We start from the raw sequence: 62,714 nt of genomic DNA, 5'->3' as shown, positions 1-62,714 counted from the left end.
GTGATATTAAGAGCAACAATAAATGAAAAAATATCGTCAATACTTATTTCATTTCGATCCCAAGATTTTTCTATACCAACAAAACCAATCGTAATTTCATTTTTTTGTATTTCTTTAGGAGAAACTAATACTTCTTTCATTTTTGGCAAACTTTCTTCTTCTGGGTCAACGAGACTACTACTACTTAATTGATCAAAATATATTATTTTATTAATAGGCAACGACTCTTCTAGAGTACTAATTTCATTTTGTAACTTTTCTTGTGTTTTCCTCTTCTAAGAATTTTATCTTTAAAGCCAATTGATCTTCTACGTTTCAGACATGCTTTACTTTCATTAGTTTTATCATGTTGTCTTTTAGGGATTCCAACACGTGCTAGGGCATTTTTAGCTGGAATTTGTGATTTTATTATTTTTTTAAAATATTAAATACATCAGGAATTTGATTTGTAATATTTTACAAATGAATGATTTAGTGAACTTCAACTTTACATAGATTTGTGTGAAGATCAAGATTAGATAATGATAATGCATGCCACATAATTTCATGTAGTTCATTTATTTTTGTTCTTTCTCTTTCAAACAACAAGAAATTTGCTCATCAAAATGGCAATTTGCTAATCATGTGGTAAAACAGTCTCTAATTAAAGGTTCAAGAAACTTAATCATTGTTGGAGACTTGAAATCAACATAAATTTCAAATCTTCGTTGCAAACCCATTTTATTTTTTGTGGGGGAGCAAATGGGAAATAAAAACCACATCTAGAAATTGTCAAATGAGAAATATTTGGTTGTTGGCAAAAACAAGTTATGAATGTGAATATATATGATAAGAACTTAGTCAAATGCGAATTAATGATGCAGCATTTAATATTGCATGGCTCCAACATGAAAAAGGCAAATTTGATCTAAAAACTAATGGTCTTACAATTAAAGATTCAGCTAAATCATTTTGTGTAATAGTGTGTGCGACACAATGTGCAACATAAACTCTAATAAACATGAAATAATCATTAAAAGATTTAGATATAAATTCACAAGTATTATCAATTATAATTCTTTTAATAGCAAATGCAACACCGCGGTTAGAAAGTAAAAAGATATGTAAACATCTAGTTGATGCATCTATTAAGACCATGAATAATGAAACGGTCCACAACTTGGATGTATAGGGCCATATATATCCATTTGGATTCTTTTTGGAAATTTAGGAGATTCAAGATTTCCTTTCATTGGGGATGGCTAAATTATTAATTTCCCTTGAGAACAAGTAGCAAACAAACTTTTAGTTGGCAAAAGAATCTTCTGATTCTTTAATTGATGTCCATGTAAATTTCATATAATACGATGCATCATGATTGATCCAGCATGCACAAGTCAATCATGCCAAAGTTTAAAAATCATTAGATCATAGAACTTCTAGTTCATTGTAAGATTTATTTCTATTGTTGTTATAGTTGTATGACACAATCTCGAAGAAAGAGACGGTAGTTTTTCTAATACGTGCTTGTGACATAAAATAATTGAAGTAATGCAAAGAAATTTAGAATTATCTTCACAAGATATTTCAATGTAGTATCCATTTTGATGAATATCCTTGAAACTACGTAGATTTCTATTAGATCTATTGAAGTATAAAGCATCATTTATTTGTAATTTTGTGTCATTCGGTAAATAATATTAGCTTTATCGGAGTCTTTAATTAGATTAGTAAAACCAGATATTGTATTAACATTACCCTTAGCTAATATAAATTTAAAGAAATATTTTTTATTTCATGGAATTTTGTGCATTGTCACATTATCCATCAAACATCCATCTTCATCCTTCATCAAGTGATTGTTCTAATTCATTTTTTATCTTCACACATAAATATAAAATAAGTCAACGGAATATAGAGAATATTCAAGTAGTATAAAGAAAACATTACAGAAACTATTTTATTAGGGAAATTGAAAAATTACACATCAAACTCTCAGAAAATACTCAAAATTATATACATTCTTGCAACATAACTTTACAAGCACCATAACTGTAAAGAAACACACCAAACTTTAAATACACTAGTATTGTTTTAAATTTTAAACACAAAAAACTTAAATAAAAAAAAAACACTTCAAAGTATAGCATTTTTATTCAGTCTTCTCATGTTCATCATCAATCAAATGGTCAATTTTACCATTTGGATCTTCAAAAAAGAATCTAAAACATCCAAATGAGTTATATCAATTAGATTTTTATGATCAATAAAATTTGACTCAATTTTTTTCCTTTTTTGCCATTTTGGATGCTTGATAAAGATGAACTAAATGTTTTAATGTATGAAAAACACGAACCAGTGTTCTTTCATAACACATCTAAAGCAAACATTTTCATGATCCTTTAAAGATTTCTTTTGTGGATTTTCTCTTACTTCTCATTATTGTTATTTCACTTCAATTGGTTTGATCGATATTTCTTGTTATAACCACCTCAGCCTTGATTATTTTTGTAACTGCAACCTCGATAAATATCTAATTAGCACTATGATTATTTACTGAAATACCATTCGCTTCTGGGAGAGGTATAGATCTAATTAAATGAGAATTAATAAAACTTCATTATTTTTTTCAGCCATTGAAAGACATGAGATTAATTCAAAATACTTTTTAAATCTCCACTCTTGATATTGCTGTTGTAAGAACAAATTCAAAGCATGAAAAGTAGAGAATTTGTTTTCCAACAACTCTGCATAAGTAATTTCTACTCTACACAATTTTAATTAAGAAACAATTTTGAATTATGTCGATTATGTTGACTGACAAATTTGAAATCTTGTTTTCATAAGTGTATCGAGTCTTAACGAGCTTTTCGAAGTATAATATAGTTTTTTAGTGATTAAATCTTTCACTAAGACAATCCCAAAGGGTAGATAGTTCTTTGACCGTAAAACACTCAATTTTTAATTGTTCATGACAATGGTGGCAGAGAACAATTATCACCTTGGCATGGTCTTGGGTTGATGCATCATTATTTTCCTTAATAGTATCTCAAAGATTTATTGCATTAAGATAGATTTCAGCATCCAAGACCTATAATGGATAATTATCGGTAGACATATCAAGTGCCACAAATACAAATTTTGCGAGACTTGACATTTTCATATAGTTATAAGACAATATAAACAAATATAAATAATTGATTCATAATCAACAAATAAATACTAGATATTCCATTTAATCACTCACAGTAATATAATAATAGTGAAGTTCTATAATCATCACATATCATAATATTCACATCACAAAATTCATTCTCAAATTTTATACCAACAATTGTGCATATTTCAAGAGAGAAAAATAAAGATGAACAATATATATGCAACCTTAGGAAGACAATCTTATTACAAATACATACATTACAATAATACATAATACAACATGTTATCATTGACAAAAAATTATAGTTACATAATTACTGATAATGTCTTAGAAAAGCTATTAGCCAATAACACAAAATAAAGAGTAAAATAAAAGAACAATATATTATAAAATAATTTTATTCATTTTAAGTGTACAAAACAAAGAGATGAGCTCTCCTTTTATAGTTACACAATCACTACACGAAATTAATAGAAACATTATAGATCATGATTTCTCGTGAGATAGTGAGAGTTAAATGGAAGTAAAGATTTGCTAGTGGAGAAACTAAGAGATATATGTTATGAACATCCATATTTATTTTAATAAATTCATAACATTATTCATATTGAGGATTACATGCATTGTACTCCTTTTCCTTCATTAAGCTTCTGTTCCATTTAGTTTTTCTTAATGAGGTTTAATTGAAGCAGTTTGCACTTCTTTAAAATATAAATGAATAGTATGCTCTTTTTCTTTCATTAATACTTTTCCATAGGGTTTTTGCTAGCCAAGGTCTTATGAGGCATATTATTTGTACGATAAACATTAAAGGTGAGTGCTATGAAATAATTATAATTAATCATGTGGATGTTTATTAAAGCAACATTTTATCTCTCCCACAAAACAACTTTTCATCTTCTATAACTTCGACTATTTTATAAGAACGTATGACTAATAATGTATCTATTCAATAACTATTTACTTCATTTATATGGTTATGTGACTATAAAAAGAGGGTTATCTCCTTATTTTTACACACTTGAGAATGAATAAAAATTGCCTCTAAGCTATTGTTACGATTCTTATTTGCTTTCTCTCTCTCTCTCTCTCTCTCTCTCAATATACTGTGTTTCTAATTGATGAACAATTTCATAATTTTCAATTATACTCAATTTATTACCAAAAATAATATATATATATATATATATATATCTCAATTAATATTATTTTTATTTGAATCTTTAACTTTTAGCATTTTTCTCCTTATAAAAAATTCTTCTACAGTGAACAAAAAAGAAAAAAGAAAAATTCTTTTGTGAATCGTCTTACCTCACTCTTCACATAAATAATTATGTGTAATAAAATTCTTAAAGTTTTGTTATATCTATTCTTCTCCTCAAACTTTCTCTCTATACTAAATTCAAAAATACAAGCTTCCCAAGAATAAATACAATTAATCTAAAAAGTGACGAAAAATAAAATTGGACTATTTAAATTTTTGTCAATCAATTGAATAAATGAGAGGCATAAATTGAAAAAATGAAGAAAATAGGTTGATGATAAATTTGAAGAGTTTCCCAAAAAAAAATCAAGCAAAAGAGATGGAAGAGAGTGAAAATATAAATGGGTTCATTATATTTATGTTTGTCCTTAAATATACTTTTAATGGAAGAAAGAGGTTTATGCAAGGGTGTTAAAAACATCACTCTATTGTGAATAACAGTGGATTCACTATTTTGCCATTTTATGAAACTACTATTATACCATCACCCTTATTTTATACAGTAATGAAATCAAGAGCCAGCATCCTTATTTTTTCCCGACCACACTTTTCTTCTTTCTTTATCATTTTCTTTACCTCTAGTTAATCTATTTTTATATCAATATACAAATACATAACATGTAAGTTTATAATATGTCATCAACATAAATATGTTCCGACATAGCAATAGAATATATCAAAATAAAGCCTTTGATGAGATGAGCATCCTGCCATAAAAATCATTTCGATCGAAGCTCAGACAAGTAGGCAAATACCACCGAAAAACTCTAGTTTTAGAGTGAGTGATTTGAGTTAAAGGGGTCAAGTTAAATCTGAACTCGAACCCAGCCATCGTTCAAATCCGACCACATCATCGGCAATGGATCCTCAAACAACGCTGGACATTCGCACCCCATCACTGCCATCGTTCAAATCCGACCACATCACCAATAATGGATCTTCAGACAACATTGGACATTCGCACCGCATCGTCGATGCCAGAAAATGACTGGAAGCTATCGTTCGAAACCATGAACAGTCGCGGTTAAATTTGGCTTAATTAAGCGCGATTTCACTGGATTTCATACATGCTGTCACTTGGGGTTTATTTCTCCCATCATCCTCTTCAAAGTCTAACAGTCAATCATCGTTAGAAGTGAATGATTAGTTGTTGGTCAAGTCGCCGAAGTTTCACCATTGTTGGAGTTTGATCTGTCGTCGTGCTGCGCGTCAAAGCTCGCTGCTACCACCTTTGGATTCAACACGGCCAAAAGTTTCTATTCCTATCTTTGTAGTCATTGTTGAACGATGAGGGCAGTTTGGTAACTTCTTAATTTCAAGTTTTGCGATATTTAGATCATTGTCCATATTTAGTTTTGTTCATATTCATTGTGTTATAACTTGAAGTTTGCAATAAAGGTGTATATAATAATCTGAAGTTATTATAAATAAATTTTGGAACTTAAAGCTTTGAAATTTATATTGGGACCTGAAGTTCTAAATTATTAGATTAGAATGTGAAGTTCCAATTCTACAACTATATGCACATGATCTAAAAGTTCTAACTTTAAGATTTGTGGATCTGAAAAATTCGTATAAATACATGAACGCTGCTATTCACCTTAATTTTTAACCCCGAAATGCGCCCCGAATTTAAAACGCACCGTTTTGATTAAATTGAAAACGGTGCATTTAACCCATGTTTCTTCCTTTCTTTTCTTTTGCCAAACCACAGAAACGGACCTTTGCTTTCTTTTCGTTTAATCCTATCATCTTGTGGTCACTGCCGCTGCTGCTTCCTTCAAGACCGAGCTCTCTGCTGCTGCTGCTTCCTTCAAAACCTAACGGCCCGTCCGCAGAGCCCAATTCAAAGCCGTCTGATCAATCGACGATCCGACACCGAGGCCCATCAACTGACGCATCTACCTCAGCTTCTTCTTCGTCCTCTCTGGTGTACACGGAAGAGCCAATCGCGATCGTGAAACAAATTAAGAAAACGAAAGATTATTACGTGCGTTGATTCAGTTACCTACGTTGATGGCTCTGATGGGTTTAATTTACGTGCGTTAATTCAGTTATTGCCTGTGATTTTGATAATTCTTTTGCAGTTTTTGCCGTCTTCTGATCTAATTTATGCCTTGTCGAGGTTTTACCCTTATGAGTACAAGTTTACAACGGAAAGAGGGGTGGATTTTTATGTGAAGTCTGGCAAATTTGAGCAGGACTATCCGATGGGTAGTGCTCAGAGAGTGAGCCTGGAAAAGCAAGTTGAAAAGGATTACTTTACTATTCTTGCACAGAATTGCCGGTTAGAGATTCAGCGGCAGCAGTGGGGTTTTATAAAGGAGACTCCCCATTGTGACATGTGGCAGAAGTTTCAGTATTCACCAGCTTGGTAAATCTGACAATAATTCTGTAGTAATCTGCTATGATATTCATTATTCAGATAGGAGTAGCAACCGTGTTATTGAAATCAAGTTCAATGAAACAAGCTGAAGCAAAACTGAAGTAATTTTCTCCCACATTCAATTAATGCATCTTCAAATCTTTCATAAAGTTGATCCTCTCCTCGGGAAATGGAACATTGTTCTTGTGTAATGAAGTTTTAAGCATTATTGTAAATGGTTTGTATATGAGAAATTATTTGTTTTAATGCCATAATTTATGTGCTGATTGATCTTTGAAGAAATTTTGAGCGCAATTAACTGTCTCTAGGGTCTGTTGTTGCCCATGATGCTCCAACAGCTGGATGTCTAATTATGCATTATGAACCTTAACTATCAGTTTCTAGAGCTGATGTTCAACTACCTGTTTGATGATGTTTTAGGCAGATTTTGGCTGTTTGAGTTTCTAAAGTTGATGTTATGTTAGAAATTATATTTATTTTAATTGTTGTTGCAACAACATAAATATAAACTGCTTATATAAATGTTGATTAACTTGAATATCCCATTTGGAACCAAACAATGACAAAAATAAAATAATACATCAAAACACAAGCTAGCAGATGTTGATTAACTTGATACAAATGCTCACGGTTGAGCAATTTTAGATACAAATACTCATGGTTCAGCTTACAAATTAAAATGAAACAACTCAAGATTTATAAATTTAAAATCAAACCGCTCATGATTCAACTTACAATCATTAAATGTAGGAACAATAATATACAAACAAATACTTACGGGTTTTGCAATGTAGAAATTTAGCACTTTAACTTTCACGAATCAGTTGGCGTTTTGCAGTTTGGAAGCTCTGTACTTGGAGTTTTGCAGTTTGCAGTTTATAGTTTGCAGTTTGGAAGCTCTATACTTGGAGTTTTGCAGTTTGCAGTTTATAGTTTGCAGTTTCAGTCTGCAAAGCGGAGTGTTGTGGTTCACGCTTGCGCAAATAGAAGAAGAAAGAAAATGTTCACCTGTTGCACAGGTGGAACTAAATGGGAAAGCAATCAAAGCAAAAAAGCAAAAAAGCAAAGAAGCAATCAACACAAAAGGAAAACAGTCAAAGCAAAAAAGAAATCAAAGCAAAACGCATCATTTTGACAATATTCGGGGTGCGGTTTCGGGGTTTAAAATCGGGGTAAGTAGCTTTTCCCTAAATACATATATGAACCTAGAGTCTGAATATTATGGACCTAAAAGATCCAAGGTATGTTTTGAGTATGTTTGAACTAGAAGTTCAAAATTGTAATATGGAAGCTAAGTTCAAGATTTATGGACTTGAAGTTCTATGCATAAAAAGTAAAGTTTATTGTTATTGTTATTACGTTATTATTCTATTATTATGGTTGGTTTAACCACCTATTAAGTTATTCTAATTTTAATAAATTATGATTAGTGTAACTGCCTATCAAATTATGTTTATTAATAAATAAGATTTATTTTTGCATATATTTCTTAAATATTATTGTTGCAGCCTGAGTTTTATAATACAAATTGAAGGGAAGAACCTAAAGTTCCAGCATCATTAAAAATTAGAACTTGAAGTCCTAACCTTGTCAAAACTCAAAACCTGAAGTTCTAAGTTATGATTTTAAAAGATAGAATCTAAAGTTCTAAACACATGAAAGAATCTAATATGGCAATACTCGATCACAATTGAATGGTAATCATAAATAATTATAATCATATTAAAAGCTTATCATTCCCTAAAGTGAATGTGAGCATCGGAACTTATGATAAAAGAACATTATCTTTATAATAGTCATAATTTCTTACGACAATAATAATATTGAGGAAACCACCTAAAGTGATTTTTTTAAGTGAGCAGTTTAATTTTTGTTGCTTATATTTATTTATGTTTATTTCTTTATGCTTATTATGTTGATTTATATGGCTGGTTCAATATAACACCTACATTGATTTTATTCTATTAATATTTTCTGAAGCAAAAGGTATACATTATATTTGGCCCTACGACTTGATTGACTACTCCTAAAGAGTTATAATCAATCAAATACTTTTAAAAAAAATAATCTTGTTAGCAAGAGAACGAAAATTAAGTATTTCGATTCCCTTATTTTTAGTTAGATCTAGAAGAAATCTGTTACATTTTAAAGGTACTCACCAGAATGGCTATTATATTGTAAAGGCATTAAATACATACTAGAGAAGCTGTAAAGCCTTCTTAACTGGATTTTGTTAAAATTAAAAGTTATGCAGTAATGAACCAAAAGTTCATTCCTCTAAACATATTTATATTGTGGCATGATTACCTTGAACACTCAATATCTATAATAATGTATAGAATTTGTGAAAATCTTTATGGACATCAATTAAAGAATCAAAAGATTCTATTGCCCAATTAAATTGTTTATGTTGCTTGCTCATAAGGAAAATTTGTGGTTAAACCATTCCTTTTTGAGGTTAGTCATAAATATTCATGATTTTACAAAGAATCAGGGAGATATATGTGAACCAATCTCCATTTTGATACTTTATGATTTTAAATGATGCATATACATGGTGGTCACATGTTTGTTTACTATGCACACGCAATATTGCATTTGCAAGATTGATTGCATCATTTTATAATGCTGATATCTTAAACCTTCGTCAGGTGATTTTATCATCGCTTACGGATTGTCACTTTGAAGTGACAATTTTTTCATCATTGAAGAATAAAAAGCCTCCTTAAGTAAGTCATGAATTGTCTTGGAAAGTTTTTTTTTTCACATTCGTACTAGTTAATGTGAAAATGAAGTACGGAGAATAATTTTTTTACAGCAAATTGTAAACCAAATACCAGATGCAGATTTAGTAAAAGTAACCAAGTCACATATTCTAGTTGCTACTACATTGACCAGGGTGATTGTTCATGCTTAACAATCAAGGGTACGAGAAGCTAGTGAATTATATATTATACATCATAAACATGACAGATCACTTGGTTCCAAAAGCAATGCTCCTCAGAAGACGAGAATGAAAAATCAGAATATTATTGAAAATGAAGCTCGAGCTATAAATGTATCTATATTATCTGCATCACAATTTTAGGTGAATTGATATCCCTGAAGTGACAAAAGTCCCTAAAGTCACAATAATTCTTGAAGAGGCAAATGAATCCAGAAATAGTGAGATTTTTGTTGACTATAATCAGGGTAATATTTTTAAAGGTGTCAGGTCCTTGATGAGACCAAACACCCTGAAAGACTCTTGAAGAGGTATATGCCCAGGATGAGGCATAAACCTTTGCAGTGGCCAGACATAAATAAATGTCTATAAATTTTACAAGCACAAATGTGTGGAATCACAAAGAAATTGTCATCAAAGATGTGTTTGCATTTATAGTAGCTATTAACATTGTAAATTATCATGATCTACAAACTTTAATGAATATAGACAAAGGCATGATTGACCTTAATGGACAAAAGCAATTCCAGCAGAATTGACTTCTTTAGTTAAACATGAAGTTATAGACCTATTGTCCACCCATCTGAAGATGTCAAACCCAATGGATACAAATAGATATTTATGAGAAAAGATAGAGAAATGAAAAGTGTGAGTAGCTATTACAATATTTCTCTATAATTTAGATATATTCCTGAAGGATACAAAGAGATATTATAAATATATCCATGAAGGATATAAAGAGAATATATATAAAGATGTTGTAATATATAGAGAAAAATAATGAATAAAATCAAAGAATAAATTAATGAGCTGCTCTAGTTAGTACCTTTGTACTTAGTTCAACCTCTTTCTATACTTTTTATTTTTTTTATCACTAGATATAAAGCACACGTGACTAGTTGCACAAGGTCTCCTATAGAGACCTGGTAGTAATGATGAGAATATGTATTCCCCAATGATGGATATTATTACATTTCAATTTTAATCAGTTTAGCGGTCTCAGAAAGACTTGACACACATCTCATGGATGCAGTTACTATATATTTGTATAGGTCATTTAATACTAATATTTACATGAAGATCTCTGAAGTATTCAATATATTTGAAGCATATGAATCAAAAGATTGTAATATGTATTCAATCAAGCTACAACATCCTTTATATGGAACTATTGACGATGGAAATGCTAGTGATCCTATCTATCTATGTGTTTATATAAAGTAATCATAATCTGAATTTGCAATCTTAGCAATTTATATTGATGACATGAACTAATTGGAACTCTTAAAGAGCTTCTAAAAGTGCTACATATTTAAAGAAAGAATTTGAAATGAAAATCATGAATTACGCTCAACTGATTCTCAATCATTCCCATAAGTGAATGCAAATGCACAAATGGCTGTAATCGAATAAGTAAGAGAAAGTATGGTTATTACCCCCATAGTGGTAGCAGGCACTCAGGACAATGGAATAACATAAATGGACGCCACCAGAAGTGGAACATGTATAAGAGACACGATAAGAGTAATGATGCAGAAAGAAAAAATGTTATATATGATAAGAAAGGAATTTGTTGTTGGTGTGGAGGAAAAAATGACATTGGTATATACTTGCAGTACGAGTAAACATTTAATAAACCTCTACCAAGCATCCAAGAAAAGGAAAAGAAAAATTAAGACTAATTTCCTGTTGATCTGACTCATCTTGATGTTTTTGATTTCTTCGAGGATAGATAATTGTCTCAACCTACAGATCAAGCATAAAACAAAGAAAATACTTATCCGTAAATCGAATTACATTGAAAGAACCTTAAAATGTTTTAATTGATAATGCTCACCCGCTAAACATTCCTATGATTGTTCAATTTCTTGATCCTAAAAGAAATGAGATGTTTGGTCTAGATGTACCATATCTAAATGCTTTTAGTGTTTTTTTGTTCTTGGCTTAATGCACTAGACTATCCAGAAGTACTTTATCTAAATGCTATCAGTGCTTTATTATAGCTGGCACATACACTAGACCAGACATTGCATCGTGTAAACTGTTAGCGAATTTCACTCAGCACAAATATGAGGACATGGAATGACATCATCACTCAACAAAATATCAAATGATGCATGACTTTAAAAGATATTTCATCAGGGGACCATATTTTGCAGATAGGAGTATCTATAATTATATTAGATAAATGTGCATTGTACTCTTTTTCCTTTAATTAGGTGTTGTCCCATTGAATTTTATTGGCAAAGTTTTAACGAGACAGTATTGAGCACATCTAATAAATCTTTATATTATATGTAAAATAAATGGTGAATTGAAATGGGAGTGTTGTAAATAATAGTGGATTCACCATTTTCTCATTTTGTGAAATTGCAATTACACCCTTGCCCTTATTCTATATGTCGTAATGAAATGAAGAGCCAGCATCTCCTTTTTTCCCGACCATAATTTTCTTGTTTCTTTATAACTTTTTCTTACCTCTAGTTAATCTATTTTTATATCGACCTACAAATACATAACATGGAAGTTTATAACGCACTCACAAAAATTATGTAGGCCTTAGAAATGAAAGGCGATGACTAAAAAGGGATTTTTTTCTTTAAAAATAAAAATGGAATACATACATACATATATATATACATACGTGTGTGTGTGTAAGAGGTATTTAATAACATAAATAAATATGATAGATGATGGAGATAAGGGAGGCTAAGTATGACAACAAATAAATTAATTAATTAAAGTATAGACGAGCTTGGAGAGATAAGCCAAGTACTGTTCCTTTTTTTTTTTTTCTCTCTTTCTCTAGTTGAATTCGTATCAAAGCTTATCTAACAAATGGATGCTAACTGCCTAACCTATGTATTTACTTGGCTTAGATCACATATCCACGTGACTTTTTACTTGGCTAACTTATTTATACATGGCTTACAAGCCCTTCTTTTATGCTTCTAACCCAAACCACCTTGCCTTTTGTCCTATTTGCTCCACAGTTCCATATGCTTGCACTTATTGAGCCTTGGATGCTGCTTTATTTCTTTAAGATTGTCGGAAGTTTTTAAAAATTTTGTGTCATGTATTTTTTAATAATAATAATGTACGAGTAAAATTTAATTTTTTTATTTTTTTATTTATTAACTACTAATCACTCACATATATTTTTAATTAAGAAGAGATTAAATCATAAGAGAATCTTAATTTATTTCTTTATTCCTCCAAAGCTAGCTCACCAATGGCCAGGCATAATAGATATTTAGCTATGGCACCATGTGTCATTGTTTACTTCATATTTGCAAACTAAACTAACCAATGGTGGAGCGCCGGCAATGGCACAACAATTATTATATTGCAGGCATGACCATAAAGGGTTTATTCATGAGCTATTCATAAAATTAGAGTACCATTTGATATGCATGATTAGATAGAATAAGATGGGACAAAATATGATTTCATTTTGGTATTCATAAAATTAATATTATTTTGTATTTTATTTAGTGTACCATCGGATTGGATTATATTATAAATTTAATTATCTAGTTATAATAATTAAAATATTACTATTTTTTACTGTAAAAAATGTAATATTTAAATAACAGTTATTTTTATAAAATATTTTTACAATGAATTACAATAATGTAAACTTTTACTTAGTTATAATGTAATAAATAATTATCTATATTTATTTACTTATAAAAATATTTCTTATTTTTTTATACCACTGTAAAATATAATATTAAATAATTATTCTTATTATAAAATTAAAATAATATAAAATGAGTTATTTGAGTTATCTTAGACTACTTATCCCATGGCCCCATGGTTTAATTTTTCCACCAAGGTTGGGATTAAATCGTGGGTCCCATAATATTTTAATAACATGCTGTTTAATGATTAATATGTTAATAATATTTAATTAATATTGCTATTTTATATTATATTGTAATATAATTATATATATATAAGTAATTAATATAAAAATAATTATTTAATTATTAATTTAATATATATTCAGTAATAAAATAATAATAATTATTATTATTATAATACCAAATGTTATATAATATTATTAGATTTCAGAGCTAATATAATACAATATGTCAAATATATCTTTATACTGTATAAATATAATTGAGGGTTTGGGTCTGTTGATTTCAATTAAAAAATCTGCTCGCAATATATAATGATACTAGATCGGATGTACTCTTAACTCAGTTTGAGAAAGTGTTTTTATCACCACCAGTGAGTATGGTTTTGTCAATCCTTATAAATTTCTATTAAAATGGATTCATTAAATATATGAATGGTGCACCCCACCTTTCTCGTCTTTTAATTTATTACGATTTGCTGTGGGGACACCCACTTAGCAGCCATGACAACTTGTTTCACGCTATAGAAGATTTAAACGTGCATGGAAAAGAATATATAGCTTGCGTGCTTGGAAACGTCTTCAGAGAGGTATTCTTTATCTAGTACTTTAAGATCAAAAGACAAAATAAAGCTAAGAGTATAAGCATTTAATTATTTATCACTCATTGTTGTGATCCAATGAATGAAAACTGTTAAAAATGAGAAAATAATTCTGTTTCAGCTCATTTTGATAATCTGAAAAGGCAAAAAATAATGATGTACATTGGTGTACGTTGGATATGGAAGAGATCAGAAGAGAATAATTACAGAATTCCAATGATAACGTTTGGTTGGTGAGGTCTAAATGTAAAGTAGAGGTCAGTGTACTGGACTCATGACCTCGTGACTTATTGGGGTTTTGTAATTGGTCTAGCAGTCATTTCTAAGTTATAGTTATTGTCTTCTCAAAAAAAAAAAATTATAATTATAAAATAAAATTTAATAACATGCAGTAAATATAATTTTGAAAATAATAAATATGTTACAAATTTTTTTATTTTACAAGCTATCAATCAAATCAAGTTAACGTCAAAATTATAATAGTTAATATTTATTAAATATTTTAATACAATAACTTAAAATTCATAACCACCCTACTTCCATACCAAATAGACCTTAAATATGTTTGAACACTTCATACAAACAGCTTAGGTCCCAATAAACCAAAGACTTCCTCTATTCTAGCATATGTAGAAAAGTACAAGTGCGACCCCCCCCCCCCTCCAAAAAAAAGCCTTAAAAGTGTGAGCAGCATAGAGCAATTGAAACTGACCTTTAGCCAAGTGGTTGAGCTGCCCTCACAAACAATTCAAGCCTCCACAAATCTTTTGTGGGGGCTCAAGTTCTTCCTCAATTATAACTTATAATTGAGTGAAGGGAGAGTCTTTCGAATATTAAAGAAATATTAATAATAATCTCATATAATATGAGTTATAGTCTGATTGTCATAGTTAATTTAAAAAAAAACATAAAACACTTACATGGTTCATACTTTATTTAATTTTAACGGTAGCATTTCGTCTATCAATTAGCAATAAAAATGAGAAACTGCTTAAGATTTTATTAACAATGAGAAACTGCATAAGATTTTATTAACAATATTAATGAAACTACAGTTTCTCTGCAACTCCCCCTCTTTTCTAAGTCAATTTAATATATTAATTAATTCAATACATTTCTTATTGGTCCAGTGCAAAGCCCTCCAAATATTATAACTTGAGACCATTCCTTTCCTCCCGACCTAAAGTTGTGCTCGTCCTTTTGTTCATGAATTGTTCCATCAAAATCTTATATAGCACAGTCTAGATTTTAATCTTCTTTAATATTTAAGGAACGTCCACTCCACTCACATTTCGAAAGGAAGAAAATCGTCTTCACTTAAATTGAAAAAAGAATGTGTTGTGAGAACTCGAATCCATAATCTCACAATTATGAAACTTGAGTTCTAACCACTATGCTTTTAGCTTAGTGGCTTAAAATCTATTATCTTTTAAACTCGAGTAATTCTAGAGTGCAGAGTAGGATTTACATCAAAAATCGGATGTGGAATTACTTGCTAATATCTTTAAATCTCGTTAATTTAAATCTTAAAACTTAATTAATTTTTTCAATTTTCCAACGAATCCCTCTTTCCCCAAATTTTGAAAGCCAATTTCTCTTCCTTCTTTCCTCCTCCCTTTCTCTCTCAGTCTATCGTGGTCGCAGCCTGATTATCTTTATTTTATATTTTATATCAATTTATGCTTATGATTAGAATCTTAAAAATTTCTCCTACTATTTACAACGTGCACTACCTGGTTGTTTAATATTCTTGTGACTACATCCAATGATGCTTGACAAATTAGGTATCTTTTGAAAAGAGATCTAATTTTCTGTTAAATTTTATGTTATACTAGCCCACTTCTACCATTTTTTATTTGTTTTATTGGGTTTAATTTGTTTTATTGGTTATCAATAGCTCCCAGATGAGACTAATAATCACTTGACATACAAAATAAATTAAGATGGGTGAATAACAAGATTGTGGCGGAGATGGTTGATGAAGGAGATTTTATCAGTTCGGCTAGATCAATGATGAGAGATGTGTTGGCGAGAGAGAGAGAAGAATTGAGTTAGAATGTTAGATAGAGAACACAGCCGCACAAATCCGAAGCGTTGAAAAAGTAAAATAATTAATTTTGAAATTTTAAGGTTTAACTTAACGAGACCACGTGGCATAATCTTATTAAATTGATAGTTTCACATTAAATTCCAAACGTGAAACTTCCAGTCAACTTCACAATTTCTCCTTAAAACTCTCCTTATACTTGACCAGATTGTGACATGTTGAAATGTCGTTCAATCTGTTCAATCTTCATTTAATACATATTTCATATTACATAGGGCATGAAGTCATGAACATATACATAATAAAGCCATAAAATGCAAGAGTATAAAGGAGAGTGGCATGTTATTATGTGGAAGCGAGATAAAAGCAAAGCAAATACAGGAGGACTCCAACAGAGAGAGAGAGAGAGAGAGAGTGAGAGATTGGGAAGAGAGAATGGTAGGAGTGTCCCACCAACGAACTTTATCAGAGCTTTAGCTTTTGTTCTCTTTCTCTCTACCCCCCCCCCCCCCCCCAAATTGAACCCAACTTTCATTGTTTAAATTATTGCCACCACCAAATGCCAATTCAATCGATTATGAATAATCTGATTAGACCCCTTGACTCTGACCCTCTTACATTAAAATGTTGTTAAAAGTTAATTAAAAAGAGAACAGACTCATCAATGACCAAACGCCGTCGTTATGTAAAAGTAAAAACAAAGAAAAGGTTAATAAACGGTTGTGCATGTACTTATGCCCATGCCAATGCCAGTGCCAGTGCCTGCCTATCCTTGTCTTCCAACCCAAAATCCCAAGAGAATATCAACCGATGGACGGTTCAGATTAATTTGATTAGCATCGCTCATCATAAAAGAAAGAGAGAGAAGGGTACTACAGTAGTAAGCTTTGGTTCACATCAATCGTTTCAAAAGCTTTAATTTTGCTAGCTTGTCATCCAACTTGATATATGATTCATGATTCTCTAGCGAGCTCCACAAGCCATTGTTAGTTTCTCTCTCTCTGTCTCCTGTTTCTTTCTTTGAGAGATGAGGCAAGTAATAGTAGTACTGCATCAGAGTCTCTGCAATAAACGAGGTGATTGGAAGTGTGCTAGCTGCTAGCTTGTTCAATTTTCATTCATTGGGAAGGCAAAAAACTCAGAAGTATTTGCAGAGGCGCACGTTATCTATCTATCTTCGTGCTCTCTCTATCTCTCTCTTTCTCACAATCTTCGGATAAATTACACGGAATGAATATTATAAAGATTAAAGAGTACTGACTAGGATTTTCTTTCTCTGCACTTCATCATCTGCGAAAAAGATTACTACTGAGAGTGTTAGCTACAAAACCGGGAGTGTTCTTTCAGAGTACAGCTAGCTAGCAGCAGGATCTTCCTCTGAGAGAGAGAAAGAGAGATTTATGGAAAGTGGAGGAACTAGTAGCACTAGAAACCCTAACTGTTGGATGGTTTTGGGAGAGAGTAGTAGCAATAATAATGGTAATGTTAATAATAATATGAATGGATCACTTTGTTCTATAATGATGATGAATTCTAGTGCAGGAACAACAAGTGATCATAATAATAAGGCGTTTCTTCCTCCTAATTTGATGATGCCCCCACCACAGCAACAAGAAGTTCAGTACGACTGCACCGACAATAGTTCTAACTCCATCAAGGCTGGGATCTTTGCTCACCCTCACTTCCCTCGCCTCTTGGCCTCTTATGTCAATTGTCAAAAGGTGAAGAAGAATTTGTGAAAGAAAATAAAAAAAAAAACATGTGTGCATGAGATTTTCTTAATTTTCTTGTAGATTTGATGATGTCACGATCTACATAATACATGTTCATCTAATTATCTGATCAGGTTGGGGCTCCTGCACAAGTTGTGGCTAGGTTAGATGAAGCATGTGCATCCGGGGAAGCCATCATGAGTAGGTCATCAGCTGGAACAGCAGCTTCTCGTGTAGGTGATGACCCAGCACTGGACCAGTTCATGGAAGCTTACTGTGAAATGTTAACCAAATATGAGCAGGAGCTTACTAAACCGTTTAAAGATGCCTCGCTTTTCCTCTCAGAGATCGACGCTCAGCTCAAAACCCTAGCTGTTTCTTCTAACATTTCTGGTAATGGAATATATTCTCGCTTTTTGCTACTCCCTGCACTTTCTTTTTAATGGTTTCTAAGATTAGGATGACTAGTCGTTTCAAATCTTGCATGTTTCTAGCTTTTCATGAAAAATGAGTTTCATATACACACACACACACATAAATACGTGTTTGTAAGAATGAAGAGAATTTACAATTTTTTCTTTTTGTTTGGACTTTTAGAGGCTCGACTGCTGATGCGCGCGCGCACACACACACACAGATAGCTAGCTAATTAGGTGTCTGTAGCTTTGATTCTCTTTTATTTGTCTGTATGTGTCTAGAACTCTGATTAATTAATTTCTCCATCTGTCTTTTATAATGTTGTACTGAATCCTTAAGTAGTTCTAGGGTTTGTTTTCTTGTTTAAGTGTTAATAGAGAAACTATTACGTAACTGTCACTATAAAAATTAACCTGGGATGTAGATTTACTTCTTTTGAATTTTGACGGATGTATATAGAGATGCATATTTGCTTTTTGATAAAGGTTTGTAAATTTTTTAGCCATATATATGTACTCTATTTTCTAATTTGTAGATTGTTGTCTTGGCTTGATGTCACCTTATATGAATTGATCTTGGTCCAGTCAAAATTGTTTTTGAAGTTAATGAAGAAAAAATAACTACTGCTAGCTAGGCTCAGTCTTCCCAAGCAAGAGGTCTCCATATGGAATTAAAAAAAGAATAAGTAGGATAAATGAGTAATCTATTCAAGCAATTAAGGTAGAGTTATCATGATGGACATGTTTCAATAATTTAAATATTTAGAAATGAAAATTATTTAATTAGTCTTATTACTGTAACATTTTGTTCTTTGAGTTACATTTAAGTTGACTTGTTTAAGAAGTTCATAATATTCAAGTCAAAACATTTGATATTTAAAAAGAATAAGTAGGATTGATGAGTAATCTATTCAAGCTATTAAGATAGAGTTATCATGATGAACATCTTTCAATAATTTGAATATTTAGAAATGAAAATTATTTAATTAGTCTTATTACTGTAATATTTTGTTCTCTGAGGTACATTTAAGTTGATGTGTTTAAAAAGTTCATAATATTTAAGTCAAAACATTTTCGCTGAGCTTATTGATGAATGTTCTATTTGGTTGTTGGCAGTCTGAGGACAACTAGATTGAATGCTGTTACCTTAATCAATCAGTGAGATCTTGGCTTCCATTATACAGGCATTAGAAATGATGCATTCATTAGTTGAGATTAATGATTGTTTGTATGACTTTTTCTTTGTCTATGAAAGACGTGACCAAAAAAGAATACCTCTACTTTCATAGAGGTAAGTTAATTGATTCTAATAATCTAACATGATTTCATTAACATAATTCCGAATCTTAGTAATAAGCTGAAGAAGTGCATTTCTTCCAAATTACCCTTAAAGCTCCACACTTCTCACTCTTACTACACTATTAGTTATTCTAACATATGTCAATTCCCTTTAATAATGCATTATGTTTCCCTTTTGGTAAGACATGGGACACATGCAGAAGGTTAATTTGAATTTGTGTCGGTGTGGAATCAATATATACCTCCAGGACAACCTTCTTGTTTCATCTAGAATGGGTGCCTATCCATAAGTTTAAAGTATGCTTGTCCCAATTGTGTGGATTAAAAGCTGTAATTAGTTAATTAGCTCAATCTTAATTCTAGTTATCATTCTCCATCTTTAGATAAAGCTGAAACACGAACATCATGCCTTAGCTATTCAGTGAGGAAGAGACGGGTTTGTCCCTATAACTGATCAAACAATTATTATTCTCTAGAAGGAGTTCACACTAAGTGAGTTGTGACTGTTTCCTCACCCCGGTGAGAATTGGGAGCAAAGGAATGGATTGACAAAATTTTGATAATATATTGAGATCATTGTCTCAGAAGCTGCTTATCTTGGGAACACTTAACACAAGAAACTAATTAATGTTCACAATTTTTGAAAACTATGATCTCAATTCCTGACTAGCTGGTCAGTTCTTTGATTGTTAGTTATTTCTATTTGAAATAATTGGATACCTATCTGAAAGTCTCTAATAAATCAGCATGCTCAAATAAATTGACTTTTGAATATACTCATTTTCAAGAACCATATGCATTCTGATGTATATTGCTAGTTGGCTGGAAACACAAATGCACTCAGGCTTTGTGATTTTCTAAACCATGTTTGAAGTCTTTAGCAAATTTGTTTACCTTGAATATACACACATCTACTGTCCTGTATTTCAGAAAACATTATTAAAAATGAAATCGACACAGCAAATTTGGTTCTATGCTTTTATTTTTTTAATATTGTCTGCCATTTCTATTTTTTGTCTTTCATAAATGAAATTGATAACAAGAAGGTTCTAATAACTGATAATATCCTTCTCTTGGTGGACTTGTATCATGTGTAACATTAAATGAGGAAGAAAATTTTTTTAGGTTCTGTCTTGTTTTTGTTATCATAGATCACAGCCCCACACAACTCCTAAAAGGATGTCAATAGCAAGCGTGAAAATTTTCTGTGATAATATCTGCCAATAGAATTTCTTTTGGTTCCTTTTGTTTCCTTTTGTTTCCTTTTGCTTCGTCAATGATCTCGATTTTTACTAGATGTGTCTCAAACTTGCTGCTTCTGGGTTGGTATGAAGTGGTCACTGATGCAGCTAAATGACCTAGAGGCTTCATTTAGGCATTTGATATGGAGCATCTAAATTACTAATTGTCTTTTTGGGATCTTTGTTATGCTAATCTGCTTACTTTTTTTAACTCCAATGTGTGATATATGTGCAGATAGATGCATGCTTGTCTGCTAACACCTTTATAATTTGCTTATTTACTTTAGTAGTTGTTGCTTTCGGTGATTCTGCAGGGCAAAGTGGATCATCAGAAGAAGAGATTGATGTGAAAGACCACTGCATAGATCCTCTAGCTGAGGACAGGGACCTGAAAGATCAGCTTTTACGCAGATACAGTGGATCTCTGGGAAGTCTCAAGCAGGAATTCTTGAAGAAGAAAAAGAAGGGGAAGTTGCCAAAGGAAGCCCGACAGCTGTTGTTGGATTGGTGGAGCAGACATCACAGGTGGCCTTACCCATCGGTATGAATTCATTTGCCTCCTAACCTTTTATGCTTCAGTGCCCATGCTTCTTAATTGCCAGACTTTAATAGGTCGTTTAGTTTATCAAACTTTTGTTGCCCACAATGATGAAGTTTTGGTCAGCACTAGTAATTTGAAGCATTCTTTCAGTATTTATAATAGTTTTGCATATGTATAAAACTTCTTAATTTGTTCATGTGGTATAGTAATTGAGATGGTATTCACAGGAGCCGCAAAAGCTAGCACTTGCAGAATCCACAGGCCTAGATCAGAAACAAATCAACAACTGGTTTATCAATCAAAGAAAACGCCATTGGAAGCCTTCTGAGGATATGCAGTTTGTCATGATGGATGCTGCATATCCTCAATACTACATGGAAAATGGTGTGGGTAATCCCTTTCCCATGGATTGCACCACCCTAGCTCGCTTTTGATGACATTCTCATGCGATTTTATCAGCTTGAGCTGTGTTTTGAAGAACTACTAAGCTACTATGTTAACACTTCAATCTGATCTGATTGGTGCCACCTTCTATATTAATAGTGTTGTGAAATTAAACCATATGTTTATATATCAATTAGAATGATATATCAATTATGAATGGACCAGAAGGGGATGCTGCAGTTTGATTGTCCGATTTGCAGTACTTTTGGTGTTCGGTTATCATATATCAATTACAATTCCTCTAATTTGATGCCAAGATTGATTTATAATTGTGTTTATTTCTTCCCCAGCAAGTTACTACTGCTTATGGGTCCAAGCAGCTGAATTATTGGTAGGAGTAGATGTTTTAATTAATATAGCTTGAAATATCCTATTCAATTTACACTACTTTGTTGTAGAAATAGTTTGTTGTTTAGAGTAACTTGTGAAAATGTTTAATGGGAGCTTCCTTCACAAGAATTTTGCTCGCAGGCTGCCATTATTCTTTCGTGAAGAATATATATATATATATATATATATATTAGTAGTTTTTTGGCAGAAAAGTATAGAAAAGTTTTAAAATCGCATGATTTTAAAATATTATGAAAGTAACACTTTAAAATTAAAGGGTTTTAAAGATTTTTTTAGGTTTTTTCATATTTTAAAATTTTAAATTGAAAAATCTATAATATATATGAGTAAAATTTTTATATAGTTATATTATTGGGCTTGATGAAATTTATTTTTATAAAGAGGTTATAACCCAATAGAGGTATAATATAAAAATTATTATTTTTTGTTTAATTATTCTTAATGCAAGTGATATATAAAAGTAAATTATGTTATGTATTAATAAATTAATAAGTGAGTCAAATTTAAAATTTAGATGTTAATAAATTAATTATTTTGTTAACCAATTATTAAGTGTTTATGCTGATTAATTAATATATATTCACAAGTGGTTGTAATTTTAAAAAATAAATTATTGTCAAGTAATTTTAAAAAGATATTTTGTTTCATCTTAATTATTTAATGTAATATGGCATATATTTTTGAAATATTATTATTATTATTATGGAGGTAAATTTATTAAGATAGGATCTACAAAAAAAATATAACTTATTACAATATAAAATTTATTCTTAATTATAATTAGTTTTAAATTGGGACCGTAATTTTTTTATTATTATGAAGATATTATTTCTATATAAAGTATCCTTATTTAAAGTTCTACGGTATATATTTTAATATATTAATTTTTTTTAATTTTAATGTTATCTTCACTTTGACTTTGAGTGTGTGTGTATATATATATAGAGAGAGGTATATTTTCTCTCTTATTGCCCTGCTACTGATGATTACAAAACTAATGCTATTTTTATAGAAGTAATGATACAGTCACAAACTCTTGTACAAATTTATTTTGTACAAACTAATGTGGCATGATAAGATTAGTTGAATTAAATATCACTTGGCCCACATGATTTGTTTTTATTAATTTATATTTTCATTCAACCAATGAATTAATGACACGTCAGTTTGTACAAAATAAATTTATACAAGAATTTGTGGCTGTATCATTACTCTTTTTATAGTGCAATAAACATATTGTAAATTCCTCCCGATAGATTCTACCCGTCATCTAATTACCTTGGTTTTCTGATCACCTACCCCTAGAGTCTGAGGTCGGCCCAAATGAGAATAATAATCAACAAACAATTATTTATGATATTTCAAGAATCTTGAATAATTCTTGAATAATTTGAACTGTTAATCCGATGTTGGCAAATAATATGCAATTTTAAAACAACGACCATTGAACTTCTACAACTTAGTGGACAGTGGTTGCAGTTTCATTTTCATCTACTCCCTATGATAGGTGGCAGAAGGGTTCCAAAATGAGAGAATTTCGACATCAACTGATCAGTATTCGGCTTCATGTTCTTTATCTAGTTTTCTTATTAAAGAAATCAAAATCTGATTACACGTCTCTGTTAAAAGAACGTTGAGATCCGAACATTGAATTACGAATGATCAAATGAAAAAATACAATGACACTGCCTACACTACAATTACAGAGAGATAAAATGGAGACGGAAAAGAGTCCACACATTAAAAATGGTCAGGCAATGCATAACTTTTGACTGGACCATAGTTGATGCTGACGTGTCATACTTACTGTTCTTCTGGCTTCTCAACAAAAACCCCACTTTCTCCCTCTCCATCTTCCTCTATTTCTCTCTCTGCAGTCTGCACTGTCTAGGGTTTCTCTGTGCACTGAACATTGACGCTCAACCTTTGCACAAAACCCACGAAGGCCTTGCAATCAAACAAATAAATTGAATACATTTCCCTCAAACTCTCTTGCCGAGTAAAAACAGAAAAAAAAAAAGAAAAAGAAAAAAATCAATCTTTCTCATGGCAAAAACCAAACCTGGGAAAAAAGACCTTGACTCATACAACATCAAAGGCACCAACAAAGTTGTCAGACGTATGTATTTTCATTCTCTCTCAAATACCCTGATTTTATTTTTCATTTTTATCTCTGATTAAACAAACCCAAAATCTCTTCTTCTTTTTTTTCTGCGTATTCCAGGCTTGAAGTTACAAAATTGATATTTTAATTTATATTTTGCAACTTGGGTTTGCCTAAAAATTGGATTTTTTTTCTGTTTTAATGATTAGTTTGTTGTGTGTTGCAGCTGGTGATTGTGTGCTAATGAGACCAGCGGACTCTGATAAGCCCCCGTACGTGGCGCGTGTGGAGAAGATTGAGGCTGATCATCGGAACAACGTGAAAGTTCGTGTACGGTGGTACTATCGACCTGAGGAGTCAATCGGAGGGCGGAGACAGTTCCATGGAGCTAAGGAGTTGTTTTTATCAGACCACTATGATGTGCAAAGTGCTCACACTATTGAAGGGAAATGTACAGTACACACTTTTAAGAACTACACCAAGCTTGAGAATGTTGGTGCCGAGGATTATTTTTGTAGGTTTGAATATAAAGCTGCCACTGGAGGCTTCACTCCGGACCGCGTGGCTGTGTGAGCTTCCTTCCCTCACATTTTTATTTTATTTTACTTTATTATTATTATTATCATTTTGGTTTGTTTGTTGAGGTTTTATGCTTTTGGGTAATCGGTTTTCGTAGTACTTATGTGTTTTGTGTTTTGATTTTGAAGTTATTGCAAATGTGAGATGCCATATAACCCAGACGACCTGATGGTGCAGTGTGAGGGATGCAAGGATTGGTAAATATTGTTGCATACATTTTTTCTTTTGTAATTTTGATGGTGTGCTGTAATTGATTTTTTTTTTTAATTCAGTTTTTCAGGCGGGTTTAGATTCATTTGAGTCTGTAATCTTGTAATTATTGAAGTTACTGAGATTTTAATGATTTTGGCTTGTTATGATTTACATTCTACTGCTTTCTCTCTGTATTTCTTGAATTTGCATACATTTCTAATCTCGACCTGCTATTGATTTGCTGATTTTTATGAATGTTTCGCAAAAAGAAACGCTTTTACAATTTAAAAGTTTCCAATTTGGGTAGGAATGTGGAAATTGGCTAAAACCATTTCTCTAGGCTCTGTTTCTGTTTGGTTGAACACACTTCTGAACCTGACATAAGCTAATTGTAATTACTGGAGCAGATGGAATGTTGCATGAAAAGTGGCATTGTTGAGGTTTATCTAGTTGTCTTAGTTGCAAGTGCCAAGTGGCATTTACATATTTCTAATTGTCTAATAATCCTAATACCATTTCATTAATAAATTTTATTATTAGTCCAGATTTGGTAATTTATACAAGCAAATCATTGGCTTGCATGTGGTTACTTTGTAGGAATAAAAATTGATTAATAGAATGCACATTTGCAGGATTTATTAACTGTGTTAAGGCTGCAGATCTTATGCATTAGATCAACTTCTGCCGTCCCTGGCATCCAGATAAAACTTTCCTGATATTTTCTGTTCATCCCAGGCTTAGTTTAGCAATTTTGAATTATATGTAATCTTCCTCTGCTCCTCTGCTCCAATTGAGATGGTAATCTGTTAATGATCTTATGGTTGGTTTGTCTCTTTCTCACAAGCTGAACTCTTACTTATGGAGTTTCTTTACATACATTATATATTTCTAGCATGTTCTCTCTACCTTGACACAAGTGAGGAACTGGGTGTGTGGAAGTGAAACTAGGTTTAACACGTGTATGTTATAATTATTGTTTTATGAATAACATATTTTGGGTGTATCCCTCGGCTACTTATAGGAAGAAGTTGTGTAATTACTTGAAAGAGATTAATTTATTGGACTGGCAAGATCAAATATCATATTACAACATGGATGCAACTAGAAGCTATTTAGAGACCAGTGCAATAGCAATTGTAATTTGTATTGCAAGTTACATTATTGTTTTATTTAGGCTGGCCAAATTTGTAGACTACTCAATTTGGAAAATAGGATAAGAAATAAGTTGCATTTATTCTTGTGTTTTTTGGTTGGTCCTCAACTTTAGGAGTATGTTTTATGTTTTATGTTTTCAGTCTGTTTGGAGGTGCTCATTATATTTTAATAATTATCATTTGCTTCTTATGATATAGTTATGTCTCTGCTTTTGGTGGTCGTTGCTCTCTTTACTGTAGAGGTTGTATGATTTGTATCGTAGTATCAATGATGATGACAATATTGATGATAATCTTGCTGTCCTGATGAAATATCTGTGTTGCAGGTTCCATCCGTCTTGTATGGGTATGACCATAGAGGAGGCAAAAAAATTGGATCACTTTTTGTGTTCTGATTGTTCATCGGATGTTGATGCCAAAAGATCTTTGAATACATTCTCGGTTTCCCCGTCTGTCGAAGCTAAGGTGCGAGCACACATGTTTCATTTTGTGTATGTTTATATTCTTCAGGATAAAAACCAGTAGGTTAGCTTCCACCTGTGGTTATCTTATTGTCTAGCATATGAGGACCACTCTCACATTGTTGGATTTTGCCACCCATCATATATATATTTTAAGGACCAGTTACGATTTCCTTCTCGTGATTCGGATAGCTTGGGTATGAGTTTTTGTACCGTCATCCTTTTACTGTCTATTGAACCTAGGTTTCTCCCGATGCTTTTGGTTTATTGTTGGGCAGTGTCTCTCCGTCTTTCTTGTGCTATTGCTCTTAGTTTATTACTTGCTTGTAGAGCATATGCTCATGCTTTCCAAGTAGAAGGTTAAATCTTTTTCACGCTGGAGCTAAAACAGTAATCTATTTAATCAAGATTTGCTCATATTATGACTACTGTTTTCATGACGGTTTACTATTTTTGCATCGTCATTTTCCAAATTCTTAATATGATTTTGGCTTTCTCTTGCTCCTGGCTGGAAGTGCACTCTCTCTCCTTTATGTTTTTTCGTTTCTTTTTGTTATATAATTATTTAGGTTGTAGATTAGATAGTTACATAATCAGCGGAAAACTTTGAGCAGTTACCTTTTTTTTATCATGGTGCAGTTTTGCCTGTTTCCTTGAATAGTCAGTTAAACATTTTTATGGATGATTTTCTCAAGATTTGCTCATATATCTGGTTACTCAGTCACATGTAACACTTTGATCATGAATCAGTTTTCTTCCACTCTCTCATGAATTGCCATCTTTGATTTTGTTGCTAGGTGGAACCGAAACGTAGAAAGAGATGACTAAGTGACCACAATGCACAATGAGGAGGTACTGGTATCCTGGCACATTAGCTCCTGCATTGTTGTTGTTGTTGTTGTCATCTTTGGTGATGTTGAGTTGTACAGTGCAGACAAGATATTGTGCTTTGCGTAAACCAGCGGCATTTCTGCCTTTACCATGTCTCAATGTTTCTGTCTGTGTGCTACAGTTTAGAAAGAACTTTGTGATAAGCGACGTTGCGGTGATTAGAATCTGTGCATAAATCTGTCATCTTATTTGAGAAATGAGAGCCCATAACAACATTTTAAAACAAAATCTTAAGGGAAACTATGGATTTTTTTGTGATGTGCTTGATACTGGTATAATTTCTTGAAATAATGTTATAATGACTCTACTTTGAATTTTGCGGCGGGTTCCAAGATTAAGCATTGCGTGGAGCAACCAACAGGTTTGCACATATTCTCTAACAGAGTCACCGGTTTAGCACTTCAAACTTAAAACTGCCAGAAACCAAGCTTGTGATATCATATTGCAACACATGAATCAAAACCATCAGTCCTATCTATGGCCGTGTGCTAACCTACACACACAGCACCAGTCGCACTATTATCTAAATCTTCTCCATATGTAAACATAGTTTGTTTCCTGAGAAAATTAAGAGTGTTAGTGGAAGCTTATGGAATTGTTCATTCTCATTGGGTACTATCATCTTTTGACACCACTGAAAATAATTTAAGGGCTAAACGTATATCCCCAATTAAAAAAAAAAAAAAAAGTGGGCAAAACCAATAACATTGGTTAATTCCTAGCACATTAAAATCGTTTCTGTTTCCTTTTTTCCATTTTGGTTTCTGGGTGTGTGGGGTTTGTTTTGTCCTCATTTTTTTTTTTTTTTGAGTGGGACTTTTAACATCCTATAACTTTTTTTTCAAACTCCTTTTATATCAAAATTTACTTTAATTTCCAAAATATCTTTTTTCATTTTTTCAGTTTTTTTAACTCAAAAAGAAAAACAATTCAATTACAAACATTGTTTTTATAAATTTTTGAATTATTAAATCATACATATTTTACTCAAAAAAATCAAATACTTGTATGAATTAAGTAGAATTAAAGTGGACTCAAATAGTTTATTATTTTTTTTTAAATTAAAAATAAGTTTAGAAAGTTTTGCAAATTAAAAATAAGTTTACAAAACTTATTATTATAAAATTTAGAAAGATTTGTAAACTAAAGTGGACTCAAATAGCTATTATTTATTTTTCAAATTATTTATTTTTTAAATTAAAAAAAAGTTTAAATTAAGAGTAAGTTTTTAAAAATTTTTCAAGAAAAAGTTGTTTGTGAAGAAACAATAATTGTAAAAGACTTTGGTGTAGTTGTATGGGTGTAAAGAGTTGAAAAGATAAATATAATGGTATAATCAGATTTATTTTGTCTTTTAATGTACTTGCAATAGGAGAGAGGTTTTATAAGAATTATAGAGGGGTGACAATAGTTCAACTCTTTTTGTTTTTGTTCTACCTGCTAAATGAGCTGAAACTTATAATCCACTGCAATGATGTTATATTACCATGTTTCCTTAGGTTACATTTGGCACGCAAGATTAAATTGGACTAATATATTAAGATTGAATTATATAATATTGTCTTATATTTGGTATGGTATTATATTGGACTATATTAAATTATTTTTGAATGAAATTAAATAATATTTAATTTGACATTTAAATATAAATATGAATTATTTTTTAATATTTAATAATAAAATAATTATTAATATTAATTTAAAAGACAATTAATTAAGATTAAATATGCAGAAAATTAGTTATTGGGTAATCATAATTATAATAAGCAAATACAAATTAGATTACGTTAAATTAAAGTAAAAATTATTTAAACATTTGATTTAAATTTTATTAAATATTTTAAATATATTTTATTTTATCAAAAAGTTAGCAAATTATATAAAAAAGCAACCAATTACTAGTATTATTAATTTTCATGATTAATTTTAACATAGCGATTATTAAATTAAATATACATTAGATATTCAAGTAATAATTAATTAAATAGACAATTGTTTTTAAGTAAATCCTAACCAAACCCATGTTTTAATTGAGATTGCTAATCCCATGATCTTAGGACTAAATTTAAATTTAGTCCTATGATCTAATCCAAAATAAAACTTATCAAACATAAAATAATTAATTAATCTAATCTTATATTTAATCTTACCTTCCAAACATAACCTTGGAGACAGAATTAAAGGGTTGAAGTAAGTTATCGGAATCTTGAAGCGTGATTAAAGAGCCAAAGGGATATTGTTTGTCTGGTGAAATTTCGAAGCGGCAATAGCAGATAAATGCATTAATAAATTCATCACCAGCTTTCTGGTCTACCAGCAGTGATTTTTTGAACTTGATGCATCACTCACATTCACGCTCTTTCCCAAGTCTCACGTGTGCGGCTTTTTAGGAATAGGTGGACAAGCACGTGTGCAGCTTTAATTTCTGAGGCTGTTTGCACGTGTGCACCTCGGATCACATACTTTTCACCACCATACAATAATAACTTGGGGGTTAAAAAAAAAAGAAAAATGAATTAAAGTTACCACCGTACACGGCATGATGGATTGGATTCTGCAGATTCTTGACTTCTAATGGCAGGGCAAGTGCATGAGCCTGAGAAAGGTAAAACCAACAAATAAGGGGAATAAAAATTAAAAAAAAGCACTAACTATTGCCGTCAGCCGTCAGCCATCAGCCAACAGCCATCTCTTCTCCTTCTACTTTTTGCCGTTTTGTTCATAGAAACCTTTTCTCGTGTGCCCAAAAAGAAGTACCTGAGAAAGTTAAAGCAAATTTTGCCTTTTTTTTTCAGATATTTTTCATTGCATAACACATCTTTAATGACTCTGTTTAATGGTTTCTCACCCTTAATTATTTCTAGATTTTGAATCAAACCCACTTTTTTTATAAAAAAAACTTCTTACTCTTTAAAAAAAAAAAATCTGTTAAAAGTCCATGCTCATTGTCATTGCATTTACTCCGTGAAACTTTTTACCATGCTACCAGCTGCCCAGCTTTAATGACACTGTTTAATGGCTTCTTACCCTTAATTATTTCTAGGTTTTGAATCAAACCCTTTTTTTTTTTTTAACTTCTTTCACTTTTAAAAAAAAAATTCTGTTCAAAGCCCATGCTCATTGGCATTGCATTTACTTCGTGAAACTTTTTACCATGCTACCAGCTGCCCTCTAGATAGCATGGAATTTGTTCAATAAATTAATAGATGTTAATGAGTAAATGATTAGTCAATTGTTTGTTTTTTGTGTCACACTTGCACGGAAAAGGGTCCCTATGGAAAGTTTCTAATTAATTTTGGCACCGAAAGTTGATTCAATTGATTAAATGATTAAGTTCAATTGAGACAGTATCAACTATCAAGGACTCATGAATAATGCATCATTATTATACTAAGGGTAGGAAAAATCCCATTTTGTATCAAAACCCACTAAACGGAGTAGTATTTTTAATTTGTTGCTCAATAAATGACTAGAGTGTTGTTAAAATATATAATAAAACATGTTACTTTTTATTTCCTGATAATATTATGAAAATAAATAATTATTAATTAAAAAAAAAAACAAAAGTAAACAAATATCAGAAGATCGGATCAGGTTGAGAAAGTCAGTGAGTTTACGAGGTCAACGGAATCGACAGAGTTCAGGGAATGGGACCCATCCACCTACAAATTATGTGATGATCAGCGGGGCCATTTTACATCACGATCACCAGTCACACATATAACATTCAAAATCGAGGGACATAACCGTAATGTCACGATCCCTCTGAATGAAACCATCTAAGCCATGTTTCCCAATCACCTCTGTTTTTGCTTTTACTTTCATCAACCAAAACACTTCCTTAATTTTTTTTTTTTTTAAAAAAAAGTAAAACACTTGAGAGAGAGAGAGAGAGAGAGAGAGAGAGTATTAGTTTTAATTTAATTTCAGTGTTCTGTATTCTGTATTTTGTACCTCAATAGATATTTTTTTTCTGTTTTCTTTTTTATTATTTTAATTATATGTTTATGTAATCCCTTTTTCTCTCTGTCTCTCTGTATTTATCTCGAAATGAATTGCTCAAAAAGAACATGTTAGGGTTTACCAATTGAAAGATCCTTTAAAGCTCAGATTTTTTTGGGGTTTTTCTTCTTGCATTTCCTCTCACTTTCTTGCAATTTCTCAGATCTTTCCAATCATGTCGTCAATGTAAGTTGTTTTCTCTTCTTCATACAATCTGTTTTTTCAGCGTAATCTTTCTTCCAAGGTTTCTGTTATCGCAAAATCAAATCTTTGGAATTGTATATTATTACTTCATAGGCTGATCAAGTTATTAACTTTGGAATAGGGTTTTATTTATTTGTTTATTTATTTTTATGTACGCATTAGGTGTATATTGTAATACTGGTAGGAATGTGTACATCTTGAGAGGTTTCGGGGTTGAAAAGTTTGATTTTGTTTGAGATAAACTAGGGTTAGGGTAAAGGCTTTTGTAGATATGATCAAACAAATACTAGGTAAACTACCTCGAAAACCCTCAAAATCAACGAACAATGAGTCAAATGGTGAGTCTTTGAACTCTACTCAAGTACCCAATTCAATAAATAGCTCAAAAGCCAATTTGCTTTCTTCAAAGTCTGTGAATTCAGGTTCACGTTTGAACAATGGGACTCTTGCCCCAACAACTAAATCGAATCAAGGCAAGAAATCAGCTCCCACTGCAACGCAGGTTGGTTCCCTGTTGAATTCCAGTGTTTATGAGGCTTTGCCAAGTTTTAAGGATGTTCCCAGTGCAGAAAAGCCGAATTTGTTCATTAGGAAGTTGAATATGTGTTGTGTTATTTTCGACTTTAATGATCCTGCAAAGAATCTTAAAGAGAAGGACATAAAGAGGCAAACTTTGCTTGAGCTTGTTGATTACATGTCATCTGTGACCTCAAAATTCAATGAGGTGGCAATGCAAGAGATTACAAAGATGGTAGCTGTTAATCTGTTCAGAACATTTACGTCTTCGAATTCTGATAATAAGGGTTTGGATATGTATGACCCCGAAGAGGAGGAACCAGCTATGGAGCCAGCATGGCCTCATCTTCAGGTTGTGTATGAAATTCTGCTTAGATTTGTGGCTTCACCAGAGACTGATGCTAAGCTTGCTAAAAGGTACATTGACCATTCCTTTGTGTTGAGATTGTTAGATTTGTTTGATTCCGAGGACCAAAGAGAGAGGGAGTATCTGAAGACTATTCTTCATCGGATTTATGGGAAGTTCATGGTGCACCGACCATTTATTAGAAAAGCCATCAACAATATTTTCTATCGATTCATATTTGAGACAGAAAAGCACAATGGAATTGCTGAATTGCTTGAGATTTTGGGGAGTATTATTAATGGATTTGCTCTGCCTTTGAAGGAAGAGCACAAGCTTTTCCTTGTTCGGGCATTGATTCCCCTTCACAAACCTAAGTGTGTGTCAATGTACCACCAACAACTTTCATATTGCATTACTCAGTTTGTGGAGAAAGATTTCAAGCTAGCTGACACTGTCATTAGAGGTCTTTTGAAGTATTGGCCCCTAACTAATAGTTCCAAGGAGGTTATGTTCCTTGGTGAGCTGGAGGAAGTTCTAGAAGCTACCCAGGCTGCAGAATTTCAACGTTGCATGGTGCCTCTCTTCCGCCAAATTGGCCGCTGCCTCAACAGCTCTCATTTTCAGGTATGTAATGTCTTCTTTATTGATTAATTATGTTGCAAGTGTATTACAAAATCTTTGGTTATTTTACAATTTGAAAGTTTACTAATTATTCATATCTGATGTCTTACTAAACTAATTTTATTGTGAAATGATCAGTTTTCACTTAAATCGATGTTATTTCAAGTTCCATCTTTGAAGTGTTTGAGATAATCATGGGAAATTTTTTTCAGGAACTTGTGAGGACTCAAATGTTTTTCATTGGAAAATAGGCTTTATTTGTGTATTTATGAGATTTTTGCTGGATGTTGGTGTCATCATATGTGTTTCAAGTTTCTACTGTTATATTTTTAGACACCCAAGCACAATGTCCCCTCACTATTTAACCCTAAGATTGTGGTTCTTTGTAAATATTTAACCCATTTTTATGGGTGTTCAATTTAGACCTTTTACATTTCCTCATGCATCAACAACCTTACCTTTGCCAAAAATTTAATACTCAGCAATCACACTTGCTGAACTTTTATTGTATATTACTTGCCCAAAAAATATATTCTATTGATATGGCTTCCTTTTCCTACAAAGAAACTGTCAAGTAGAGCCACTTTGAGGTTCCCTATGAAACAAGGTATGAAATAGATTTATATTGACAAAAGAGTGTATTGTTGTATTACAATCATTCATAAGTGGTCAAAGATGCCAAAGTGCATGTTTATGGCACACATGCCAGATTTTGGACTTCTTATTGATGTGATGTGGACTCATTTTTGGTCAACTATCTCATTGATCCACATGAAGCAGTATAATTTGAGGTTAAATCCTATATCACTGAGAGGGATAATGATCTAACATGTCCCATTTCCAGGTTGCTGAACGTGCATTGTTTTTGTGGAACAATGATCACATAAGGAATCTGATCAACTTAAACCGGAAAGTGATACTGCCCATAATCTTCCCAGCTTTGGAGAGAAACACAAGGGGTCACTGGAATCAAGCTGTTCAAAGTCTGACACTGAATGTCAGGAAGATTTTTTCGGATGCCGATCAAGCTCTATTTGATGAGTGCTTGGCCAGATTCCAAGAGGACGAAATGAAGGAGAAGGAGACACAGGAGAAGCGAGAATCAACCTGGAAACGCTTGGAAGATTTGGCTGCCTCCAGAGCTGTAAGTAATGAGGCTGTGCTCGTCTCAAAGTTCATCTACTCTGTTGCTGTTGCCCCTAGCACCAGCCCACGGGCTACTGCCATTAGTTGAGAGCTGCATGCACATTGAGAAGAGCTTATTCTAAGTAGCCAAGGTGGAATGTTAAAGGGAGTAACCCAAATGGTGCCATACAGGAATTGTTTGGTCTCACTTCCCTTGGGTCCTACTATGCAAATCTACCAGCTAAATGATTAAAGTGAAGATTTTATGTGGATATTGAGGTGTCTCCTTTCGTTGGGTTCTCGGCTTATTCCTTAATTGTTTGTTATCCCTCTTCCTCTCCTGTCATGGAGGTGTTTGTGTATCATAAGGATAAGGGATTTGGTTTATACAGGTCTTTGGATTTCTTACCTGATAATTATTTATTTTATGTAATGCAAAGATGTTCCTTTTAGTCTAAGTTGCGTTTACTTTCTAATCTAGTGCATCTTTGCTCGCTGTTGAATTTTAAGCCAAGTGTATATAGCACCTCGGCGGTAATTTGTTTGTATACCATTGTCCAATGGTTGCTGATATGAAACTATGAATTGTGATGTCTGATTATGATGTTAGGTTGAGTCTAGGGATGATGTAGTTGGTTTTCCAAGGTGTTGGTACTGAATATACAATGTGGATGTGGATTCCTAAACCGAGCTGGCTAAGTTACAGCATCTGTAAGCTTCAGCCAACCCCCAACCTTGCATTTGCATTGCTTTTTCTCTGTAAGTCAGGACACGTGTGCAATTTGCTTTGGGTGTGTGTGTTACAGATGCTGTAACATGGCAACCTCGTTCCTAAACACATCTGATTTGGAGGACTACAATGGTAAGTGGAATTCTGGAATGAGCAGAAGTTGTGCCTGAGCCCCAAGGGGAGCTGTGGGAGTGAGATTCTCTGTGGACTGTAATTGTAGTCGTTACACAACCTGCATCCTATCATTATCACTTGCATGGCAGCATGCTTTTGTGTTGTGATGAAAACCATTTGATACATTTGCTAAATATTGTGAAACGGTCTGTATACGGAATGCATTACTATTGCTAGAACAACACAACTAAATATTGCCCAAATATAGATTCATGTCTCAAATTCATTCTACATTCTAAAGTTTAAAAAGGTTTAAAGATCAGGCAAGATAGAGATAACATTCCATGCTGTGCTGAAGGGCTGTTAATCATCCCCATATGCACGGAAACTGTAACGTTCTTGATATGGACCATTGAAGAAGAGGTCAGCTTCAAACCACTTGGGATAACGAACAAGGTCTCCAGCCAGAAATCTCATATAGCGCTGGCTCCCTTCAGGCACAACCCTCACCTCTCCTTCCTCAATGTAAACTAGTTGGTCTACCTGCCAGTCCCATGGCAGCTTGCACTTGCCAGTCTTCCACATTGACCATCTTGAAACATCAAGCTCCTTCAGTCGCTCGGGTGACACTTGTCTCTCCACCCTCACATTGTATAATTCCTCAAGAGGCTTTTCCACCCGCATTGCCCTTATACCGTGACATGGCAAATTTCCGTTATTTAATTTTCTGGAGTCTCTGCTGGTTTTCTTGACAGAGAAGAAGCCCAATGTTGGCGCAGAAATCGCACCTGCCATACCTATAGGATAATAGTCTCTAAGCCAATGTTGGTAACCTGCACGAAATGGCAATAGTTGTGTCAAATCTTTCAGAAGCTCATAACCTCTAAATCAACCATATGCATCAACTAATAGATCCAATTGACCAAGACCGTAGCTGCTTGATAAATCAAATCTCTGAGAACCCCTTTAAATGCCGACATCCAAGATAGTATTAAGTAAATTATCACACAAACTTCACTATGTCAATAGAGGACAAGATAGTAGTGGCAATATTAAGTAAACATGTTGAAATTCTTTCAAATACATCTCTCAGCCAAAGTGAATGTGATATCAATAACATTGTTCTTTGCTGCCAAATTTTGCATTACATATTGGCAAAGATTGGTGTGAAGTTCCAGATCAAATTGGATCCCAAACACAAACATTCTTATCAAACAACTTCCTATGTACCAGACAAAGCCTAGGAAATATTTCATTTGATTCATGGCCTTGTTAAGTGGAGGAGCTCTAACCATATCACAAAGCATTCAATGCAAAATAAAATTTTCCACTTATCAAGTTCAATCAGAATAGTTGAAACCACACTTGACTGTCTTGGAATACATCACAGCATTTCAAGCAATAAACAGTAAATCACTATGAAGAGAGAATATCTAGAAGAAAATAAAATATCCAGGGTAGAGAATTTTCAAGCAACCTCTGTTTGATACCCAAGAAGATACAGTAAAGGTGAAGAACTATTAAGCTAAGGGTAATGGATCTCATTATTTGACAACCCAAAGAAAAAGGGAAAAAAAATTACATAGAAAATTTCTGGAAGTTAAAGTCTCAAAATTCTCATTTCAGCTCACTTTCATTTTCCCCCTCTTTTCCCAGGAAGCAAACAGAAGGAAAGAAGAAAAATCATAACATGGTTAGCGGTAATCAGGAGATAAAAGAGGAAACAAAAACCTGTGGGTATTTACCTGTTCTTGAATATATGAAAATCTGTTGTCTAGGGAAAAAGAAGAAAGGGCAACCGAGAAGATTATCCTTCTTAAACCCTTCAGCTAAGGTTTTAATTGATTATCGACAAAGATTTTTGTTGGGTCACGAACCGGTGACCTGTTACATTTCACCCGCAGGCTCTTGCTTACCAGTTACCGCGTCTTTCAGTGGAAAGAAGACAAAAGGGAGAGCTTTGGTCTTCACGTGTCAGGTTTTTATACACACAACTAACAAGTAGTTTCTAGTTGAGAGTAAGTTCGGATAATAAAAATGTAAAACGGGCAAAAAAAAGGGAGTTGCAACCAGTTGGGAGACTTTAGAATTTGCTTTTGTTATAATTCATGGTGTTTCTGCAGCTAAGACACTTTAATGGGGTCTCTCATTTTCCATCACAGGTTCATGCAAAAACTAAGGTATCTCGAAGGTGTATATGCTTGCAACCACAAGCAGCAGTTCCCTCTAGAACCCGGGTAACGTTTCATGGTTCTTTAGAAGTTTCATTTTAATTCAATTTTTAATGATTTTCTTAGAAATGTGTAGTTAGTAAAGTTGTGTACATTGGTCCATGTTTAAATTGCGTGGAAGGTATTAGGCTTTAGTTAATACACTGTATTAGCATTTCTACTTTTTTATGAGCGTGTGTTGTTCTAAGCTGAGCATCATCTTTATATAAGCTGCCACAGTTAGTGCAGCAATAAGTATGAAAATGTTTGACTCGAAAGATGTCAAATAAAGTATGCCTAATCGTTTTGTTATATGCTAATTCAATTAAAATTTTCTTATTTCAATTATCTAGAGGATAATGGAGAGCATTTCAGTTAGTGGGGAAGTTGGTGGTGCCGGTGGAGCGTACTCATACGACGCCTTAAAGAGGCTGGATCAGATTTGGTCTAACATTTGTTCTACTCAAACAGGTAAGTGTTGGTTCATTGTTTGATGTAATCTGATCTGCTCATACAACATACAGCACGATTTTTGGCTGTTGGGTGATCTTTACTTCTCATTTGCAGTTCAGCAAGAAATCCAGCAGGTTGTTTCAAGTAATGCTGGTTTGTTTAGCCAGTCTGATTTGTCTGACAAAGCAGTAGGTACATTTGATGTTATAGTTTGTGGAGGTACTTTGGGAATCTTCATAGCAACAGCATTGAGTTTTAAGGGTCTTCGAGTTGCCATTGTTGAAAGAAATACACTGAAAGGGGTATACTGGATTCTGAAGTTGATTATAGAATCAAGACACAGTATTTGAAGTGAAAAAACTTTCTTTAAAATATCAGGTGTTCTAACAGATGTCACTTCTGTTTTCTTAACCAATGAATAGAGGGAACAAGAATGGAATATCTCAAGGAAAGAGCTCTTGGAACTTGTAGAATCAGGAATTCTAGTAGAAGATGACATTGATGAAGCTACAGCTACAAAATTTAATCCTGTAAGCTCTTAAATCATTACTGATTGGAGTTTGTAAGTTCTGTAATTTCATATTGGGGCATAGAGCCATCTATGAGTTTCAAATTTTGTCTTAGGCTGTCAATTGGTCTCCATACATCATGCTTCTAGAAATGGTTTTCTCCTGCTCGGATTTTGTTGTGTAGCTATGGCAAGTAATATGAAAATGCTCTGTATTGTGCTACTTTGGTTCTATTGCTATTGATTTTTATCTTCTCTCTTGGTTTTTTTAAAACTGTGCAGAATAGATGTGGATTTGAGGGGAAGGGTGAAATCTGGGTTGAAGACATTCTCAATCTTGGAGTTTCGTGAGTTATTGTCGACCTCATATTTTTGTGCACACATATTTGTTCAACTATGAATATAGTGTGAAAACAAGAGTGATGGTTTATTGTTTTTTATACTCTTAATAGCTACGGAAAACAAACCATTCACTCTTGTCAAATATTTTGTTATCTTTGTCCTTTGCCTTGTGAAATTGGCCTCGTTCTGCTACTAATGACATTAATTTGACTTGCATATCAGACCTGCGAAGCTTATAGAAATTGTGAAGAAGCGTTTTATTTCCCTCGGTGGAGTCATCTTTGAGGGGTACAGCGTGTCCAGTATTTGCACATATGAAAATGCGGCAGTGAGTTTACTGACACTTGAAAAGTACTATATTGTCTGTTAATTGACATTTTTAAGACCTCAACATAACCTCATCTTTCATCATAGGTTTTGCTACTTGCTGAGGGAAAGATCCTGTCATCTCATCTTATAATTGATGCAATGGGGAACTTTTCCCCTGTGGTGAAACAGGTCAAGTTCCTTTTACATAACTGATCTATTACAATTAATCGCCCTCCATCAATCTGCTAACCCAGGGGCCATTTGCAAATAGTAGATCATCTAATTTCTTATACTGACATGTCAATGCATGCCTACGTTTTTTTTTTTTTTTTGGCAAATAAATAGCTAATCCTCTCAGGTAAATATACAATTAGTCCTTCCCCCAAGAGTACATACTGGTGTAGGTCTATCCTCTTGAACATTTTCATGGTTAGCAATGAATTAGGTTGAGAGTAGCAGAATAAACTCTCTACTTAGATATTAAAAGACAAGTTTCATTTATTTTCATATATACATACATCTAGTTATGCTCACAATTAGGCAGAAACCAACTCTCAGTGTACTAAAATTTGTACAGATAAGAAGTGGTAGGAAGCCGGATGGCGTTTGCCTGGTTGTTGGATCTTGTGCTCGTGGTTTTAAGGATAACTCTACTAGTGATGTCATATATAGTAGTTCATCCGTAAAGAAAGTTGGAGACTCAGAAGTACAATTATTTTGGGAGGTATTTTACATTTTTGTGTACCCTTCATATCAATTAATGACTTTTTATTCTGAAAATCAAGGGTCTTAAAAATGTTTAACAGGCATTTCCAGCTGGCTCCGGTCCCTTGGATCGTACTACTTACATGTTCACTTACATTGATCCTCAAGCAGGGTCTCCAAAACTGGAAGAATTATTAGAACGTTATTGGGATCTGATGCCAGAATATCAGGTTCATGTTTTTTACAAATCAGACTTCCACTTTACCCAATAATTTTCTTGTTTTGCATCTGCTGTCATGTAAGACATAGCCACTGCTTTTCATCAATTTGCCTTTTTTTAATTAATTCTCCTGAGAAATGTACTTCTCTGTTTGTTTTTCCATCCTTCAAGATTGCACAACTATACTTGCAGATTCAACAGTGTGTTATTTATATCTCTTTTCTTTCTTTTTTTATTTCCCCTCATTTTATGATGCCCTCACTATTAGCATAGATGTTGACGTGCTTATTTAACTTTGTAGGGAGTCACCCTTGACAATCTGGAGATTCAGAGAGTTATATATGGAATTTTTCCTACATATCGAGACAGGTGTCGATAATTAAACTTTTAAACCTCATAATATGTACATTAATATATTCGGTCTTTTTTATGTAACTTGGGAATTTCTTTATTAATTTCTTATTAACTAAATGCAAAAGTTTTCATACCAGATGTTTAATCAAATACAGAGATTGCCACTTCTTATTTTTATTATTTCCTTTACTCAATGCAAAAATTACTCTTATATTGCTTATATGTTGGGAAATTGTGTTCTCCAACTCTAACATCTTCAATTTCTAAATGGGGAAAATCAACTTGACAGCCCACTGCCAGCTGCATTTAATCGTATTCTACAGGTGGTTTATATTATACACTTCTAAAGCATACAATTGATTACTGCATTTGAGAAATAAAATGCAACTTTTTACATTTTTTCCCCCCTGCAGTTTGGTGATGCTAGTGGCATACAATCACCTGTTTCTTTTGGTGGTTTTGGGAGCTTGACTAGGCATCTTGGGAGATTATCAACAGGTACAATTTTTATCTCCAATTTCTGTAGAGTTAGCACCGTACAAATTTAGAATGTCAATGAGTTCTTTTGCAGCGCCTGAAGTCAAATGTTATCACAGAGAAATCATGCATGTTTCTAAGATCTATCATTATTTATTTTCACAACCTTTTACTTGTATCTGTAATGAATTCAATGGGATAGAATTATTTATCATACATTTTTTGAAAAATGAATGACCCAGTTTTGCATGCTGCCTAAATACAAGCATTAAAAAAAAATTACAGTTATTAATTACTTGTGCACTTCTTCTTCTGCTTGAGGACAGGTGTATATGAGGCAGTCAGAGGAGATTTTGTTGACTCATACAGCTTGTCCCTGCTGAATCCATACATGGTTCGTGACTCTTCTTTCAGGCTATACAGTAAAAAAGGTTCTTTGAACAAAACCTGAAGCAAAATTCATGTCATGCAGCCTAACTTAAGTGCTTCATGGCTATTTCAACGTGCAATGTCAGCAAAGCAACAGTCTGATGTTTCACCAGATTTTATCAATGAGCTTCTTTATGTCAATTTTCAATGTATGCAGGTAGCTTATGTTTCTAATGGTTGAAGCCAATACCATCTGAGTTCTGCTACATGTGCTTCAAGTCCTTTTTCCTTGTCTTTGGCTGATGAATTTCTGTTCCTTTTCTGCAGAAGCTGAGTGATCCGGTGCTGAGACCATTTCTTCAGGTCCTTTAAGTATTTCTTTCCACTGGATATTTTAATATCAATTTATTGAATGAATTCAAGCGAGAAACTAATTTTCTGTAACCAACTCAATCTAAATAAAAATCAAAATGCTGATTTTCTGCTGAATTTCTTTATTGTCTCAGGATGTCATAAAGTTTGGGCCTCTTGCCAAGACACTAGGTCTGGTAATGCTAAATAAACCTCAAATTATTCCATCAATATTCAAGCAGGTAATTAATGAGTCCGAAACCTCCGTACTTAGACTGTCTTTGTTAGCATACCATTTAGCTCAAATAGCACAAGATGATGATGATTTATTTTCTTTATGATTTGTTTGTCGATGTTTGCATGTTAACTTGAAAACATAAGTTGCTATGACTAATAAATCATTTGAATTCCACATTTCCACTTATATCTTCAATTTAACTGACGACAAAGATACTGATACTCATGGTCGATGTATCTTTTCCATCTTCAGGTTGGTATCCCTGTGCTTGTGGACTGGTCGGGACATTTTTTCATGCTGGGTTATTATACTCTTCTCTCAACCTTTGCTGACCCTGTGATAAGGTAACAATATGATTATGCAGTAGTATGCCGACATACTTATAATGTTTCTGTTCTTAACCAACATTACAAGTAGGAATGTGTTTTGTTAATTCTTTTTCATTTTCATCATTTCTTCACTAAACTTAGTTCTTGGTTGCATCTCTCGCAAGATCTTTGTTGAACGCATTTCCTCCGAGAATGAAGTACGAGTGGAACCGATACCTTGAGGCTTGGAAATACGGATCAGGTTTAGATTACAAGCTATGAAAGAAGTCATTCAAAGAGGATTAACGAGTTACAACTTTAATTGTGAACTGGATCTTCTGTGTCTGGTTTGTCAGCTAGCTCAAATCTGGAAATTCATCAAAGATTTTTGTGCTGTCTGAAGCTCTTTCAGTTGTTCACAAATTAATTATCACGAGTATGCAAATAGCTATACAGTCATTCTTTTTCAATGTACAGATAATTTTGTAATAATTTTTATTTAATAAAAATAATTCACAACATTTTGGAATTCGATTTCTCTTCCACAATTTCTTCCACAATTTTAGGGGATGAGATGAAAGCACGCTATGTTAACATTTTAAAGATTCTGTTTTCACTGACCAATATTAGGTTGCAAATGATGATTGAGTTCGCGTAAACTCTTCAGTCTTTCACCCTGAAGGATGAATAATTGGGAGATTAGAAGTTTGAATTTGTTTTATACTCTGCAGATCCTCATTTGAAAAGCAAAATGCAACGAGTTTCATATTGCTACACAACACATACACAATAGTCTAGGTTCAAAATTAACATGTAGAATTTCAGTCTTAATTATTTATACAACAATATACATTCATATTATTCAAAAACAATATACCCCCTACCTTACCAGATTTGCAGATATAGCTGCAGTACAGTTTCTTGAACACTATTCTGAGTACACGAGGACAAAAGAATTACATGAATATCAAGTAGATGTTTTCGCACCCAAAATTCTTGAAAGTTCCTTGACCATAGGCTTCTCCTTAATATCTTCATCACTTTCCAAATGCCATTTCTTTTGAGTGTTTTCTGCCTGAGATTAGAAGCTCCGGATCAGGACAAGCATAATAACACTCTAGGGAAGAAGTAGAGCAATTGTGTTCACAAATTTCATCTTACATACCCAAGTTTTTATGGGAGTCAGTTGCTCCTTAATCATCTGGAACTTCGGCTGAACCAAGTCTTTTCCTTTAGTACGGATTTCATCAGTCTAACAAAAAAGAGAGAGAAAAAGATTACTTCTGGCAAGTTTGAGCAAAACTTTCATGATTTTGAAGAATATTATCAAGGCACAAAGGAACTATACTTACGTTCTGTATCTCCAGCTTGGATGCTGTGAACCCAAAGATCAGACTAGCCCCACCAAATACTATCACAGTCGCGACTGCAAATGCCTTCCCAACTACAGAAAAACCATTAACAAAGTCCATTAGAATGAGCTTAAACATAGTTGCAAACAGAACAGTCATGCAAAACCACTATTGATAGCTAATAAATGCAAGTCTATTGCATAAGTAAGCAAACTTGGTTTTCAACTAGGTCATATGATTCTTAGTTTATCACAAGTTTTCAGAGACAAAACATTGACATTCATTAATATTCTTTAAAAAACCAATGTTTCTTTTTGTTATGATCTGAAACAAGCCAAAAAAAAAAAAAATTCCAATTTAAACACAAACCAAACCACAGAATCAAGCCCATCTAGTTGCTTCAAAATCATGTACATTAGAATTTTGGAAACAACAACAAAAATACCAAACGGGGAGTGACAGCAAATTAAGCTGAGCAAGAGAGAGAATTAGGAACCTACCATGTTGAAGTCCTTCAGCAGCAGCCTTTAGCTTCTCAGGATTAACACCCGTATACTTATCCTTCCTCAATTCATTAGCCGTTGAAGCCAAAACTGAGTGCTCTTGGTTCGGCAATTCCCACCTACAAATTCACCAAAACCACCGTCAACACTCAAAAATTGCATCACCCCAACAACAAAACTGAAAAAAGAACCAAACTTTAACATTACATCACACCATCCAAAATCAAACCTTTTGGGGCCAAAGGTGACCTGAGGCAAGGACACATAAGCCCTGAGAGGGTTCAAGGCATCAGGTGACACACTGGACCATTTATTTGGGTCACCGTGTAGGGCCCACTTGGATGACCTGGAAAGAGACGACGGATCGGAGGGTCGTCCGAAGATGTTGGACGGCAGAGAGTGTCTCAACACCTCGGGAAGCACGTCAGCTGGGGCTTCATGCTTGGCCACCGGTGATGTTAAAGCTTGTAATTGGACGTTGGCATTTGTTTTGGTGGGTGTTTTTTCTACAAGGCGGTTAACGGCTTGTTTGGATTCTTGGAAAAAATATGCTCCCTCTTTTCCTGCTAATCTTCCCGCAAGGAAACTCATGTTTCCTCTGATTTTGTATTTTTTAACTCTTTTGGACAGTTGCGGAATTTAAGTTTTCTTTGGATTGATTTTGGCTGACTAGATTTCGAGTTCATTGGGCTATTTATACTATGGGTTCAGTTTGTTGTCCAAGCTTTTTATAGTTTAATATATTTTTTCTTTATATATAAAACATCGGGATCACTATTTTTAACATTGTATTAAAGAAACGTATAATAAAAGTGGTAATGCGCTCTTACAAGACCTCTCAACTAGAGCTGGCAAAACGGGTCATCGAATCGTGTTCGTGTCGTGTCAGTTTCGTATCGTGTCAAATTTAGGTCGACTCAAACCCGACCCATTTAATAATTGTGTCAAAATATTAAGACCCAAACCCGACATGAAAAAATAATCGGGTTATCCAATAACCCGTTTGATATCTATATATTGAATAAAAGTTACATCAATTTACATACTATCATACATACGTATGTACATACATACGTATGTACATACATACATACATAATTTATCGATATTATAAAATATACATATATACCAATATATTACACATTTACACTATTGAGGTTTTAATTATATATATATAATATTATATATCAATATTATAAAATATACATGTCTATCAATTTTTACACATTTACACTATTGAAGCTCTAAATGTATTTAAAATTTTATAAATAAAACACTGTTGTTTATATTCACCCTTTTAAAGAATAAAAAAAAGAAAATCATCTCTAATATTTGAGTTTTAATGATAAGAATATGTAAATTATTTTAAAATAGAAAATATAATCGGGTCATTGATCGGTAAATGGATCAAGAATTTTAACCCAAACCCGACACGAAAAAAAATCGTGTTGACCCGGTCCCGACCCATTTAATAATCGTGTTAAATTTGGCGACCCATACCCATTTATTTATGTCGTGTTCATGTCGGGTAATCGGGTCGTGTCAAATTTTGCCAGCTCTACTCTCAACCATTGCTGGGTAGGGGACCTTTCCACAAAGAAGGCAAAGTTTAGGGCTCAAGGGGTGGTTGGAGATAATCCTTCTCCTCTGTCTTTCCGTGATATGCTAATGGATATACACCAACAGGCGGGTAATGTGAGTTTTGGTCAAAAGGATGACTAGGAGTTGGAGGATGAAGATGTGACGTTCAGGGAAGAAGAAACAATGCCGTATATAGCCTTCTCCAGCAAAGTTCATGATCGTTTAGCGGAACCTTGGGAAAATTCAATGGTGGTCAAAATATTAAGGCACAATTTGGGGTACCGAACGCTCAGTTCCCGTTTGAACAAAATCTGGAGTTTTACCTCAGGGTTTGATTTCATTGATTTGGCTAACGATTACTTCCTGATACGTTTTAGCAACGCAAGGGATGTGGAGTATGCCCTTGGACGGTGCTAGGTCATTATTTATCGGTGCATAAATGGACTTCGAATTTTGATGTGGTCAATAATAAAATCAACCGTATTGTGGCTTGGATCCGTCTTTCTGAGATGAACATCCACTTTTATCATAAAAATATCATCTAACGGCTAGGGCAAATCATTGGTCCAGTCATTAAAATTGATTCTAATACAGTTGCGGCGCAGAGGGGCAAATTTGCACGTCTTGTGGTTGAATTGGATCTTCAGAAGCCTCTAGTATCACAATTTAATCTCGAAGGTAAAATCCAAAAAGTGGAATACGAAAATTTGCCAATGATTTGTTTTGGTTGTGGCAAATTTGGTCATTACAAGGATGCATGTTCTGATAGTGTAGACATTGATCCCATGGCTAAGGATAATCCAATTCCTTTAATGGAGGTTGAGAAATAGGACATTGTGGTGGCCGAAGAGGAGCCTAAGTTTGGGTCGTGGATGGTGGTGGCCCGTAAGCCGCGCCCTCGTAAAGTCACTGAAAAGGATAATCCTAAAAATCAAGAAAAGGATCGGCATATACCGAGAATTATGCAGTCCTGTTTTGGTGTTTTGAAAGATTTGGTTAATTAGGAAACAATCTCTCAAAATCATGATACATATTTTGCTTCTCAACCGGAACCTATAGTGCCTATCCTAAAAAGCATCCAAAACATATCCCCAAAATCTCGAAGCATGAAAAAGAAACCTGCCATTCAACAATCTAGGAAATACCCTACCCGTAAAGCTACTGCTCCTATTTTATCCACTCAATCTATGACTGAGAATATTGATCATAATACCCAAATTCTTAACAATTATTCCCACCCACATAACCAACCCTCAGCCATGCATGGCATGCATGTTATCCCTAAACTTTCCTCAACGTCTGTATCTTATACTACATTTAATGCCGCTTCCACTTCCATGCATGGCATGTCTGCCTACCAACAATCTACTCCCAACCATTTAGGGCCAATTCCCGTTCCCATAACCCTTAACCCTTTTCACCACAATGCCGTTTCATTTACTAAAGCTATCTTAACCCCACAAGCCAATGTTCATCCCCCATCACAAATTATTTGTGATCCTTCCCTCGATGGTGAACTACCTGATAAGGCCTCTCCTCGAGACTCTAGCATTATGGAGACCAATGTTGAGCTTGAGGACTCTCTTGTAGCAAGCATGACTGGAGAACTTTCGTCTGCTAATAGTCTCTTGATTGTTGCTGAATATAGAATGGAGGTTGAGGCTGAGACATTAGAGTCCTATCAGTAGCTTCCCTTACTTTTTTTGGCCATTTTCCTTATGTTTATTACAACCATGTTCTGGAATACTCAAGGTGCAGCGTCACCATCTTTTCGACGTTCTTTTTTTACGTTGGTTCAGAATTATAAGCCTTCGCTAGTTGTGTTGATAGAGACTCGTATTAGTGGTTACAAGGCTGACAATTTTATTAAGGGAAATGGTTTTGACAAATCTTATCGGGTAGAAGTAGAGAGATTTTCTGGTGGTATTTGGGTACTCTGGAAAGATTTTCTTCAGGTCGAGGTTGTTGCTAGTCACTCTCAATATGTTCATCTTCAAATTTCTAATAATCATAGCTTTCTCTCTTGGTTGACAACCATTTATGCTAGCCCTCACCCGAATATTAGAAAACATCTTTAGGGTGAGCTAGATAAATTAGCTCAAACAGTGTATGGTCCTTGGATTTTGGGTGGAGACTTTAACACTATTCTGTATGATTCGGAAAAGAAATGAGGTTCCCCTATAGGCATGGGAGCTTGCAATTTTTTCTACTCTTAATTCCATCTTCATTGCATGCATGATCTTCAATTCCACAGGCCTCGTTTTACTTGGTCTCGTGGAAGGCTTTTCAATCGCCTTGACCATGTCATTTGCAATAGTGAATGGGCTCGTATCTTTTCTGACTCCACTGTGCTTCATCTTCCAAAATTGAGCTCTGATCATAGGCCTCTCTTTATGAGAAGTAATGGTTTTTCTTCAAGGGTTTTGAACTCTCGTTTTTTTCGGTTTCAAGCAGCTTGGCTCACTAATGAGGGGTTTAAGGATTTTGTGGCTGAATCCTGGAATCGAAATCTCCATTATTTAGATGCAGCTAATCAATTTCGTCTCAAGGTTATAGAATGGAACAAATAGTGTTTTAGGAATTTTTTTTTGCGGAAAAAACGTTTATTGGCACGATTTTGAGGGATTCAGAGGGCTTTGGAGAGTTATTATTCTCGGGGGCTTTTGGATCTGGAGAAACAATTAAAAGCTGACCTTGAAGAGATGCTTACTCAATAAGAAATTATCTGGCATCAGAAGGCTCGTCGAGATTGGCTTCTTCTCGGGGACCGTAATACTTTTTATTATCATCACAAAACCCTTTCTAGAAGGAGACGAAATAATATAGTTGTTATCTAAAATAACGCAGGGGTCTGGGTCTATGATAAAGATGAGATAAAAGCCCATGCTATTCAGTTTTATTCAACCTTGTACTCCTATGAGTCTTCTGACTTTCGGCAGTACCCTCATCCTAATTGTTTTCCTCTAATTGAGGACGACTTCATCCAATCCTTAATTACGGGCGTGGAAAACGAGGAGGTTCGAAAGACCATTTTCAGAATGCACCATTTGAAAGCCCTGAGACCAGATGGCCTCCATGCCATCTTTTATCAGACGCAATGGAATAATGTTGGCTCATCTCTTTGTCGATTGGTGAAATATATTTTTTATAATAAAATTCTCTCTAAGGGGCTCAACTCTACGCTGCTTGCTCTTATTCCCAAGACAGACAACCCTTCCTCTTTGAAGATGTATCGTCCTATCTCCCTTTGTAATGTAGCTTACAAGACTATCACCAAGATGATTTCAAACCGGCTTCATTCTATTTTACCTCATCTGGTTGGCCCCCACCAAACCAGTTTCGTCCCTGGCCACCACATCACAGAAAATATTGTAATTGCTCAAGAAGTTGTGCACTCTATGTGCAAGAAGACGGGCACTACAGGTTTCATGGCTATTAAGGTTGATTTAGAGAAGACTTATGATCGTCTCAGTTGGGAATTCATTAGTGATACTTTGTGAAAAGCTCAGATTCCTCCTGATCTTATCCAAGTTATTATGGCATGCATTACTTCGGTTACTATGAGGGTATTATGGAATGGGGAAGTTGCTGATGAATTTTTTCCTTCAAGTGGAATTCGTCAAGGCTGGCCTTTATCTCCTTACCTCTTTGTTCTCTGCATCGAACGCCTTAGTCATGGGATTCACAATGCCGTTAATGTTGGGAAGTGGCGTCTGATCATGCTATCTCGTAATGGTACTCCTTTATCCCATCTTTTTTTCGCTGATGACCTTCTTTTGCTTGCAGAGGCTACTGTTGAGCAAGCTATAGTTATTTCAGCAGTGTTAGCAGATTTTTATTTTTATTCTAATGCTAAAGTGAATACAAACAAAACTTTACTGTATTTTTCCAAGAATATGGGTGCTAGAGATATTTCCTCAATTTTAAATCTTCTTGGCTTCTCAGTTACATCCAATCTTGGTAAATACCTCGAGGTTCCTCTGCATCATTCTCGAGTCTCTACCAACATGTTTCAGGAGATCATCGACAAGGTGGAGAAGCGGCTGTCGGGCTGGAATGCTTCACACTTATCTTTGGCTGGTCGTATCACTCTAGCTCAGTCTGTCCTCCAGGCAATTCCAGTTTATATTATGCAAATTGTTTCCCTTCATGGTGTTCGTGGGAGAATTGATAGGGCTTGCAGGAGGTTTATTTGGAGAGGTACATCTTCTCAGTAGAAGCTTAGCATAGTTAATTGGCATAATGTGTGTAAACCTAAAGCTATTGGCGGCCTTGGCTTTAAGTCTTTGACAATGATGAATCGAGCTTTACACATGAAGCTCGCATGAGGTATAATTTCTTCTCCAAATAGTTTATAGGTCAAGGTCCTCAATACCAAATACATAATTGATCCTCTCAATTTGCCTCATGAGCTTCCTACCCGTTATGGCTCTCACTTGTGGAAGTCTCTTGGGCATGTTCTTGCAAGCAGGCGTTGGTGTTTGGGCGATGGTCTATCTGTTCGTTTTTTGTGGGATCTTTGGGTCACTGATAATGTTCTCTTAATAGCCTACGCAACTGATACTATTCCCGTGGAAATTTTGGAATGCAAGATGGCTGACTTCGTTGATGTGAATGGGAGTTGGTGTTGGTCCCGTTTTGAGCAGTATCTTCTTAACAATATTATCCTTCAAATAGCGGCTCTCCATCCCCCTTCTCATGTGAAGGGCATGGATACCATTTTTTGGGCTCATTCGAAACATGGGGAGTTTACTACAAGCTCTGCTTATTTGGCTCTCTCTGATTATAACTCAACTGCTGAAGATCAAATTTGGAGGTTGATCTGGACGTGGAAAGGCCCTCAGAGCATGCGAGTTTTCTTGTGGCAGGCTTTTCAGGCCGGGTTGAAGACTAAGGCTGAGCTGGCTAGACGACATTTACCCATCTAGACTTGTTGTGACCGTTGTGGGGCTATGTGTGAAGATGTCATTCATGCTCTACGTGATTGTCCTTTGGTTAAGCAGTTTTGGCTCAACATCATCCCTATAAGTAAACAACAAGGCATTGTTAACGCTCGGTTTCATCATTGGCTGTGCTCGAATTTGGTTGATGATAGTAGGATGGGAGATGTTTCAATTTGGGATGTTTTTCTTTGGTTTTGCTTTATGAAGGATTTGGTATTAGAGGAATCAGTTTCTATTTAACCAAACGATGATGGACTCTGCCGCTTTGTTAGTGGATGTCCATTCAAGAACTGAAGAGACGCATAAGCTTCATAACAGCCCTTTGGTCACAAGGAATATTAGGGCTAACAAGTGGATTTCTTGGCAACCTTCTGAGTGGCCATGGTGTACTTTGAATACGAATGGTGCCCACAAGTCAGATGGGATTTCTACTGTAGGCGATCTAATTCGGGATCATTTAGGGCGTTAGATAACTGACTTTGGGATGATGATTGGCTATTTCTCTATTACGGTTGCGGAACTTTGGGGCTTGTATCAGGGGCTTCAGCTTGCTTGGAACTCAGGTATCCATAGATTGAAAGTTAAAACGGATAGCCTGTGCGTTACACAATTAGTGGCTAGACCATCGGTGATGACTAATGACTATGCTCCATTGGTCCAGGCTATTAAAGATTATCTCAAATTGGATTGGCATGTTTCCATCTCCCTTATCTACAGAAAAGCCAATTTCACTGCAGATTATATGGCGAACCTCACTTTTTCTCTTCCTCTTGGCTTTCTTGTGTACTCTACCCCCCCTTTGGGTGTTCAGTCTCTTTTGCTTCATGACTTTTACAAGGTTTTTTACCCCCGTTCTATTCTTCTTTAGCTCTTTTTAGAGCCTCAGTTCAATAAAAAAAAGAGTATAATATTTCCATTATTATGAAATAGGATAAGGATTCTCACTTTTTTTTTCTTTTTCCCCTCTTAATCTCTTCTCGTTAAATGAGTGATTAAAATTGAGTTTTAAAATTTTGATATTAAAAAGTAAATTAATTTTGTTTATTTATTTATGGGTAAGCCAACTATTTTAATTAGATTAAAAAAATAACGAGAGAAATAGAGAGAAAAAATAATAGGAGGATTCTAATGCCATCAAATAAGTTCTAAACTCAAGATTAGATGTTACAATTTGTAGCACCACTAGTCAACTCGAAACAAACATAATACAAATTAGCATGTTCTTGTTGGCATAATTATTAAACTCACCTAATAATTCATTTGAACTCCTTTATATCTCGATTAACTATTTAATAACAATTCAATTAATTATGTCCATTGGTTTAATAATTATTTTGTGACTAAAACTTTTTAGAATTTGGGTTGGTTACATATGTGAAATTTATTTGAAAAAATTGTGCATATGACATATAAACGAATGAATCAGAATAAGGTTTAATATTTTTGACATGATTAATAACACAAGATGGATCTATACTAATTTAAATTTGACTGACATGAAGGAGAATTGAACTTTCATGTTTGGCTGGAGTATGTAACTTAACATTGAAGTGTGTTTCAGCTTAGTGCTTACTGCTAAGTAGGGATGGTAATTTTTTCTATTGAGATGGAATCCCGTCCCAAATGGGACGGGATTGAAACATATTTTTATATCCTAAATTAAAGTGGGACGGGATAAGGACAAAAATAAATTATGCCCTTATTTGTGGGATGTGAAGAGAACCAATTATAAAATTTTATTTCATCATATATATCTCATTAATAATATTTTTTTAAACTATTTTAAATTTTTAATCATTTTATAATTTTACTTTAAGTAACATTCAAAGTTGAAATCTAGAGGCTAAAATTATATAATAAAAGTAATATAACGAGAAAGTGAAGTGTCAGCCAAAAGCCACAAGTAAAATTAATTTTTTATATATTTTTATGGTCAAAATATAAGATGGTTACCGTTTAAATCTATAATTTTTGAAACGGAAGCTTAATATTAATTTATAATGGAAGCAAACAGGTAATTAAAAAATGTTAGCATAAAATTATAATCGAACATGCATGTAATCAAAATAAAAGTATTATTTGATTATTTTACTCTGTATTTATTTAAGATTTTTGATATATTAACTTATGATAATCATTTAAAAAATATTAAAATTTATTTATTTACATTTGAGATTAATTAGAATAATGAGATGTGACAGCATATTTAATGGGACGAGAATAGTACAAATTTTATTTCAAAATTTTCACTTGGAAATTGTGCTAAAAAATATACCAGAAATAAAGTCGTGGTTCTCTCTAACCAAACCAAACTATGCATAACAGGAAGAGCAACATCATCTTAGGTTCTGATCGATGCTGTGAATAAATTTGTTACTAGTCGAGAGAAGATGACGAGAACGAGATGAAATCCATATCGGCGGTGGATAATTCACGAACTCGAGCTTAGACAGTTCTTGCGAGCATTATCACTGGCGATCGGCGAACCATCCCTTTAGAACTGAGCCACAATTGATTGTCCCAAAAATCTGTCATTGCATGTTGCTTTTGTTGCTGGGTTCTTTATTTTACTTGAAATTGAGGATGGTTTTGAAAAGATTGGCAATGGTTACTGATTATGGTGGTTTGTAAAGATGGTTTTACTTGAAATGCGTCAAATTTCTCATTACATATTGTTCATATTGCTGGGTTTTTTTATTGTACTCAAAATCGAATATGGTTTTGAAAAGGTTGGTGATGGTTACTGACTATGGTGGATTTTAAAGATGATTTTGGGGTTTTTCATTTTTGTTTAACCGAAATTATCATAATGCATGTTAGAAACTATGGATAAGAAGATATATACTTTGTGCATTTTCAGGTTCTTTCAGTCAATAATTGAACTGTTAAAAAGTATTTGGCATGCATGCATTCATTCAAAGTAGAGAAAATAGATCTTGGTCATTTAATTGTAGGGTTATTTATACAGTATCCAATTCAGTTTCTATCTTTTTTGTGTTGGTTTGCTTATTCTATTACTGAGAAAGATGTTAACGGTTTGTTAATGTTGAATTAAAAATTGCATGACAGAAATTGTTGGCGAAAAGAAAATATGCCCAACCCGAGATTAGTGTGTTTATTCACTAGATAGAGCTTAGCATTTAGTTAGTTATATATTGCTTCATGTGCTGCTCGGCATTTGTTAAGTTAGTACGGAATTAGTGGGAGATTAAGACTTACATTAAAAAAACAAGATTTGTGTCTTATTCTAGTCTTTCAATTAAAATCAGATGCAAATAAATTTTATATCATTTTCTTTGCTGCCAAGCAGCAGCTTACTGACAAAATTTACTTCCCTTTAGACATTTTACTTATAATGAACAATTAGTTGACTGAATATTTGATGCAAGGTAGTAAACTCAACTTTAATCATTATAGATGCATGGATCCAGCATCAACTATGAAGACAGCAGGTGTGTTTACTGAGCAATTACAGTAAAGGCCAATCTAATCCCATACATACAATTTTTTTTTTTTTTTGTATCAAACGATGCATCACCTTCTTACTATCAACATTAAAATGATAAAGATTTTGTATTATCTTTTGTTATTCAATCATAGGTATTGGTTTGAGATTTTTCATGTATTTTGTATATTGTGAGATACTATAAAACAGAACAGGATCCTCTCCTAATCTGATCATTACTGAGCTTTTAATGATCTTTTGCCATGTATCTTTTAGTGGTAGTGTATGGATAAAATTTAAGTTCTTTTACTTTTTTATTTATTAACAACCAATCAATGATTGAGTTATTTGCTCAAGACATGATCAGATCAGGAGAGAATTCTGATCCCTATGAAACTCACATCTTTGACGAGACATATGTTGCCTTTTAAGGTGTTAACCATAGCAAACTTTTAATATTTGCTGTTATGTATATAGGGCCTATGTTGATTTGTGTTGGTTGTTTAAATTATAGCCTGAATTAACTGTCTAAATTGTTATTGCTGCTCGAATGAACTAATATTTTTAATGTTTTTGTTTTTCGTTTAGTTTTGCTAAGATTGATTCCTTTGATTTGTATATTATTCATGGTTAATTGAGCTAGTTATATAGGATTTGTGTTGATTTGGTTCATTGACTTGATTGTGTTGTTTTGACACAAAAGTAGTTGATGATTATCTGTGGAGCTTGAGATGGATGATGAATAAGATTTGCTTATTTGATTATGGATGAGATTGTTTCAGGTTTTGACTGTAATGAAGATGAGCAACAAGACAATTGTGAATGTTCACCTTGTTTGAGGCCGTATAAATAGCCAAACATTTGAAACTTTTTTTTTTCAGATTTTGATTTGTGAATCAGCAAAAACAAATTGATATTTTTTAAGGATATTATGGTCATTTAATATTGTTTATACACTTTGGCTCCAGTTTTTATATGAGTTACTATCCAATAGATCTTCCTTAGCTTTGATTTTAATGCTATAAGGGTATTATGGTCATCTAATCAAATTAACAAACAGTCCAATTAACAACATATTAACGGTAGAGGAGGAAAGTGGAGATACTACAAATCTCAGGGGAGGAAACTAGAAATTACCCAAACCAAATCAAATAAAAGGGTCATTTTTAAAATTTAAAAGAAAGAATTTTGTGCTTAGTCAATAAGACAATTGATGGAAGCAACTTTCTTGGCGAACAAGCTGAAGAAAGCACATCATCCTCTCTCTTGCTTGGAGCAAAAGATTTGACCAAAATTTTAAAAGAAATGCATATCGATATTGGAATGAAATGTATATTTATTTATTATTCTTTTTTTTAATATCGAGATATTGGAATGAATAAAATGGGATGCTAACGCTAGAAGATTGACAAAAGAAAGTTTACCACATGATGTACTCGATAAATGTGGACTAAATAGTCTAAATTGAATTGTCAAATATATCTTTTCACAGTCTCTTAAAAAATGAGTAGACATATTAAGCAATAACACTATAAGAAAAATGACCTACGATGACAGGTACATGTGTGACGGTTCTTAGCCTAAGTCTCTTATTTTACAGAAATATGACAGACTTGTGATAAAAAAATTTTATGTCAATAAAATACGATAAAATTGTGATAAAAATTTGTTCTATCATAATAATAAGACTGATTTGTGATAAATATTTAGATTATCATAAATTAATGACTAGTCTATGATAGTGATTTGACTTAAAATTTTAAAATGATTTTGTCAAAAAAGATAAATCAAAAATGAAAAAAAAAGAAACGGTAGCGTTTAGAGAAAAAGCAAATAACAATGAATAAACACAAAACACTTTATATCGGTTTTTTTTTCCCAAGTGTTCATCCAAAACTCAAACATCTCTCACCCTCACACGGTTTCACTCTCGTAACAACCTATCGCCTCAAACCCTTACATTAGTAACAGCGTTGATTTTGTCTCATGTCTCAGCATCGATTTGCCTTGTCACCCGCCATCGATTTGGCCATCATCGAGATCCACATGAGGAACCCACTGAACGTGTGCTGCCACCGTTGCATTTCAAAACCCTAACTGAAAACCCACCATTGATTAAGCTCAATTTTTTTATTAACACAGGTAATTATTCTCCTTATTTTCTCTTGCATTTCAATTTAATTAAATTTTTTTGTCAATTTCAACACTAAAGGTGTAGTTCTAAGCACTGAAGGTTTATCTAAAATTTGTTCATTGTGTTGGAAAAATGGAATTTTTCCTTAAAAGTTATGTGCACAAATGTACTAGTTTGTTGAAATGAACGAAATCTGAACCTTTAGAATGATTTCGGTTTTGTTCTTGTGCGGCTAATGACCTTAACATTTTGTCCAGTTTTCAAATTGGGGATCCAATTATTTTCTTCTTAGTTCTTGCACGGTCGATCTTCTTTGTTGGCCGAGGGCTTTGCACCTATGCTTCCATTGATGTTATCGCAGCCAACACAGTCGATTTGGGTCTTTTAATACTTGATTCTTTGAGGACAAGTAACATGTTTGCTTCATGGACATTTGTTGGAGCAAAGACTTTAGTAGATAATAATGCTACTTCTGAGGTTAGCTTGACTTTGATGCTCTGTTTTTGTATGCATTTAGTTACTGTACAATTTTTGTTGCAAAGGCCTTATTTGCTTAGCTTAGTTTTGCTTACTCAATTACTTATAATTTTTTGAATTTGGCTGTGGTTTTTTGCAAAATTTCTTTCCAATCCATATTAGTTCACCTTTCTAACCAACTTGGATATAAAGACTGCGTCTATTGGCTGTGGTTTTTTGCAAAATGCCGTTCCAATCCATTTTATATATTATTAATCTTTCATTTGCAATTGGTATCGTATGAATAGCTTCAATATTGAAATTTTAATGAGTTTTTGAAGCTAGCTGTAGGATGTGCAGGAATTTATTTTACCTTTCTGACCAGCCTGGATATATTATTAAAACTCTATCTATTAGATATGCTTTTTGCAACTTTTCTTTTCAATTCCTATGATTTACTTATCAATCTATGCTCCAGAGCCTTATGCCAAGAATGGTTTTGCATTTTAATCATATTTCCTGCTACTCAATGTGATGATTTTATTTTTCACTTGGTGGACAGAGAGTTGGGTTTTACCTTTTCACTTTCTATTAGCAAACATCAATAGCATCATGAGATCTTATACAATGGACTAAGGGCTGCTCTACAGATGATATGGTTAATCGTACTTTCTCTACTTCTGTTTTGTAGCATTTTAATAATGATCCTACAACTAGATAATTGTAGTTGTAGCTTCCAGACTTGTTGATTGTCCAAAATAAGTGTTAACTGCATTGATAGTTTGTCATTCTTGCATACAAATAGACACTTTAGGTATCATATAAAGCTGCAAAAATTAAGGGTTGTGAGGAATTGTTTGATGCAATTTTCAGATGTTTCATTGTAGTATATTTGCATATTTTCATCCATCAAATTTTTTATTCAATAATATGATATACTTTTATCAGATCATTGTAAACATATGAAAAAGTCACCTTTCACAATGATAGTAACCTTTTTGCTCTGTTTTAGAATTACTTTGATTTCCCTATATTACTTTTGATTTGCATATCAGCATCTTAAAATTTGTTGCTATTCTAGTCTTATACTTAAGTAGTCAACATACACATAAATACTTTCATTACTAAAGAAATTTAGTTTAGTCTGCGCCTTTGCTTATAGTTAGCAGTCAAATCTTTCATCTGATTTGCAGTGTTTCATTCTCCATTCAAGCACGTAGGAGTTAAGATTGCTTGAAAAGCTTTCCATGAGGAAAGGCGTGAACTTCATTTCTTTGATGAATTTACTAATTTACTTTTATCATTTGCTTACACTTAGAATTAATTATATCATACATTGCCTCAAAATCACTTTAGGTACTCAAGTCTTATTTTCAAAACACCAAAATCTCACTCAATTCTTTTTCATGCAGCCTTATATACTTACACTTTTGTTTAGACCTTATGGAATTCTTATAATTGATATGACAACCTCTACTATGTATTACTTGGATTCAATAGTTAGTGTAGCACACGTGCATGCAATTAGAGCGGCCAGCTGCATGTTTGCTTGCTTCACTGATATCTTTGGATTTTGATTGTGCTTAAAGCCAAACCAAAAGTTGTGCATATCATAAAAGAAGCTCCATCGCATCACATCAGTGAGCTTTCAAAAAAGTCTGTGGTAATTGCAAGAGAGATGTTTTAAGATCATTTTCCCCACCATGTTTTGATGATGTTATATTTACTTGTGCAGTTACCTAGCTTGTCACACTTGCTATGTTGGAATTTGATGAAGATGGTGGGTATTGCTGGAGTTGGCCATCTTTTTTCTTTGATGCAAAAACATGTCCTGAGTATTGGTGCATCTTTGCACGATTTTAGCTTCTTCTTAGATTGGTATTTGCTGTATGCTTCACTAAAACTGCTAGAATGAATTTTTTTTTTTTTTGGTCTGATCAGTGTTGTTGGCTTTGTTGTGTTGCTGGAAACAGACTGATCATGGTTCATTAGTCTCAAAACAGCTAGCCTTCTACATGTTGCTGAAATTTGGTTTTTATGTTGTTACAATACTCTTCTATTTATGTTGGACTTGTCATTTGTATTTGGTTAAATTATGTTTGTTGACAATTATCGATAATTATTCAGTGTTATTCATTTCATTTTCTTTGTTAGTGAATTTTTAATTGCGATATTCATTTTAACAATCAAATTAATTAACTAAATTATGAAATTTTAATTTCTAAATCAATTGCAAGATTTTTATTAAAATGACAAGCATTTCATGGTAGTAACAAAATAGCCATTTTTATTAATTATAAATTTAATTTTAGAATTAATTGTAAAAAAAATTCAATTAGTTATAATTTTCATTTTCGCGCCAAATTTAAGATTTTCCGCTAAAAATTTAAAATATAGCATGCGAAATGAAAAAAAGGGGTCAAATTAAAAATTATTATATTTCCTTTTAAATAAAGTTATGATAGTTGTGTGACTGGTTATATCCATCACAGGTTGTGACGGGTATTGTTCTATCATCAATTCTTGACGCTGGCTACAATGACGGTATGAACAACCGTCATCCACCCCCTACTATGACAGTTTTACCTGTCATAGTAGATCCGTTTTCTTGTAGTGAATGGCAGATATTCAATTCTTGATGCTTATTTTCTCAAATATAATAGAAATATTTTTATATTATCATTTGTGGTTATTTGGCTTTTCAATTTTAAAAATTTTTAAATATCAATTAATACTAATTTCTTTTCGTTTTAAAATAAAACATCCCGCATTTATTTGTAGCAAAAACGAATATGAATATGGCAATGCCGGTCTAGTTACGTACAGGGGAAATTAGAAAATAACTCCAAAAATATAATATTGATTATAATTGAAAGAAAATATTGAAGAACTATAACATGTTGTTAAATATTCCATACCATTATATTATTATATCTAATAATATTAAGTTTATTTTTCATTCTATTATTTTCAAATAGCATCAAATAAAATTTCTTTATATAAACTACTATAGAGAAAGAAAATAGATGGCGGATAGTCAAAACAATACGATAATCGATGTCATTTTAATTAATTGATAAAAATAAAAATAAAAATAATTGAATCGTCTTCCAACAAGATTTATACGATCGATCTTAAAAGACTTCTACAAAAGCTTGTTTCATTGACTTGTAAACGTCACAATATATAGTGTGAGATATTCACAGGATAAGCTAGAGATAAGTTACAAGATGGAGATAAGTTCACATGAGATATGTACAAAGCATAATCCAATAGATAATAACTATATTATCAATGATGAGATAATTAGGATGAAACCAAGTAGGCATGGTCATATATGTATGTTACGTACGAAGACACAACTGTGTTGTTACGCCCCCCGCAAGCGAGGCGTACCGTCGTGAATGCCAATTTTGAATCCAGCTTGGACAAAGAGTGTACGAGTGAGAGGCTTAGTCAAGGAGTCGGCTGGCTGCCGTTCAGATGGGATGTGAGAAACAACTAATAAGCCTTTCGCTATTTTGTCATTAGCAAAGTAGAAATCAACTTCCGTATGCTTCATCTTCGAGTGATTCATAGGATTGGTACATACAAAGGTTGCTCCAAGATTATCACAGAGTAGCGCAAGCTTAGGAAAGCGAGTTCCGAGCTCAGGCAAAAGGTTTCATTGCCAACATAATTCATACACGGTTGTAGCTATTGCTCGAAATTCCACTTCAATAGATGGCCAAGCAATGGACTGCTGCTTTTTAGAGCACCAAAAGATTGGATTACCACCAAAATAAATTGTGTAAGCATTGGTAAAACTACGATCATCAAGATTACACCCCCCCCCCCCCAACCCATCGGAATCACTGTAAGCAACCAAGGTATTAGAGGTGAAAGGGCGTAAAAGGAGGCCGTAAAAAAATCATTTGCTTGAGGTAGTGAAAAATCCACTTAGTAGCCTGCTAATGAGTATGAGATGGATGGTGCATGAACTAAGATAACTTGTTGACAGCAAAATATATGTTCGGACAAGTGACAGTGAGATTCTATAAAGTACCAAAAAGCTGACTGGTAGAGAGTAGCATTTGTAGCAGCAGCACCATCTGCTGCTTTCAGGCTAAGAGAGGTAGAAAGAGGTGTAGCTACTGGTTTAGCATCGAACATAACAAAACGATCAACAATAGTTCGAATATAATGATGTTGGGATAAGAAAAATCCTGAAGAGGACCAATCAATTCAATACCCAAAAAATGATGTAGAAACTTTGCCGCAAGAGCACATGTGTACTGATTAATAATATCCTGCTGGTTTCTAGTGTGATATCATCCACATTAGTGAGAAAAAAATATGGAGATACCATTATGATGATAGATAAAAAGAAAAAGATCTGATGGCTTTGGTGGAAGCCATTTTGAAGCAAAAACCTATAAAATGCAGTGAATCAAGCCCGTGGCGTCTGCTTTAGGCAATAAAGAGATTTACGTAACTTGTAGACAAAGCGAGGGTAATGAGAATTAATAAAACCAAAAGTTTTGCTTCATATACACCTCCTTATTAAGATGTCCATTTAAGAAGGCATTGTTGATGTCAAATTGCCTTATATATCAACCAAATTGAAGTGCCAAACAAAGAATAACCCAAATAGTGGTTGGCTTAATTACAGGTGCTAAATGTTTCATGAAAGTCAATGCCAGGTCTTTGATGAAACCGCTTTGCAACTAAACGTGTCTTGAACCGATCAATAGAGCCATTAAGATGATATTTAATGCGAAACAACCACTTACAGCCAATGAGATTTTGAGTTTGGATTAGCTTGGAATTTTAACAATAAATGGAAACCATGACAAATTGGAAGTCAATGGAATTGAGGGTGTTGATAGGGCTGCAGCATCGACGGAAATGCAATCGGTACGTTGGTTGAGTGTTAGGGTGACTGGAGAAGCTGAAGAGATAGCTGATGACTCTGAGGGATATAGCTAATGGCTCTAAGGCCATGGGAAAGGATGTGAGGATCGATTAAGTCTCTTGGAAGTTAAAGCTCTGAAACCATAAAAGATTCGTATGAAAGGTTGATTCATTGACTTGTAAACGTTACAATACATAGTGTGAGATATTCATAAGATGATCTATAGATAAGTTTACACGAGATCTATACAAAACATAAGCCAACAAATAATAACCATAGTATAAATGATGAGATAAGATGAAACCAAAGAGGCAAAGTCATGTATGCATGTTACGAAGACACAACTGTACTGTTAGATCTAATGCTATAAATGAATTCAGTTCGCTCCAGATCCTGAAAAATGGATGACATATATTGAGATTCAAAGTGGATTTCAGATTTTTATTTTTGATTCAACAACTTTAAATGTAAGTTCAAAATTGAATAAAAAAACATCCGATCGAGATTGAATCGTGCTTGAAATTAATCCAACATAGATTTACGTACTATATTAATCGAACTTTATAGATTATAAAATGTGAATTGCGAAGTGCCACCATCGGTGGGGATGGCAATAGTACTCTAATTTGACTTATGAAAATAAAGTATTTATATTTTTCCCTCATTTTCAGCTCCGTAATAATTTGTTCAACTAATTTCAAACATTACAAGCCTGGCGTAATGTGGGAACCAGTATTTATGTGTGCACTTGCAATTAGTGGACCACATGCATCCACCTTCACTTCACACACCTCACTTTCCATGCAATTATCGGTTTCATCATTTTCTTTCTCTACTCTTTAATTTCATTGCCATTGCACCTCTCAAGCATACTTATGAGTTATCCTTTTATGACTTATCCCGGTACAATATTATCCACAGGATCCTTTTTTTTTTCTCTTCCAAATGTCCATACTTTTATTATGTAGATTTTAAGTACTACATAGTAAAATACCAATGTAAAGTTTCAAAACGTTATCTTTTGAGAATTATTACAACTCAACACTTTTTTTTTAATTTTAAGCTACAAAAATGGATACATTTATGTTTTGGCGTCTATATATAGCTTTAAGGGTATGATATTTTACCTCCCATATTTCTATTCTTTTATTAGAGTTTGTTCTCTTCTCTCTGACTTTACGATTGTAATATTAGTTTTCGCCATATTTCAAAATTTTACCCCCCAAATTTCTGCACTTAGCTTTTAGACTTGCAGCCTATCTCTGACTACCT

General features: G+C 33.4%; 7 protein-coding genes across 9 annotated transcripts; 5 read left to right on the top strand and 2 right to left on the bottom strand.

Moving 5' to 3' along the window:
• The first annotated feature begins 6,081 nt into the window (after positions 1-6,081).
• Positions 6,082-6,781, top strand: LOC112100982. The gene is made up of 2 exons (XM_024190860.1): positions 6,082-6,393; positions 6,491-6,781. Exons 1-2 carry the CDS (start codon positions 6,082-6,084, stop codon positions 6,779-6,781), a joined length of 603 nt encoding a protein of 200 aa, XP_024046628.1.
• A 10,467-nt stretch (positions 6,782-17,248) lies between these two features.
• LOC18050933 (homeobox protein knotted-1-like LET6) lies at positions 17,249-22,151 on the top strand. Its single transcript, XM_024190338.1, has 4 exons — positions 17,249-17,968; positions 18,094-18,352; positions 21,230-21,456; positions 21,684-22,151. Exons 1-4 carry the CDS (start codon positions 17,648-17,650, stop codon positions 21,888-21,890), a joined length of 1,014 nt encoding a protein of 337 aa, XP_024046106.1. The 5' UTR covers positions 17,249-17,647; the 3' UTR covers positions 21,891-22,151.
• A 1,756-nt stretch (positions 22,152-23,907) lies between these two features.
• On the top strand, positions 23,908-27,949 carry LOC18050932 (chromatin remodeling protein EBS). Its single transcript, XM_006447557.2, has 5 exons — positions 23,908-24,370; positions 24,582-24,924; positions 25,063-25,131; positions 26,607-26,745; positions 27,539-27,949. The coding sequence occupies exons 1-5, from the start codon at positions 24,298-24,300 to the stop codon at positions 27,563-27,565; spliced, it is 651 nt and encodes a 216-aa protein (XP_006447620.1). The 5' UTR covers positions 23,908-24,297; the 3' UTR covers positions 27,566-27,949.
• A 3,375-nt stretch (positions 27,950-31,324) lies between these two features.
• On the top strand, positions 31,325-35,055 carry LOC18050930 (serine/threonine protein phosphatase 2A 59 kDa regulatory subunit B' gamma isoform). Its single transcript, XM_006447556.2, has 2 exons — positions 31,325-33,324; positions 34,166-35,055. The coding sequence occupies exons 1-2, from the start codon at positions 32,110-32,112 to the stop codon at positions 34,553-34,555; spliced, it is 1,605 nt and encodes a 534-aa protein (XP_006447619.1). The 5' UTR covers positions 31,325-32,109; the 3' UTR covers positions 34,556-35,055.
• Positions 35,056-35,229: 174 nt separating this feature from the next.
• Positions 35,230-37,114, bottom strand: LOC18050929. Its single transcript, XM_006447555.2, has 2 exons — positions 37,036-37,114; positions 35,230-36,123 (listed from the first exon to the last, which is right to left on the bottom strand). Exon 2 carries the CDS (start codon positions 36,083-36,085, stop codon positions 35,654-35,656), a length of 432 nt encoding a protein of 143 aa, XP_006447618.1. The 5' UTR covers positions 36,086-36,123; positions 37,036-37,114; the 3' UTR covers positions 35,230-35,653.
• Positions 37,043-42,603, top strand: LOC18050928. Of its 3 annotated transcripts, XM_024190335.1 has the most exons (19): positions 37,043-37,268; positions 37,453-37,527; positions 37,854-37,971; positions 38,068-38,255; positions 38,376-38,483; positions 38,744-38,808; positions 39,026-39,131; positions 39,218-39,301; positions 39,690-39,836; positions 39,919-40,047; positions 40,339-40,406; positions 40,681-40,714; positions 40,805-40,889; positions 41,195-41,262; positions 41,341-41,454; positions 41,565-41,600; positions 41,744-41,830; positions 42,079-42,170; positions 42,320-42,603. In XM_024190335.1, exons 1-19 carry the CDS (start codon positions 37,050-37,052, stop codon positions 42,414-42,416), a joined length of 1,920 nt encoding a protein of 639 aa, XP_024046103.1. In that variant the 5' UTR covers positions 37,043-37,049; the 3' UTR covers positions 42,417-42,603. The 3 variants fall into 3 exon arrangements, with proteins under 3 accessions (XP_024046103.1, XP_024046104.1, XP_024046105.1); XM_024190336.1 differs by lacking the exon at positions 41,341-41,454; XM_024190337.1 differs by lacking the exons at positions 41,744-41,830; positions 42,079-42,170; positions 42,320-42,603 and having other exon boundaries at positions 41,341-41,446.
• Positions 42,604-42,929: 326 nt separating this feature from the next.
• Positions 42,930-44,663, bottom strand: LOC18050927. The gene is made up of 5 exons (XM_006447551.2): positions 44,219-44,663; positions 43,987-44,108; positions 43,487-43,578; positions 43,300-43,386; positions 42,930-43,209 (listed from the first exon to the last, which is right to left on the bottom strand). Exons 1-5 carry the CDS (start codon positions 44,578-44,580, stop codon positions 43,102-43,104), a joined length of 771 nt encoding a protein of 256 aa, XP_006447614.1. The 5' UTR covers positions 44,581-44,663; the 3' UTR covers positions 42,930-43,101.
• Positions 44,664-62,714: the final 18,051 nt, after the last annotated feature.

This window comes from Citrus clementina, unplaced genomic scaffold (genome assembly GCF_000493195.1).
Source record: "Citrus clementina cultivar Clemenules unplaced genomic scaffold, Citrus_clementina_v1.0 scaffold_2, whole genome shotgun sequence".
In the NCBI taxonomy this organism is placed as follows: domain Eukaryota; kingdom Viridiplantae; phylum Streptophyta; class Magnoliopsida; order Sapindales; family Rutaceae; genus Citrus; species Citrus x clementina.
The sequence above is the reverse complement of the archived record's forward strand: the minus strand, read 5'-3'. Positions and strand labels throughout refer to the sequence as shown.

Coding starts and splice junctions, on each gene's coding strand:
- LOC112100982 (XM_024190860.1), top strand. CDS start 6,082: ATGTTTCTTCCTTTCTTTTCTTTTGCCAAACCACAGAAACGGACCTTT. Junction 6,394..6,490: donor AGAAAACGAAAGATTATTAC/GTGCGTTGATTC, acceptor ATTCTTTTGCAG/TTTTTGCCGTCTTCTGATCT.
- LOC18050929 (XM_006447555.2), bottom strand. CDS start 36,085: ATGGCAGGTGCGATTTCTGCGCCAACATTGGGCTTCTTCTCTGTCAAG.
- LOC18050933 (XM_024190338.1), top strand. CDS start 17,648: ATGGAAAGTGGAGGAACTAGTAGCACTAGAAACCCTAACTGTTGGATG. Junction 17,969..18,093: donor CTTATGTCAATTGTCAAAAG/GTGAAGAAGAAT, acceptor TTATCTGATCAG/GTTGGGGCTCCTGCACAAGT. Junction 18,353..21,229: donor TGTTTCTTCTAACATTTCTG/GTAATGGAATAT, acceptor GTGATTCTGCAG/GGCAAAGTGGATCATCAGAA.
- LOC18050927 (XM_006447551.2), bottom strand. CDS start 44,580: ATGAGTTTCCTTGCGGGAAGATTAGCAGGAAAAGAGGGAGCATATTTT. Junction 43,579..43,986: donor TGCTGAAGGACTTCAACATG/GTAGGTTCCTAA, acceptor GTTTTTCTGTAG/TTGGGAAGGCATTTGCAGTC. Junction 43,210..43,299: donor TGACTCCCATAAAAACTTGG/GTATGTAAGATG, acceptor TTCTAATCTCAG/GCAGAAAACACTCAAAAGAA.
- LOC18050930 (XM_006447556.2), top strand. CDS start 32,110: ATGATCAAACAAATACTAGGTAAACTACCTCGAAAACCCTCAAAATCA. Junction 33,325..34,165: donor TCAACAGCTCTCATTTTCAG/GTATGTAATGTC, acceptor TCCCATTTCCAG/GTTGCTGAACGTGCATTGTT.
- LOC18050932 (XM_006447557.2), top strand. CDS start 24,298: ATGGCAAAAACCAAACCTGGGAAAAAAGACCTTGACTCATACAACATC. Junction 25,132..26,606: donor TGTGAGGGATGCAAGGATTG/GTAAATATTGTT, acceptor TCTGTGTTGCAG/GTTCCATCCGTCTTGTATGG. Junction 26,746..27,538: donor CCCCGTCTGTCGAAGCTAAG/GTGCGAGCACAC, acceptor TTTTGTTGCTAG/GTGGAACCGAAACGTAGAAA.
- LOC18050928 (XM_024190335.1), top strand. CDS start 37,050: ATGAAAATCTGTTGTCTAGGGAAAAAGAAGAAAGGGCAACCGAGAAGA. Junction 38,809..39,025: donor ATTCTCAATCTTGGAGTTTC/GTGAGTTATTGT, acceptor CTTGCATATCAG/ACCTGCGAAGCTTATAGAAA. Junction 41,263..41,340: donor CCCTGCTGAATCCATACATG/GTTCGTGACTCT, acceptor CATGTCATGCAG/CCTAACTTAAGTGCTTCATG.